General features: G+C 36.8%; 11 protein-coding genes across 13 annotated transcripts in view; 4 read left to right on the plus strand and 7 right to left on the minus strand.

The window, feature by feature from the left end:
• Positions 1-4,821: 4,821 nt before the first annotated feature.
• LOC114534543 (oxidoreductase HTATIP2-like) lies at positions 4,822-11,230 on the minus strand. Its single transcript, XM_028556003.1, has 6 exons — positions 10,842-11,230; positions 10,217-10,328; positions 9,918-10,018; positions 7,904-8,047; positions 7,076-7,178; positions 4,822-6,862 (listed from the first exon to the last, which is right to left on the minus strand). Exons 1-6 carry the CDS (start codon positions 10,965-10,967, stop codon positions 6,699-6,701), a joined length of 750 nt encoding a protein of 249 aa, XP_028411804.1. The 5' UTR covers positions 10,968-11,230; the 3' UTR covers positions 4,822-6,698.
• LOC114534545 (group XIIA secretory phospholipase A2-like) lies at positions 8,413-9,358 on the plus strand. Its single transcript, XM_028556004.1, has one exon. The coding sequence runs from the start codon at positions 8,669-8,671 to the stop codon at positions 9,227-9,229; it is 561 nt and encodes a 186-aa protein (XP_028411805.1). The 5' UTR covers positions 8,413-8,668; the 3' UTR covers positions 9,230-9,358.
• A 446-nt stretch (positions 11,231-11,676) lies between the features above and the next one.
• LOC114534553 (GPI ethanolamine phosphate transferase 3-like) lies at positions 11,677-16,247 on the minus strand. Its single transcript, XM_028556015.1, has 8 exons — positions 15,796-16,247; positions 15,403-15,543; positions 14,973-15,189; positions 14,577-14,730; positions 12,778-14,479; positions 12,542-12,688; positions 12,229-12,446; positions 11,677-12,110 (listed from the first exon to the last, which is right to left on the minus strand). Exons 1-8 carry the CDS (start codon positions 16,223-16,225, stop codon positions 11,898-11,900), a joined length of 3,222 nt encoding a protein of 1,073 aa, XP_028411816.1. The 5' UTR covers positions 16,226-16,247; the 3' UTR covers positions 11,677-11,897.
• A 272-nt stretch (positions 16,248-16,519) lies between these two features.
• LOC114534521 (protein JTB-like) lies at positions 16,520-19,003 on the plus strand. The gene is made up of 6 exons (XM_028555976.1): positions 16,520-16,652; positions 17,483-17,565; positions 17,721-17,782; positions 17,865-17,944; positions 18,528-18,567; positions 18,669-19,003. Exons 1-6 carry the CDS (start codon positions 16,579-16,581, stop codon positions 18,780-18,782), a joined length of 453 nt encoding a protein of 150 aa, XP_028411777.1. The 5' UTR covers positions 16,520-16,578; the 3' UTR covers positions 18,783-19,003.
• A 6,963-nt stretch (positions 19,004-25,966) lies between these two features.
• On the plus strand, positions 25,967-27,090 carry LOC114534504 (octopamine receptor-like). Its single transcript, XM_028555958.1, has one exon. It carries the CDS (start codon positions 26,064-26,066, stop codon positions 27,042-27,044), a length of 981 nt encoding a protein of 326 aa, XP_028411759.1. The 5' UTR covers positions 25,967-26,063; the 3' UTR covers positions 27,045-27,090.
• Positions 27,091-40,815: 13,725 nt separating this feature from the next.
• LOC114534538 (major facilitator superfamily domain-containing protein 6-like) lies at positions 40,816-42,946 on the plus strand. Its single transcript, XM_028555998.1, has 2 exons — positions 40,816-42,081; positions 42,646-42,946. Exons 1-2 carry the CDS (start codon positions 40,881-40,883, stop codon positions 42,882-42,884), a joined length of 1,440 nt encoding a protein of 479 aa, XP_028411799.1. The 5' UTR covers positions 40,816-40,880; the 3' UTR covers positions 42,885-42,946.
• A 1,709-nt stretch (positions 42,947-44,655) lies between these two features.
• On the minus strand, positions 44,656-50,490 carry LOC114534537 (dual specificity mitogen-activated protein kinase kinase 1-like). Its single transcript, XM_028555997.1, has 10 exons — positions 50,201-50,490; positions 49,893-50,127; positions 49,111-49,257; positions 48,265-48,342; positions 47,882-47,933; positions 47,675-47,799; positions 47,088-47,357; positions 46,884-46,945; positions 46,539-46,584; positions 44,656-45,718 (listed from the first exon to the last, which is right to left on the minus strand). Exons 1-10 carry the CDS (start codon positions 50,272-50,274, stop codon positions 45,620-45,622), a joined length of 1,188 nt encoding a protein of 395 aa, XP_028411798.1. The 5' UTR covers positions 50,275-50,490; the 3' UTR covers positions 44,656-45,619.
• Positions 50,491-51,382: 892 nt separating this feature from the next.
• Positions 51,383-53,241, minus strand: LOC114534542. The gene has a single exon (XM_028556002.1). The coding sequence runs from the start codon at positions 53,226-53,228 to the stop codon at positions 51,537-51,539; it is 1,692 nt and encodes a 563-aa protein (XP_028411803.1). The 5' UTR covers positions 53,229-53,241; the 3' UTR covers positions 51,383-51,536.
• A 1,542-nt stretch (positions 53,242-54,783) lies between these two features.
• Positions 54,784-56,421, minus strand: LOC114534557. The gene is made up of 5 exons (XM_028556020.1): positions 56,265-56,421; positions 55,997-56,117; positions 55,780-55,845; positions 55,596-55,648; positions 54,784-55,057 (listed from the first exon to the last, which is right to left on the minus strand). Exons 1-5 carry the CDS (start codon positions 56,414-56,416, stop codon positions 54,979-54,981), a joined length of 471 nt encoding a protein of 156 aa, XP_028411821.1. The 5' UTR covers positions 56,417-56,421; the 3' UTR covers positions 54,784-54,978.
• A 413-nt stretch (positions 56,422-56,834) lies between these two features.
• On the minus strand, positions 56,835-61,064 carry LOC114534531. Its single transcript, XM_028555992.1, has 6 exons — positions 60,727-61,064; positions 59,557-59,741; positions 59,280-59,348; positions 58,451-58,744; positions 57,944-58,009; positions 56,835-57,789 (listed from the first exon to the last, which is right to left on the minus strand). The coding sequence occupies exons 1-6, from the start codon at positions 61,046-61,048 to the stop codon at positions 57,121-57,123; spliced, it is 1,605 nt and encodes a 534-aa protein (XP_028411793.1). The 5' UTR covers positions 61,049-61,064; the 3' UTR covers positions 56,835-57,120.
• Positions 61,065-61,713: 649 nt separating this feature from the next.
• The window catches only part of LOC114534459 (AP-3 complex subunit beta-1-like), a 68,485-nt gene continuing 61,559 nt past the window's right edge, over positions 61,714-68,639 (minus strand). For 2 of the 3 annotated variants that reach the window (XM_028555903.1, XM_028555905.1), the window contains 18 exons: positions 68,124-68,256; positions 67,950-68,002; positions 67,765-67,821; positions 67,560-67,670; positions 67,404-67,469; positions 66,739-66,846; positions 66,122-66,200; positions 65,719-65,837; positions 65,523-65,601; positions 65,251-65,370; positions 64,563-64,735; positions 64,332-64,425; positions 64,104-64,228; positions 63,678-63,863; positions 63,292-63,334; positions 63,046-63,130; positions 62,808-62,905; positions 61,714-62,662 (listed from right to left, as the gene is read on the minus strand). In XM_028555903.1, coding sequence (XP_028411704.1) covers positions 62,361-62,662; positions 62,808-62,905; positions 63,046-63,130; positions 63,292-63,334; positions 63,678-63,863; positions 64,104-64,228; positions 64,332-64,425; positions 64,563-64,735; positions 65,251-65,370; positions 65,523-65,601; positions 65,719-65,837; positions 66,122-66,200; positions 66,739-66,846; positions 67,404-67,469; positions 67,560-67,670; positions 67,765-67,821; positions 67,950-68,002; positions 68,124-68,256 — 2,031 coding nt within the window. In that variant the 3' untranslated portion in view covers positions 61,714-62,360. Of the gene's footprint in view, positions 62,663-62,807; positions 62,906-63,045; positions 63,131-63,291; positions 63,335-63,677; positions 63,864-64,103; positions 64,229-64,331; positions 64,426-64,562; positions 64,736-65,250; positions 65,371-65,522; positions 65,602-65,718; positions 65,838-66,121; positions 66,201-66,436; positions 66,509-66,738; positions 66,847-67,403; positions 67,470-67,559; positions 67,671-67,764; positions 67,822-67,949; positions 68,003-68,123; positions 68,257-68,639 lie in introns of all 3 variants that reach the window. The other variant, XM_028555902.1, reaches the window with a different exon arrangement.

A 68,639-nucleotide genomic window follows, 5' to 3' on the forward strand; every position in this document is an offset into this window, starting at 1 on the left:
CTGGCATTTTATGCAATTTGGCAAGAAAATGCAGACAGTCGCTAACAGCGTTTTCCAGATCGTCCAAATTTCCGGGAATTGCGCTAGCAATGCACACTTTCGCTGCATGAATTCTTTCGTTCGTCTTCAATGCATCATTGTGAAACGTTAATGTCGCTTCTTCCGCAGACGTGGCGAATAATCCTTTCGCTAATTCAAAACGTTCCTTTGATTCGATCTTAAGTTTCCCAATTACATTGACAATTACCGCTGCTTCACCTACAGTGTCTTCGACTTGGGAAAACACACTAAATGACTCAACGAAACACATCAATAGACGTTCGACACCTTGTGTGAATAAGCCAATGCTCGCAGAAAGATGCCTACGAGACAAAGCATCGAGTTTAAATTTGACGTCGTCTAATTCACGAACAATCCAATCTCTGAATTGTTCGTCGGTGAGACCCCCATCTTGAAGTTTCTCAGCGCCATATGAACGGAGTTTGTTCGTTACCAAACCAAGGGCAATCTTTAAAACATCCGCGATTGCTTCCGACATTGCGTCAAAAGCTCCACGAAAAAAGCAAGTGAAGTCGAACGATGAGGTCAGAGAATATTTTGAGACAATCGTCGAAATTCGGCCCAATTAGGCTTACTGAAGACAATCAGATGATTGTCAGATGATATTCATATTCCAAATTTTTGAATATATTATAAAAATCATGGTACGACAGACAGTTGTAAATACCAAAGGTTGATTATCATGTGATGTGAGATTTTGTTGGCGTTGTGAGATTTTGTCTTCATTTGCAATCAAAGACAAAATTTGACGACTGATAAAACATATTTAGCACATGATACAAAATCAACTTGGTTACCAATCAGTCTTGTTCTACACAAGTTGAGAAATTCACAGAACGGGTAGTCAATGTTTTGGCGGCAGCATGATCAAAAACCAAAATACCGGCAAATACTGCGTGGTAGCCTTATTGTATAAGAATGTTATCATTTTTAACATTGCTATTTTGCATAGTTTGCTGACCTCATGCGGGTTGTTTTGAATGGCGACTATTTAAAAGTTCCATCGTAATTATCGCTACTCTGGTTTTAATAAATGAAAGTAATCATGAAAGTTTATCTTTGTGTGGTGATTACTTTCATTTATTAAAACCAGAGTAGCGATAATTACGATGGGTTATATACCTGATTGCCGTGAACTCATTAACTTCAATTCGTTATTTAAAAGTTATTGAATTAATAATTGAACATGATGATATATAAAGAATTGTCAATCCAAAGTTTGCCAAATTCAATATTTTTTCCATTATTTTTTCAAAAGAGCGAACATTACAATTTTGTCGTCGTTTCACACATGCCGTTTTACATTCATGCTCCTTGGGAGGTTCGTGTCTTCGTCTTTGGTCAAACAGCGCCGGGAAATTCTACAGTATTGTGTAGTTGGCTTTGCTCTGCCGCCAACAAATTTTCCCGCATTGCTAAAATTATACTCTCGAGAACCTTCTGCACAATTATGAAGCCTGAATCATTTCTAGTTAACCGGCGAATTCAGCCAAATAATTCTCGCTAAAGTACAGGAACACTTCGTTATGTCTGTGTAAAGACTACAAGTTTGCACTGTCTACTTTCATTATTTTAAAATATCTTCAACTATTCTTGATTTCATTTACGAGTATCGGTTTCAATATTGTCGGTGACACTACTATATACACACACAACACAACATGTTTGCATATCAAAAGACTATAAACATACCACTTTTTTAAGACAGTTGAGGTAAAAAAATAGATACCTAACTTCAGCGAGATGACAGTTCTCAAAATAATATAACAGCACTGGCAATAATGCGAATGGAAACCGTTTTGTAATACCCCATCAAATGATAAAGTTAGGAAATGTATTGCTTTCATATTTTTCATACGACGACGATTGGCAAAAAACCGTCAGAGTATATATTTGGGAGTCGTGGAACGGAAAACAAGTCAGACGTTTTCCCATGTGACGACACTTTTCCTGAATCGGTCGGATCTTGTCTTTATATATAGTCAAATTTTATGATAATCCCAGGATAAAATCACTTTCTGGTAGTCTGACTAGTCTGCAGTAAAGTTTTTGGTGCAAAAAAAAACACATACACCAAAGTACTATTTATATTTCATATTTGTTAACATTTCATTATGGATACGCACATTATTACGGAATGATGAAAAGCAGAGGTATTTTGGGGATTGGGAACAATAGGTACACATTCCTATATTGAGAATAAGCGATTTTTTATATATCATCGTATAATAAATAAATGACAGCGCTATTTATTTTGAACTGTGAACAGACGAGCCTCTGAGATGCGCAAAATGTTGAGCTTGCAGATCGATGTTTCATAGATTTAAACTTTGGTTTAAGATTATTTTACAGTGGACGGTTGTACATAAATGTTGCCAGGTTGATAACAGTGCAAGAATTAATGATTTTACAACCGATCAGAATTATAGTAGAGAGGTGTAATTACATTTTAGTAGTATATGAATTTCAAAAGCAAATTATTATTTGAAACGCCAGAAAACTTTCTGAACTATGTGCTAAGCTAAATGTCATGGATGCACAATGATTTAGGAAAACTCTTTCGGTGTGCGGCGAGCGAAATCTATCTGCTTTCGTATCTGCGCATGCTCTGTTAGGACAACCCGTACATTCTGGGGATACGTTGTGTTAGGAAGTGTTCCACATTATGAAAAAAAATTCCTACTGAGGGTAAAACATTTCGAAATTTCCTTTAAATATTGTTTCATTTTCTGAAAATTTCTTTCGTCTCGACTTTTCAAATTTAATTTATGATTTAAATGTCTGTTTAAGATAAACATGCAATATTTAGGCCCGACTTCTTCCCCAAATTCCAAGGCCCAACGGCGTGTATTTATTGATGGCTCGATCTGCAAAGCGCTTTCGATTGCAAAGCCCTTTCGAGCAACATGAATTAAAAATACAAATCTTAATTAACAAAGTTGCAAGAGCATGCGTGGGCAAGAGTTTGCAGCGTGGCAGCGTCTTCAAACAACTTAGCATCAAATGTGGTATAGCAACTGCCTAAAATAGACAAAACACTTCTCGGCGTTTCGACCTGAGGGCCTTCGTCAGGAGAGTTGATATGATAACTAACTCATACTAACTCTCCTGACGAAGGCTCTCAGGTCGAAACGTCGAGAAGTGTTTTGTTTATTTTAGGCAGTTGTTATACAACATTTAATGCTAAGTTATCTTAATTAACAAATGTAAATAATATAAAACAGACTGTTTTTTCTTGTCTGACAACGTGGGTTTCCACAAAATTATCCATTAATTTAAACGACCAAAATAAAACATGAATATCTCAGCTGCGGGAACACGCGGTCTCGGGGGCGACGATCAGGGTTTCCACGCTTATTTGCATATGGCTTTCCTGATAGCAATGAAAAAAAAAGAGGAACAAAGAACTTTTGAATGCGTAATAATATATCCTATTAACACAGAGGTCCTCAATTGCAAGGAAATTTCCTTGTATTGTGGAAACCCTGGCGAAGATTAAAAATGGCATCCCATTTTAAATTCGGTATAAAAAAAGTCTTATCGATGCAGTGAATTCACTTCAAAAAAACACTTATCTTCCCACGTGCCTTTGTTTACATAGACAGTCACAGGAAATTGATTCTCCTTATATTGCATTCTCCTTATATTCACAAGTCTGTCATTTTTAATTTAAGCAAATTTTGCTCTACGTTATGTGAAAACCATTGTTGATTTCGCTATTCGTAGCGTCCTTTGATTTTGGCTGTTTTTTTCTCGAATCGAGCGATTTTACCTTCCAGTACGGCTCGTCCATGTTGACATGATGACCGACAGAACGGTTATTATTTCGAGTTGTTTTAAACCTTTTCTTTTGAAACCAACACCGCAGTAACATCACGATTGTAAACACGGCAAATGTAGCAATAGTCGTCGATGTAACCGCAGTTATTAGTCTCAAAGGAAAGCAGTCTGAAGATTTACACCATCCCTCTTGACAGCAGCCGTCGTCACAATGGCTGTCAACTTCACACGAAAATCCATCGCAACTTTTCGCACACGTGGCGTACTTCCAAACCCCACAACACTTCTTGTCACACACTTTTATTCCATCTACATCGAAGATGGTACAGTTGTGCCTTGCTTCTGAAAGATCCACCATATCTAGGACAACCCCGACGTGGCAAAATAATGAAATCCATATACATGTATTCATTTCAAACGACGGAACTTTTTGCCTTACAGATAAACGTTCGAGGTTAGTTTTTTAATAAAAACTCACAAACTTCATCTGTTTTGGATGGACTTTTTACATGCAGTTGCCACCTGCACAAAATTGATAAAAAATGCTGCATGTTAATAGCCCAGAGCCATGAACTGAAACTTTTGTCGTATCCAAGTTGTGCTTGAAATAGAACAAAAAGTAGAAAAATTGTTTCATTCAAACTCACATAAAAACCCGATCGAATTGTCGCACCATTCAGTTCAAAGTCTGTCCACTTTGAGGACTCGCTAAAGCATTGCTCAAGAAGTAATTAGATGATCCAGTATGTCTTAAATTATTCATTATGATTTCTCTCATGCAGGCATTTTGTCTCCAAAGATCTCTATCAAAATCACAAAATCTATATTTTTAATTCATTTTTGGCACGATAACATTTTATTTTTAATCACGTTGCTACTCTTGGGCTCCTGAAACCAGTTCTCTACTGGCACATTCTTTCGCGCGTAGGGAATATGAAAGTTCCCTTCGGACTGTCCTCTGGCAAAATGTGTTGAAAAAAAGCTCAAAGAAAAACGCCTCTCGTGCGGTTTTTGAAATATCGTTAAAAAAAAACCGGCTTTCAGATGTAATTTTAAAAAAAATGATGTCCCTCAAGTGAAATCAAAAGTAATGTTTCTGTGCGTCGGTTTTGTTCATAACAACGCAGGCAGCTGATTTATTTATCGCACGTTTCAGGTTTTCCACACGCAAACTTCAGTTCATATTTATTTAAAACCATAGCGAACAAATTCTGTGTTAGATATATACAAACAGTTTGTCGTATTCTAAGAAACCGAGAAGAGAACAATTAAATTTCGGAACTGAAAAAAAATAATAACCAAGACAACTTAGACAAGATTAGGAAATATTTGCTTTGCGGATTTTGACTGGTTTTCCGCGCGAGGGAGGAACAGGATATTCACAGGATGGGCAATTATATTGTGATGTTTAAAACCGAATAATTCTTAATTGTCTGTGTGTTTTTCCCTGGCAGGAATGTTAAGAAAGCCCACTCATGTTTATTCGGAAGAATACTGAATTTTCCCATTACGGCATTAGTCATTATATACGCCTATTATAAACGAACATCATGCACAGTATTTATAAAACATACGACGTTACATGCTGGGATATACAAATTACTTCCAACTATTTAAATTTTTAATAATTCATCAAAACTTTGCGGAGGATAAAAAAAAGCTGTATACATGTTCTACTAAAATCTATATGATTTTCAGATTAATTAAAATCAGCGCTGGGTTTCACGGTTATCTGCTTCAGTCTGATACTGCATGTATATAGGTGATGCATAATTACGCATTTTCTTATCATTTGACTACAAAGTTCTGCGATAAGATATATTTGCTTATATACATGCTTAAAAAAGTTTAAAGACGACGTTTCGACGTTTACAGAACGTCATTATCAAGTCAATGAAAGTTTTAAATTGTTTGAGTTTAAATATTAAAATTGAGACAATAGAGTGGTTAATTAGAATCAAATGTCAACAGTCCCATACAAAAAGTTTTGCACGGATGGAGTCACTTTGAATATTCAAAGCAGGTTTGCATTCTTTAATATATAAGGCAATCGTATTTGTTCTGGCATTTTCTTAAGACTTCAAACTTCAATTTTCTTATCACCCTGAAATCCCATAAATCTACGCAACAATCTAATAAGTTGTAAAAAGCGTGGGGAGAAGTATTTTCCCCGCTTGTTTTATATTGACAGTGCTTTGTCTTGTTTGTTGCTGTTATTGTTGCTCTTGCATGAAGCTGTTTTTGATAATGATGAAGGCGTTTTATTTATATTATGCATCTTTGTTTATTGCATTGGTTTTTCCGTTGTTTTTAATTGGTCCCGTTATAGTTGCTGTTGTTCTTATTGCTGCTTAACTGTTGTTGTTGTTGTTGTTTCTGCTGTTGTTGTTAATGCTGTTTAATTGTTGTTGTTATTGTTGTTGTTATTGCTTTTGTTATTGTTGATTTTCTCGCTAATGCGCAACTGTTACTGTCGTCCTTAGCTGAATGCTGCCGTTTCTGTCGTTGTTGTTAAGCTGCTGTTTTTAAGTAAATTTAAAACACACATGATTCGCGTGTCAATTAGGGAACATCTGCATCCAATTTAGTATATTGTTGAGACATGAATCTCTTTGAATTCTATGTTGATTTATTGTCGAATTCTGTATAACTATAGCACGTGCATGTATATTCTCAAGTATACCACATTGACAAGATGGTAAACAAGAGCAAGTTATATCCTAGTTTGCATAGTAAAATATTAGTTTAAAGGTTAAGATCCATCAATAAACTATTACCATTGTATTATCACCGTATAATATTGAACTGATCTACGTACGTACGCGTCACGTTTGATAATCCAAGCATTCTTCGCAACTCTAAGCTTCGTTCTTTATCGTCTCCCAAATATCCGCATTGAAAAACAACTTTTCTTTCTCTTCATTTCCAGCCTCGCTCGACTTCAATTTTTTGACAACTTGTTCCGCATCAATACGCATTCCTTTAGCGACGTCGCTCACTTGTATGGCTTTCCAAAATAGGCCTGTAATCATGCAAGAAAATCTTCACCACAAGGAAAATACTGCCAGAATGGAATGGCATATCGCATTTTTGACAATATTCTTTTGAAAAAGTTTTCAAACTTTGTATATAGTAAATACCATATACAATTTTATTAGAGATGCGAGCGCTATTGCATGGAAATGTGCGATTTGTTCCAATCAAAATCTCGCTAAAATAAACACAAAGAACATACCAACTGCTTTTTCAACAAATCTTTTATCCTGACCGCGATCAAGAAGACCCGGTCGAAAAATACTGAGACGGTCAAAATTTAACTTTTTACAATCTTCTTCGATCTTAAATGGTGAAAGGAAAACAATATTATTTATATATTGGATAAAGATGATTGGTCATTTTCCGATATTGACGTAGTTTGGGAACTTTTCGAAGGCAACTTTCACGCCTGAAGCGAGCATATTCAAGGGACTATTGCATAAACACACATAACACCAAGTCTGGCGACTTTAGGGCCTGTTTACATAGAGGGAGTTATCCCGGCTAGGCGAGGTAAAAAGCGCATCACATCAAAGGCAAAACCTGATTAGTCTTCATTATATGCAGTTTTCACCTCGCCTAGCCGAGATAACTCGCTCCATGTAAACAGGCCCTTAACAAGCAGTGGAAATATAATATAAAATCAAAAGATAAATAAGATAAAATCATCTTCGTCTTCGATGAAACAAATGGCAAAACGAAAAATTAAAACTTATCATGAACCAGTTTTAAAATCAAAGAACTTAACTTGACAAAACGAAATTAAAGACCAAAGAAACGAACTTGGCGAAAAATAGAAGTATATACCCCGCACTCCCCGAATTGTCAGTAAGAGGAATTATACTTATAATGGAACTTTATAATTTGAAATTGAACAACTTATATTAGCCAAAGCAGACAAGATGAATCGTTGTTAAAATCTATCACTAAAACACTACTTCTAACGAATGAGTAATACAAATGTGAAAATACCTTGATTGTCTATGTGAAAATTGTTAAATTTTAGATTGAAAGGACTATTAATTACCTGTCCTTTAGTTTTCATATACAAAAACCAGCTGTTTGCATTCGCTCCCGTGGATGTTAAAAGTGACATGTGTTTCACTCCACATTCCTTTGCTATTTCAACACATTTCATTGGATAATCATGGTCTATTCGGTAGAAGGCTTCCTATCAAAACACAGAATAGATTATAACCATTACGGCTTAAAACATATGCTCCAAAATGATCTAAAAATTAGTGAATCGTGAGCTAATTTTGGAGTCAGAATATCGACATTTTTAATCCCTGCAACTTTTTTACAAAACATAAATTTCAAGCGCATTTAAACTATAGCGAATCTTATCTACTACATATGAACTAGAGAGATAAAGCTTCCCACGTTTTGTGAGACAATTTTTAAAACTATGTATGCGGATCAAATTTAGGAAGCATCCATCCAGATTTTTTTAGATCAGTAATGTCAGGTCAATTTACATACGCACATATCAAAGTGACAGGAAGAGATACTGATAAAATACATAATAAGCCTGTGTTTACTACAACCTGTCGTTTAAACTCGTGGTTCATTGTGATTGAACGATTGAAGTCGACGTGGAGGACAACTGGTATTACAACACACATCGCCAGTCATTCAGTGACTAGACCTGATTATATGGCATTTTTTAAAGCACTTGCACTGGCTTATATAAATCCCGTGTTTAAAAGTTTTTGAAGCCGAACGGAACGGAAGTAGAAAAAACCAAGTCATAATAAACAGTCTTTTATTACATCGGGCGAAATATACCGACATGCTAATGTCTAGTAAGGTCATTATTTTCATAACATGCCTTTATATGGCATCGCAAATACTAGCTAATAGCGATGAGGACGAAGACGACCCGAAGAAGAGCATGGAAGCGCTCGGAACGTTCTTTAAAATGATGTCTGGCACGGATAAAGAGTGTAAAATGAGTTGCCCGGAAGGATCGGTGCCATTGCCGCGACCTGGTCATGTTCCGAGCAGCAATGGCTGTGGATCTTTAGGTATAAAGCTGGATACGAGCATGTTTCCAGGTTTCGAGGGGTGTTGTGACTCGCACGATAAATGCTACGATACTTGTAACGAAGACCGGGACGAATGCGACGAATTATTCAAGGAATGTTTAGGCGCCGTTTGCCAGGAAGTCAAACAAGTTCGGTCGTCGGACCAAACTCAACTTTGCGATAACGTCAGCGGGGTAATGCAGGCGGCCGCGGTGGGCCTGGGGTGCTCGTCTTTCAATCAAGCACAGAAGAGCGCATGCGTGTGCAGCGGGCACGCCATTGAAGAAGATGGCGACAGCAACAAAGGCACAAAGGGTGAACTGTGACTTACGTTGAAAATGTAAAGAAATTGACAGGAAATTAATATTTATAATATAAACAAATTGTGTAAAAACTTATATTTGATGCAGTTTTTGTCATGGGGGAGGGGAGGGGGACTTCATGTTGAAGGCAAAGTAACAATAGACTCTTTCAAAGTCTTTGTCCTGAGACAAAAGAAAATTCAACAGCAACATGAATGAATTATACCTGCTATAGCAAGAAAAACATATCACTCATGCATCTTGGTATTGGGATTTCTATTGTCTTTGAAATGCCAGATCCTGATCAGGGTAAGTCAGAATAAATTACTACAGCTCTCACTTGCAATTGTATTGGTACATTTCTATGTAAACATTTTCTTTAGAAATGAATAACCAATAGCATTGTTAATGAGGTATTTTGAATTACAAGTTAGGCTGTGTTATTTATTCTAACTTAACCTGAATCTGCCAATGTGTCTTTGCATTCCTGTAAAATGGTGATAGGTTCCTGAAACTCATCTATTAGTATTCAAATATATTACATTCTTCCCTGATGTACCCCAGACAAGAGATTTCATTTTAATAAAAAATTAAATGGTCACAATCTCCACCCAGTTGGTCTACCAAGCTGTACAAAACAAATATTTCCACTTTTTAAACATGGCCTGGAAAATGATATGTAAAAAGAGAAAAGACATAATGGCATACATACAGCAGATCCTGCAACCTTTCTTGTTGTTCCCATTGTATTGAAAAACACATCTCCATCTTGAAAATGCTCACCAACAGTATCCTTTGTAAGAGTCTCAAAATCTACAATATAGAATACATATTACTCTTCACATCAATTTGGGATTTGATAGACTTACATACACAATGCACAAAATATGAGATCTACAGACTTATTCTTTACTTTACTAAAAACTTTACTATACTTAACCAAAAACTTTACTAAAAGGGACTCACAACAGTCATGACTAAATGAAAACTGTGCTTAATCAAAATACTTACCAACAGTGACTTGCACCAACCGACCTTCACTCTCTGCCTCAGCCTGTTTGACATTGTACTCGTCAGGTACTGTTGCATTTCTTCGGCCAAGGACAACGACTTTGGAAAAATTCTAAAAGTGACAACTTCATATTAGAAAGATGCATTAATTCCACAACCAGTAACATATATTTGTACCATTTTCATGGTAATTTAAGTTAGTGTTGAAAACCAATGTCTTTCTTGAATATATCTTTTCATATCTGTCTATAGACACCCAGTAATTATTAAATAGACTATTACGATGCCTGTTATTATTTCCTATTGCAAATATATCAACTTATAATCATTACACCAAATATCTAATCAGTGACACGACCACGAAGACTGTTTACATCACTGCTCTTTTAAGTGAGGTCCACATTCAACCAAACTAGCAAATGTGCAAGCATGCAACTAGTGTGGTGTTCCCACTCAAACGAAATTTACGTATTTCACTGGTATAATAGTTACATAACTTTAATGTAATTGTAACATAATTGTCACGCAACTTAATGATTGCGTGATAAACATCGCTTGATAGTCGATCATGCTAATGTTTTAAATTATCACATCATCAAGAAATGATATAAGATAAATATACCACCTTTGAGCTCAGAAGTTCTCCAACTAAACACTTTCCGACAGCACCAGTTCCACCGATAACGAGAGCTTTTAAATTCATTGTTTGTTCACTTTCAACGTTTGCAGATGCCCCCTCGCTTTCCGCCATGTTTGTTTATCTTTAGTGGGGTCAAGTTTCTCTCATATCGAGAGAGGTCAACTTCGAACCGCTCCCATCGCTTCCTTTTTCGCGCCTTTTTCTTCGCGCACTTTTTTTCGCGCGTTCTTTCCTGTTTTCGCGCTCTTTTCAAACACTGCTTTTTTACCGTTTCCGCTTGGTAATACAAAATTGGCCACCCTTTGCTGGACTTTTTAACATATAATAAAACTAGGCTTGACTCCTTGGTCAAAGAAAGAGTTTAAAGTTTAGAGTGAAAGTGAGCATTAAAGACGGCGCCAGGCGAGAGAAAAAGGCGGTAAGCGCGACAAGAAGGCCCCAGGCGAGACAAGAAGGCGTCAGGTGAGACAAGAAGGCGGCAGGCGACACAAGAAGGCGCCAGGTGACACAAGAAGGCGCCAGGCGAGACAAGAAGGCGCCTGGCAAGACAAGGGGACGTCAGGCGAGACAAGAAGGCGCCAGGCGAGACAAGAAGGCGCCAGGCGAGACAAGAGGACGCCAGGCGAGACAAGAGGGCGTGAGGCGAGACAAGAAGGCGCCAAGGCTTTTAGATTATTTTTGAGATCAAAGCACAAAGGTTTCTGTGATAATTGCATTACATTTCAAATTATTTTTGTAGTCAACCATACGAAATGTTCAGTTTAATAATATAGAACTTTGGATTAAAATAGAAATATTCTTTAATGGCAGCAATGTCGAATTATATGTATGGGATAAAGTGCTTTGTCGTTAGCAGTATGAGATATACAAAAAATGAGTTTTCTTCTAATTGATAAAAATCAGGCAATAGTTTGCACTGATGGAGCTTAACTTAAGCTTGTCTGCATGTAGGCAAGAACTGTTCTAACTTCAAAGAGAAAGCACAGAACAATTCAAAGCTGGTGATTTTATGAAGAAATACTTTTCGTTTCCATTTTGCATCTATGACTTGAATGACCTATCACTGCGCCTCTGCAACGCTAGGCACCAGGAATTAAAGGATTGGTCAACTCTTAATACAAACCCGAACATCAGGATTAAAAAGATTGACATCACAATAAATGATACCCCCTCGAAGATGAATCTTGGCGCGAAAATTTTCCAGACCATCAGATGACGACGGTGTACGGCCGCTGCCGACATTGTTCCGAGTAACTATGTAAGAAGTAAGACGGATGTTAAGAAGTTTTCCGGCCTCGAAATATAAAACATTTGTGCGAGCAAGAATTTAGGAAATTGCTAAATCCTATATCCTTACTAGGGATAAACCTACCCTGAATCCTTTACAGACTTGATACAACACAAAGCTTCGGAACATGTCGGAACGTAACGTCGTCGGATTCTCGTGGTAAATAAGCTCACCAGTGAGGCTGCGATTGTTGTCGTCGATGGTTTCACTGTTTATGGATTGCTTTCTCCACAAAATAATCAACGGCAAAGCGATCGTAAATAAGACATCCGATGCAAATGTATTGAGCAATATCAAAAACCCTAAAAGTATACAAATGTTTCTATCTCATAAAGCTGTAATTTATCATGATCTTTTGGAGATAAGAACAAAAAATGCACTTGAAGCAGCAACTCACCAGGTAAATAGAAGCTGTTCATATCTCCAGGAAGACCAACAAATGCTGCTTCAAACCGTATTGCAGGAAATGTGGCCTGGTGACCGGTGGAATAGAAATTGTGAGAAGCCATCGTCATCCAAGTCATCACTGGAACCAATAAAGAACCTAAAGAAAAAGGAATTATTTATGTATGACTAAATCTAATCTAAATCAACTAAATCGTGGCTTTGGTTATGTATGAATAGTTTACATACACTGAGAATTTGCTTCTTGTGACGACATCATTCTGTTAAGCTCCAGGAACAAATACATCTGCGCCAACATGAGCGTCACACTAGGTCCCAGACTGTCACCGAGAACAACGGCCACAGGTAACGCGAAGCAAGTCAACAGAATCAATACTGCCGACGAATAGACAGTCCCCAAACCATAGACATAGGGTATGTCTTTAGCATCGTCTGGTTCACTCATTTCGGACCTTAGTTGCCTAAAAATCTGCACCACAGAATTTCTCATCGCCTGCTCCCTGGTGGATATCGAAGGCTCACTATTCAAATCACTTGATTGGACAACGAAAGCTGTGATTGGTTGGTAGAGTAAACAACACAGAACGCCCAAGCAACAAATGTACAGAATACACGGAGTAATGATTTGTTGAAAAACTCCAATGACAGGATTTTCATCCATCATTCTCGCGGGAACGTACTGAAGCAGCCAATGAACGCACGCAAAAAGCGCGCCAAATGGCAATGCGTATTTGACAGCGAGAACGGAACACGAGTATCCATTCAAATTTCCATCAGTTCGAAGTCGAAATATCACGGAAGCTGGTATGAGCAAAAGAAACAGCGAGGCTAACCAGACATGGTAGCCATTTTGTTTTGAGTCGTTAAACGATGTTTTCAAGAATTCCGCTAACTCGCAAGCCTTCTGTTCTTCACGGCAATGCGAAAATAACGAGCTCAAGCGAAACGAACCCATTAATGCAAATAAACAAGCTAATTCCCGTCTATGTTTCCCCAAAGCGGCCCAGATTGCCCCTCGTTTTTTCTTGTCTTTTCTGTTTTGAATTCTGTATCCCTTAGTATTTTCAATTTCCAATACCTTCACAGCGGCAACAGCATTTGTTAAAATATCTACAACTAGAACCAGAAGTATTGTTTGCAAGAAAAATACTAAAATCTTGTCTTCGTTGACAACATAACTGTTTGAAAAAAAAATGATGAATTGTGCACAAAGCACGAATACTGTAGCATATTCCTTTAACTTGATGTGATCAAAATAATCTTTCTTAAAAGCAAAAATTCTTGAGTGCATTTTAAAAAGTATACCAGCGATTCCATACAGAAGAAATAGCAAGAAAAATAGCGAAACGTAGCCTTGGAAGAGGACCATTCCCGGAACGATGACCAACGCAACTGCTTTGCCAAAATTGTTAAGATTTCTTGAGAGATCACCATTTAAAAGCAAGTCTGGTACAAATACCAATAGCAGACTCACCATACACGATACGGCCATAGCAAAAATTCCAGTCTGAATAGCAGGCACATCGAATTTCGCCCAAACCTCTCGACAAAGTTTTCTTATCTGTTTTAAAAAAGAAAGATAATCAGCTTTCTCCCCTTGTGAAATATCATCGCCAAATTTTGGGAAATTTTGCATTAATTCGTCGATAACAATTTCTTTCTTGAATACAGATTGTTTTATGGCGTCTAAGGCCTGCGAAGAGATATCATTCGATAGCTTGGTGTATTCTGATACGTATCGATCAACCTGTCGGACATTGAGTTCAAGAGCATGAAGTATCGATATATTTTTCGGCAGGATTTCTGACCCTGAGTTCTCGAAGAGGCTTGGCACTATAATTCCGAGATTCGAGTATGGAATAGGTTGCCCAAGTAGTAAGGAGAACGTCGGAACGAAATCACTTTGTGAAACAACTTGGTCTTCCTCGCGCTAAAAATAGAAATATTTTATAAGAAAAAAGTTAACGCAGACTTTCCTTGAAATTAGGATTCTCCCTGCCTTACTAATTGGTTAGTCAAAGTTGTACCTGTGTATCTGAGAAAAGTTTGCTGGGACTGTACACAAATAGACCAGCATGCACTTCGTCATCACTGTCACCACCATGATCACCAGACTTTGTCATACCATGATCACCAAATACCATCAGTATGGTTTCATTGTCTAGTTCATTCACCACAGAACTTGATTCATGAATAAAATAATAATTTGTATCACTATGACTTTATAGGACAGTCTTATCTATTAAACTGGGATTAAACCAAATTTAAACTTAAGACAGTCTGCCTTGGCTATTAAGGATAAAAGTGAACAGGAAATTAATTCCCCTACATCCTTTTGGATACTAATGTTATATGCATATTTTCATTTTACTTCCTGAGATTTCTTTTGGTATAGAAAGAAGTGCAGTATGCTGTCTACATACCTCAAGACTTGATCCATCTGGGTCAACTTCTCGGCCATGGCAGGATGATATGGTCCATACCTATGACCACAGTGATCCACCCCAAGAAAATGAGCGATGATCACATCCCAATCAGGTTTCCGAATCTCGGGAATCAAATGAGATATCACTCCATTATCAACTGTGTGGAGATCTTTGACATTGAATGAGGGATATGGGTAATGCCTATCAAAATGATCTATAAAATAGCCACACTCAATTAAAGGTAAGTTCTTACAATTTATTAAACATTGAATAATCATAACATTGAATAATTTGTTAACAAATAATAAAAATGGTAATACTGTTGCAATGGTGACAATTGCATGTTAATATGGCAAGTTTTTGGTTTGACAAAAACTATGCAAAAATTAATTGTACATATTTTAAAATTTAATTCGATTTTACTTACTTGGGAACAATCCCATCCAGGTATCGTCACCCATAAAGACAATTCTCTTTCCACGTCTTTTCAGTTGTGTGATGATGTTATCCTCGTGAATCTCAGAACTGGCGAAATTACTTCCAGCGTCAATGAATGTTGGTAAGCTACCTAACATTGGCCAAAACTTAACATTAACTGATGACAGACATCTCTGAACAGATTCAATGGTGGAAAATTATATTTTGCATGCACTGCGTCTGCATAGCTTCTCTTTGCACTGGTGTACTTTTGAGACACATGTGAAAAGAAATCCAATCCTGGTACCACCCACAGCCCATGACCCTGGCCCCCAGCAACCCTCTAAATAAGGGGTCCACTTTGTCATAATGTCCCACATCTAATAACCAAGCAAGAACCTACCAGTTGTGAGGCCTTTTATTCTCTGCATAGTAGTTGTAGGTGGATCAGCCACAAACTTAAATATTCGTCCATGACCAGACCTCGTTTTCAAAACTTCATTGATTATTTCCAGCTTGTTTTGAAAACTTAAAGCATCCTTCGTTTCCAAAGACTCGTTATACAACATGAAATCATATCTCAGCGCGTCGATAACGATCAAAACTGCCTTCTTAAATCGAGCTGTCCTCCAACAAGAGCCAAATTCTTGGAAAACATCATGTGCATGGAAGAAGGTAGAATTCGAGATGACATCACTGCATTTGCTGTTTTGTGGCACAACCACACGCTTCAATAAAAATCCCCGCGTGAAAATATATATCCCGAAGAAGAAGAAAGCAGTTTGTAGGATCAACACTAACGATAATTTCCCACCATGTTTTGTAATTCCCATAGTATTTAATTTTTTCCACAAATTCAATACTTCTTTTTGAAATTTGAATGAAAAATATTCGACTGCAGTACGTCGTGTAATTCACACAAATGTGATCCAAATCGATGTACATACATATCAACTCTATTTTGAAAAAGTAATGCAATTTTTTTTGCTTTTTTCCCATTTTTCGGATACTGTTATAAGTTTCTTCCGCATTACCAATGCTTCAGTTGCTTTAACGAGCTTTTCTGAAACTGTTTCCAAATATTAAATATATGGTTGTTATTACTGGTTGAATCAATCCTGTGCAAACGACGGTAGAGTCGCGAGGCGCATTAAGAGTCTGGGACTGGTAGTGTTTGTAAACAAAAATGGCTTCGAAAATGACGAAGGCTTTTATTGCAATTTTTGTGATTATCGTAGGTTTGTTGGTTCTCAACTTCAGGTAGGAAGGGATTATTATAAGAAACTACAGTTTCAACTACTTTCACATCGTCTGGGTTGGCATGGAAAAATTTAACATAGAAATAAACATCTGGTCTATTGTGAGATGGATTACCACGTTTGAAATCTTTCTTTTATGGCTAACATACAATCCCAGTAGCCTAGTGTAGGATACTAATTACATTGGTCACTATGAAATATCTTTCTCGGGTAGTTCAGACAAAAACCATGACAGCTTATTGTAGAATACTACCCACACTAGACCATCACGTTTGAGATATCTTTCTCAGGTAGTTCAGAGACACAAACTATGATAGCTTATTGTAGAATACTACCTACACTGGACCATCACGTTTGAGACATATTTCTCAGGTAGTTCAGACACAAACCACAACAACTTATCGTAGAATATAACCTACACTGAATGACCATGTTCAGCATCAGCTTGCCAGAGTAATGGCAGACAAGCCAGATATTGGCCACAAAGCTAATTCATATGTCATTAACCATGATGTGCAATGTCATCGATATACAATTTGGGACACAATCTTAAAAGATTCTGACTTGAATTGCTCTATTACATTCCTCTGTGGTAAAATACTGCCCACACTGGACTGCTGTGTTTGTGATGGTGATCTCCAGCATTACAGTGTAAAATACAAAATTAGATTTAGACTATTTGCTGCTTCAGCAGTAATTTTTTGCACTGATATCTGTCAATTTCTGAATTTCTTTTTCTTGAAGGTCGCCCCAAACCTTTAACATATATCTCAATTACATAATATGGAATGTCGTTACATGCTTTAATCAAGAATTCTACATTTCTTGTAGTATAAATGTGGATCTATCAAAAGTTCTCACCCGAGCATTGGCAACTGGTGTTAATAAAAATCAAAGTGGAAACCGAACCATTGGTTCTGTTTTTTTTATTTTTACTAAATCCCAAGTGTTGGACCCCTTCCTTAGTTTCGATTACATGACAAAATAACCATTGGTCAAAAAACCAAACTTTTTCAATCATTGTTGTAAGATTTTATGCTGATAGAGTAAATATCATATAAAATTTCAGATGGGAATTGTGGTGAAGTAAGTCAAATTGAAGAATGCAAAGACTGTTTAAGACATCAATTAGTAAGTTTATGGGAAATAATAGGCATTATTTAAAAAAATTTAGAAAATTTGAAAAATTATGTTTATTCATCATCGTTTCCAGGTAAATTATCCAGAATGCAAAGAGACTGGAAAAAGACAGAAAAATAGATGTTCTAAATCTAAGAAAGAATTTTATACGAGGTATAAAGAAAATATATTATCTGCACTATACCTTGACCTAACTTCCGGCACTTCAACTGTCTTGGCTCTTGGACTCTAGTAAGAGTTTAATAGATTTCCTATTGTTCTTCTGAAATGTTTGAAATTAAAACAATGAATCTTTGGCTTTGCTCGTTACAATGCGTGCAGGAAATCTCAGCCATATTGCGATTTGTGAAGATCATTAAACATATCATGATTTTGCTGTTTACTTTCTACAATAAAACGAGTACTTTACGATGAAAAATTTCACATGGCGCGAAGGCATTGTATTCCGCCATGTTTTTTGTTTTCTTTTTTGAATTTTGATGGCGGTCGGAGGCCCAGGCTCCACGGTCGGTAGATTCCGGCGCATGCTCAGAGCTAAAAACAGCTCTAAACTATGGCTATCATTACTAAAAAAGCTTTGTCTTTGAAGTCCAAAATTACTGCTGTTTGCAAGCTAGATGGTTGCTTGGAAACAGCAGTAACTTGTTGAAACTTCATCCAAATTGTTATTGTCAGGAATTAACAACTCGGCAATGCCTGATGCTCCATTAATGATGTACCTATTTTTTATTTCAAGTTGTCGAACTAACGAAGAGAAAAAATTTTGGATATTCCAGGTAGCTAATAGTTTTATGGATCAATAAAAATGAAAACCTGTAGATCAGGGATAAAAAGATAATCCACAACGGATTAATTTTAAGATTCTGTTCCGTTTTAGATTACCGCCTTAGTTCTGGGTCTATTATCAAGTTCGATCGTTTGGTGCAGATCCAAGCATCTTGACGAGCACGTTCTTGGAAAAATCAGAAAACAAATAAGTGGCGACTCATAACAGTCCTGGCTTTCTAGGAATCATTTTATTTTAAGCGAATCCTGTTTTGGTGAAAGTTGGACGTGGATCATAGATCGAATTCATGTTTGCTCCACATGCAGAATTTCATTAGAAAATTTACAACTTTGAAATTTAGAATTATTTTTGAAAACCCACCAGGATTGAGATTATGATTAATAACATCACGGTTAATAGAACATGAAATTGCGTGTATATATATATATATATATATATATATATATATATATATATATATATATATATATATATATATATATATATACACCCGTTTGCAAAAACGTTGGCCGCAGATAGATAGATAGATAGATACTCGAAGTCTAATTAGAATTGCATATGATTACATTTGCATGGGATTTCAATCATATTACAAAACATATGCAATTCTAATTAGATTTCGGGTATCTATCTATATATCTATCTGCGGCCAACGTTTTTGCAAACGGGTGTATATATATATATGTGTTGTGTGTATACATATATATATATATATATATATATATATATTATATATATATTATATATTATATATATATATATATATATATATATATATATATATATATATATATATATGTATATAGATATATATATATATATATATATATATATATTTATATTAAAATGTAAAACTAAAATGTTACTTAAATATTTTTTCCTCTTATATATAGTATATATTAAATTAACTTTCTGAACTACTATGATCATGGAAGATTTTGATAATAAAGATAGCCTAATAGGGAACATTTCCAGTAAAAATGTATGTAAATATGAATATTCTTAGCAAATTTCGGAACTTTCCCAAAAAGAACAAAAAATATTTATTTCACATAAATATCAGTATAACGCCTATATTCATATTGTAAGAAATATATTTTCAAATAATAGTGGATTTTCAAAACAATGAAAAGACAATGAAACCATATGATCTCTGGATCATGACTGGATGACACGGAGAACAGTAAGATTTTTGAAACAATGGAACATTCTGATCTCTAGATCACGACTGGATGACATGGAGAACATTAGAATTTTTGAAACAACAGAGAAGCAATGGAACATTCTGATCTCTGGATCCTGACTGGATGACAAGAACAGTCAAATTTTGAAAACAATAAATAGACAATGCAACATGCTGATCTCTGGTTCATGACTGGATGAGAGAGAACAGTGCGACTTGAAAAGTCAATATAGAACTTTCTGATCACCGAATTATGACTGAATAAGACGGAGAACAGTATGGATTTTTACGGAGGAGTAAGAAAATTCTTTATCAATGTCCTTACTTCAACTGTGTGGCGATAACTAGTACTACATAAAACAATTTCAATATTCTAACAACGTAAATCGTGGGCTTTTACAATTGTTGAAGATAAACAAACAACATGTCTCGACTCCCAAAATCCACTTCAGACGTGCTGCTAGTCATTTCTGATTTCTGATTGTTAAGCGACCTGTGTTGTAAATTCACTTTGACATATACACTCATGCATGTTAAAATTGTAAATTCGGTATCACGTAGCCTCATATTCGGCTTCCCTTGATAAACACTTCAGAGAACGCCAACATTTTTTTATAAAATATTCGTTCAATGATGTCAATCTTTATATAATTTTAATTGCAAGACACGTACTTTCCGGCATAATTTATTTTTATTAATTTTTTCATGATAACAAATATATATATAGCTATATATATAAATATAATATAAATGTTCTCGAGTAAATTTAAGCAAACAATATTCTTTCTCCTATAGGATATATATATTAAACAGTCAACCAAAAATTTCCACTAATGTGAAAGATTTCTAAGTGCTGATAATATACGATTATTTCGCCCACAAACCGGCAACGTCAGGAGCCATTTGCACGTCACTCATCACATGTAACGACATCTTTCTCAAAAACACGGGAGAAGTCTCGCAATTGTTTACGACTGTGTGTTTAGATTTTCTCGTATTTCGATCGGCTAGTTTTTCCACTTCAAAATAAACATAAAATAAGGTTCATTGACCCCCAGGTAGATTCGGGTAGATGGATCAGATTTAAGCTTTATTTAACCAGGGTAACTCCGTCAGCATAAAGCTATTTTCTCTGAAGGTACTGCATGTGTTGTCTTGCCACATATACATGTGTTTTTCTAAACTTGATAACATTTTCGTTCATTTCAGTTTCCTTCAAATCAGCTCATATATATTCACAGAATACATATCTTTATTATTACGTCTTTATTATTACGGAATCTGTATATTATATTACGTCTCATTTGACAGTTCAGAAGTATTTCAGAGAAATCCCGGCATGAATCAAAATATGACAAAAAGCAGTTTATAGCCTATAGGCTTATATAGACGTAAAATAAATTGAAGACACTGCACTATCATATCGCGGTACACAGAAGGGAAATAACCAATATCCATTATTTTTTTACTATTATGTAATACGCAGTGCTTTATCGAATCCGCCATTTTAAAAACCGATAATAACACATGTGCGATTATCGCGTTTGATCCACCGATCTGGAATCAGGAAGGGGGATAAAAAACTTTAAAAAACCCCAGTTTTTTATTATATAATAAACAGAATAATACATGGATGCTTGGATATATGAAATTTATTTCTCGTGTTGAGAAAGATATCTCACATCTATTTATACTTCGTAATTAGACAAGGTTCGCATCAGAATTTCTAATCATCAATTATTACTGAAGCTTAGAGTTGACAAAACTCGCAAAAGCCTGTATATATCAATACTTTTAAGTATCCTCAGTCGCTATATACTGCACGTATTGAAATATATTTCTATATTCATTATCTATTGTCAATAGATTAATATTTAACGCCTAAGCATACAGCATACAAAGTCAGCATATATAATACGGCTAACAACAGTTACTCGCATCGCCCATTGATACATTTGCGTCTGGAACGATGGTATAATCTATGGCACGCCAGCTTTGCTCTTTGCCAAGTACATTAAACGTTCTTCATATGTGCGTGTGTACGCATGCGCGGCTTGAAAGATTAAATCTTTCTAAATTTTATATTTTGAAGAATTGCATGGAGAATTTTTTTTTCACTATATCAGAGAAGAATCACACAAGAAATGATTCAAAAATCTAACTTATTTTCCCTCATTCTCTCATTATAATTCAATAAATGATTTCAGCTGTTCGTGCGAAGACGCACGTAATGGATGAAGTGGAAAGCTGATCTTAACTTGGAAAATAATCCGATATAATCCAGAATACACATACGGATTAATGTATCCCGTAATACATTAAGCCCCGATTAGATTAATTTGTGTCTATATTTCCCAGACAAGTATATATAGTATATATACTTGTAGTAGTATACGTTTGAGCCGAATGTTTTCAGCTAAATACGTTTCCCCGCCAACGTCAAAGAAATTTTCAAAATCTACGAACATCCCAGAGAGGTATATATCTTTAACATTTAGCAATATTTTGCAGTCTGACTTGGCAGTTTTAAGGATTTTAAGATGTTTAAATCTACCTGTGTTATTAGATTTTTTTGGCTTACTGACCAGAATATAACCTAGGGCAGGAATTCAATTCATAAAGGAAAGCCCTATGGGCATGGAAACACAACGCCCTTAGCTTTAATTTGATTTATGCTGTATAAACCCTGCACATTACAAGGCAACGAGTTGTTTTAATTGCGATGCTGTGTAAAGTGCTGTCAGAGATGAAAAATACACCTGTTTTTAAGCACACATGGCGTAATGAATAATATCACGCGCAATAAAACACTTTTTCTAAAACACGCTTCCAAAGGCACAAAGGGCTCGCAAAACACGACGGTATACGAAAAGTTCACGAGGAAATGGAAAAACATCCTGCAAACGAAACACTCACGGCGAGATCGCTCCAGTTAGCTAACTGAAACTAGGAACGACGTCTTCGATGACGAATATACATTGCTAATTGTTCAGGTAAACAGAGTCTCGTATCTTAGCAGATGAGGGAAGTGTTATTAACGCTATGTTAATATTTGCCCGAATGTCCTGACAAAACGCAAAGTCGCTATTCATGATTAATTAAAGATGCTATTATATAGGCATCGTTTGCCGTAGTTTTCGATCATATAATCAAAAAAGCTCCGATAGTCTGACACGGTCCGACCATATTTCGAAATTAAACACTCGCACACCGCTACACGTTATCAAAATTGGAACATGCACTGGTTATGCCACACAAAATTGATGAATTTTTTATATTAAATTCAATTCGACATACGTGGAAGTTGGAATAAAGATAAAAAAGAGTCGATCGTTTATATGCTCTGTTTCCCGTATATAATATATTCGAGCGAAGGTCATTCGTGGATATAAAAGGTATAATAACCCTTTTTACACTCGTTCGGTTGGAACTCAATTGCTGGGTATCCCGTCATTCACAATCAATCAGCTCGATATAGCTCCAGCTGTATTGTGACAAGAGATCTCACTTTGGGAGCTTCGTTCTTCATGTGGAGAAGATCTTAAACAGCTGCATGACATCAACTTGTGAACAGCGAAAGCCGAGTTTATTTCGAGTTTCGAACTAAACCATTTTTTTCCATTGAGGCCCCGAGAAAAAGACTTCACCGGATCGTTTGTTGACAGTCCTCCTAATAGGTACAATTCAATAGAATCTTATTCTTAGAAGACCTAACCCGCTATAAATAGCCAGTCGCCGGCTGAAAAAAAAACAGCTCTTGTAAAAATATATTGAAAGGAAAACTGGACAATGTCTATAACCAGCGTTGGACGCTGTTAATTCATTGCTTAACGGGAATTTGGAAAGTCTCTTGAGTGATATAAAAACAGCTGCTGTAAAATTCAATTTCTAAGGAGGTTTCAGCCTCTTTAAAACCGTTCTAGAGAGCTGCATCAAACCATTAGTGCTAGATTTCGATATATATCATCCGTTAAAGGTCGATTTCTCGAATATTTTGGAGTGCGGTTTTCTGAATGAGCTACATGTCAGGTGTCACAAAGTATAATAACCGCAAAAACAGTGTTTACAAGGGTATAGTAATTGTATTGTCCTACGCCATTCAAGAAGCAGAAATCGCATCTTGGTAAAAAATTCCATCCACATTTGTGCTTTTACACCTAAAAGGTAAGGCATTTCGGCTTTATTACTGCCAAAACTATATCTTCTAGTTTGTGCATGTGGATGACGCATGATAATGTCAATGTCAGATAATTTCGGAGAGTCATTAAAACGTTCCTTCGTACAAAAGTTTACGATTTGCCCGGAAATGATGATTGATAAAGGACGTCTCATTTTTTCCCGCTCAAAAGACGAAACATCACATAATGATTTCGTTTATTCGTTTTTAAGTAGAGTAAAGGAAGAAGTAGTTATATACAAGCTTCAATGCACGCATATCCGAAATTGCCTGTCCCGCGGGCTTGGCAAGGTAAATTTGAAGAAGGCGTAGTTTACATTTTATCATTATTCGACCTAAATGAGATTTGTCTGAGCGATAGCTACTGCTGTGAGGCAATCATGTTGTACAAGCAATGTCTAATTATAATTCATATAAATTATTCTGCTTCCTAAATTTGAAAGCATGAAGGGAGGAGTATGTTGTATATAAGGAAAATAACGCCTGCCGCTTCCCTGCAGCGCCCGTTTAAACAAAATCGAATTTTAACTGCATGGATTATCAACGAGACACAGTGCGATCTATATAACGTATACATGACTAATCGTAGGTGACAGTTTGGGATATGCAGGCCCCGGCTGATTGAAGTCCAGTGTGTACATAAAGCCGGGTGGTTTATGAATATAGTCTGCAATTTTTCTCTCGAAAATTAGTCGGACTAAAAATTTCGATCGTTTAAACGAGAAATTCCGGCTCCATGTGTTTTCGCGCACATGGGCTATAATGGTGCATGATATTCTATGCCAACAGAGCTTGCGTCCATTTAGTCTTTATTCGGAAAGACGATTCCCGAATCAAAAATGTCTTTCCAAAATCTCCTAAATATGACAAGCGTTTTTGATTTACTTAAACAGCTATTTATAATTCATATTGAGCACAAATTATTCAAAAATGAACATGTATCATGCATTTGCTTAAAATATTATTGAACATAGTAACAAAATTTACCAAATAAAAATTCAACATCGTTAGTTTATGATTTCAAATTCAATTCATACGATGACTGACCGAGTTAAACGTATAGGCAGACCTTTGATAAATAAACATAATATAATAATCTTTTAGCAGTTAAATTTTGATATACATCTATGCAAAATGAATGATTCTGTTACTAAATAAGTCAGCGTATACAGCTCTTTACAACTTGCCTGGTAAAGCCTCAAACAACGAGCTTATTGCTGCCATTTCGAATTCGCATTAAAGTTTCTACTTCAAATATTAAAAAAGTTGTTCGCTCATCAGTTTAGGCGCATATTTACGAATGGTTAATGCATCAAAACTTAATTCCTTTTTAATAAAGAAAAACCTTTAAAAAATGATTTATTTGGTCGATGTTGAAAATGACTAATGCGGATAAACTTGACCGACCATCCGTGGCATAAACAAATGTTCAAATAATCAATGTGAAATATTACGAATTTTGATCGCGCAAATCCTGTTTCGCAAACTACAACTTAGAGGGTGAAAAAAAAGTTGTTTTTCTAAGGCAAGTATAATGAAGTTCCTTACTTACTAATCATGAGTCTGAAAAAATTAAAAGAATTCAATGTTTTCGACACATATATAAATATTAGCAAAAGATCACTCCAAAGTCGATTAAAACTTATTTAAAATGCGTCATGCTTTATATTTAGACTTTTAAATGAGCAAATGGATGGGTTTTTTTTCAAAAATTAATCTTAATTTCAATTTAAAAGGTTACAAAGGGAAACTGAACGATTGAAGATTCAAAAAGTGGGGGACTGACGTCAGCGAAGAACATTTTGACTTATGATAGCGTTCTGTTTATAAAATGAAGTAATAATGATACATAATTGTCCTTCCTTACGAACGATTCTGATCTTAAGGTCTATTTAAATATATAGGCCAATATACTGTTCGTATATCTCTTTTAGTATCTCTATTTATTACACGTGGACATAAATATAGTGGGGTTAAGTGCTTGTTGTTCTTTTGCAGTTAAAATATCCAAGGAAACGTTACGTCTTCGAAAGCACCGCAAAAACTCATATTCATTCTTCGAGATTCATATTGGAACGATCTTGTCAATTTTGCGACATCGCTACACGAGATTTACGCGTGTAGAATGTCAGGTAATTACACACAAGCGACGGACTCCGCTGCACTGCGCACGATCGTAATATCGACTTTCATGGCTTTCACGGACGTCGCCGTATTTTTTGGCAACTTTTTGGCGGTCGCGTCGTTTTGTATCAACAACAAACTACACACAGTTACAAATTCATTCATCGTCAGCATGTCTGTGGGCGATTTGTTGATCGCTCTTGTGTGCATACCAACTCTACTTGTGGCAAACTTGATAGGACCAAATCTATCGTTGAAGAAAGGCTTGCGTTATTGTCATGTGTCTCTATCAATCACGATAGCGCTAATGATCGTTGCGATCGGCAACTTGGCGTTAAATTCGCTGGACAGATACCGTGCGATCTTGTACCCACTTACATACAACGTGCGAATGACAAAGCGACGCGTTTTTTGGAAGATCGCTCTAGCGTGGATCGTTTCGTTCGTTTTCGGATTCGTGCCGTTCCTCGGTTGGGGAAGGCTGCCAAACAAACGCAACGAGAAAGAAACGTTGTTTTGCCAAGTGCGCGCGAACCTGTCGCGTGATTACATGCTTGCTTTCCTCTGCATCGCCGGCGTCCCGTTTCTTTTAATGGGCGCGGCGTATTGGAAGATTCTGAAGACCGCGCGCAGACATAGCAAGGTCATAGCGGCGGACGTCGCAAGATTACAGGAAAACAAACGGGCTGATTATATCAAGGAGACGCGCGCGGCGAAGCTCGTCGGCGCCATATTGGGCGCCTTCGTGCTCTGCTATTTACCGCTGTTCGTAGCGGTCGTGGTCGACGTTTCGCTGAGCGGAGGTATTAGTTCATATGTCTACGTTGGCGCAGTTCTATTAGGCACTATCAACTCTTCTGTGAATCCCTTCATTGTTGCCGCCATGAACAGGGAGTACAGGCAAACCTACCATCGGATCATTCGTTGCAGATGGCGGATGGCAACGGCTGGCGGCCAATGTGTTCAGGCCTGGAGGAAATAAAAGATTCGATGCGACCTATAATTTTAATATTATTATTGTTGTTAATAAATATTATTATTGTCATTATTATTGTTATATCATTACTATTGTTTTAAAACATTTATACATGCGGTAGCCTTTCACTTGCGCGATTTTCAATAGACCGTGTTAAAAATACGTTAACTATAATACATTTCAATTGACAATTGCAATAACTATTAAATAAATTATGAAATAAATTATAATTTATCACAATTTCATAACTATTTCATGTAATCTCTCCCCGTCTGTTTAGCGGTTTATATAGGCGAGATATCAACCAGAGGCCTGTCTATCTGTCGCAGATTTTAGCAGCAATGTGACAATATTAATTATATAGTCCAGGTACTATTGCTTAGACTTAATAGAAGTTTTCCGAAAAAAACCCAGAGCAATTAATTTGCTTACATATTTCTATTGATTTCATAGAGTAATTTTGAAAAATTCCTATTCCCTGTTCATTGGCATTGGCCAATCAGGATGGCTTGAGTGATAAATTCAAATTTGATTGATGTCAATAAAATGCACAATAAGAATGACAGGATGAAATTGGTGGCAAACTTCGAAGTTCAAGTGCGCTTGGGGCTAGACAGTTGCGTTGCTCAATTTGACCAGTTTGGTCTGTTTCAGACGTCTGACTGTGATCAGTAGCGTAGCCATCCTGACGATTTGTCTCGCTGTGCTAATATTTTGGTGTCCATTGACTGTGAAAACAATAAATTTGTAAAGAAATGAATAAATATAAAAACTCAAAATTTACATAGCGGGATCGGACAAAATCGTCAGGCTGGCTACGCCACTGACTGTCATCGAACCTAATGTTAAAGGCTGTTACACTATGCAATTTTCTTTGCAAGTTGCAATGCAATTATAATTTTCAAAGATGTTTTTAAAGAGTGTTCGAAATGCTAAGAAAATCGTTAGCAGATCGTCAAAAACGTTCGTATTTATATTCGTATTCGTCAGTCATTATAAGTCAGTATTTGTTCAAGTTCCGTTTGCATTCGATTTCACACACGAAAAATTCTTCAACAGTAGTGTGTAGTCATACAAATAATAGCATTCACTCGAGAAAGAAGCAATATGTATAATTTTGTAAATAATCTAGCAAAGGTCTTAGACCTTTTTGAATGTAGCACTGTTCAGTTCTGACTTCTGACTTGTGCATTTTCACAATTTCACTGTGTAATACCTGTTTACAGGGTTTATAGAAATGTATGCAATTCATCGTCAACATGTTTTTGGGCGATTTGATGATCGCTCTTGTATGCATACCAACTCTACTTGTGGCAAACTTGATATCGGACCAAATCTATCGCGCGTTGGAGAAAGGCTTGCGTTATCGTCATGTGTCTCTATATTAATCACGATAGCGCTAATGATCGTTGCGATCGGCAAATTTGCGTTAAATTCGCTGGACAGATACCGTGCGATCTTTCACTTGCGCGATTTTCAAGAGACCGTGTTAAATTATGAAATAAATTATAATTTATCACAATTATTTCATGTTATCTCTCCGCGTCTGTTTAGCGGTTTATATAGGCGAGCAATCAACCCGAGAGGCCTGTCTATCTGCTGTAGATTTTAGCAGCGACGTGACAATATTGCATTATATACAGGGTGTCCCAAAAAAAACGAAAACTATTGAAATCACACATTGTTAAAATTTGAATGCCGTGTGCACGAATTTCAGCCCGTGGGGATTTAATGCAAGTTTAAAATGCTAAATGCTTTGTGTTGCTAGAGAAAGAAGACATGTCGAAGGTCATGGAGCTTGAGATGCACATTTAAATAATGTTATCCATATTTGTAAATTGTAAATATTGTTGATAAATACCATTTTTGCGAACAAGCAAATTTGACTGCATCATATGCATGCATAAAAATGCTTATGGCAACCCCGATTTATACACTTGTGGGCCCAACAGGGTGCTTAGGCATTCAAACTCTAACAATGGCATTGTTATGGGTGATTTCAATAGTTTTCGGTTTTTTTGGGACACCCTGTATAGTCCAGGTACTATATTGCTTAAACTTATTTGCTTAATTGCTTATTGCTTAGACTCGAAGTCTTCCGAGAAAAAACCTGAGCAATTCATTTGCTTACATTCTTCCATTGATTTACAGAGTAATTTTGAAACTCCTTGAAAAATCTTCAAATTTGGTCTGTTTCAGACGTCAAACTGTGCAATTTTCTTTGCAAGTTGCAATGCAATATATTATAATTTTGAAGGATATTTTTAGAAAGTGTTCGAAATGCTAAAAAATCGTTAGCAGATCATGAAAAAACGTTCGTATTTGTTCGTATTCGTGTAAGAAAGCCTTATAAATTAGCTAAGTTATTCGTTCATTTGCATTCGATTTCACACATGAAAAGTTCTTGAACAGTAGTGGGTAGTCATGCGAGTAACTTGCCCAGTGTATAGTTCCTGAGCCCTCGTGTCCTCTATAGTTTATTATAATACGGAGGGCTCAAACTCGGGGATAACGAAACAAGGCACTTTTTCATCGTTATAGGTTAATCTCATTATATATTGAGTTTCATTCAACGCGTTATTTTTAACTATCTAACGCGCGATCGAACGTAAAGTAATAATTTCGCGTGTCGCTGATCAAGTTGGTGATATGGCAAATATATCGATCAAATCCATCGCTTTGAAATGGTTCTATTTTACCTGTTTTGGTGGAATGGTACTCTACGCAGAATTCTGCCATCTCGCGTTTAAACGATATGGATTGTCTCCAGAACAGATTGGATTCACAACTCTCATGGGTGTTCAACATTTCCTACTTCCGTTTATTCTTGTACTTGCTGACAGATTTCGGGCAAGAAAGCTGGCTGTTTTAGCGGGAACGATTGTTCTGGTGTTGGCTTGCTTACTTGCATACTCGCCTACGATAATATCACTACCTACGTGTTTTAACTCGCCCAAGTTGTCACCCAATAATTCGAATGACGTGATGTCCATACCACAACACGGTCAATTGGCCAACGGCTCCGTAAATGTATCAAGTTCGAATGATACATATGTTTCAAACAGGGTATTGCAATTTCAAGAATCGCCACCAATACAGCATGTACCCTGGCTAAGTACACTCTTTATTTTTATGGTTGCATCAAGATTGATAACAATAATGCTTGTGACTCTGATAATTTGCTTGGCTAATCTAGCGGTAGTGGCTTATCTCAAGGAAAAGCGTTCAGATTACGAAGAATATTTCATGTGGAGTCAATATTGGCGGCGGCGTTGCAATTTTCGCGGTGGCCCTGCTCGCTTGGGCTGTCAGAATAAAGTTCTGTGGAATTGAAGACTATGGTTATAATTTAATGTTTATAGCCGTGGGTTGTATGGTGTTATTGTCAATGATGTCTCTACCGTGGTTCACATTTGAATATGAAGAAACAAAAACTCTAAACTGGAGAGAATTAAAATCAACTTTGTTCAATTTTCACTATGTTTTTATGTTTTTCGTGCTATGGTACTGTGGTGCGTGTATCGCTTTTCAAATAAACTGGGAGTTTTGGTAGCTGGACGAATTAACAGCAAGTCCATTATTGATGGGCGGAGTTGCCTTGATTCGACGACCACTGTTGGCGCTTTCAGGCTACATGTCTGTTTATCTCTTAAAATATGTCGGAGAAATGAAGACGATTTGCGTGGCTTTGCTGTCCTATTCATTGTCATTTTTTGCTCTATCCTTCACGAGGATACCCTGGTTTGTTCTTAGTATCGATATTTTCCAGGCGTTCGCTTATGGCCTGAGCTACTGTGCGTTTACGGTGCATTTTTCAAAAGCCGGATCGAAACAATTGTCAGGTGTAATTTTGAGTGAGTATGTTCTGAATATATAAACAACCTTATAAAATTCTGAATTTCGAAAATGTCCCTCAATCCACGCACACGTTGGTCTTAATTATCCTCTCATTTGTGCAGGCTCATGTTGTCAGCGGCAAAAATCCCCCCAACTCGTGCAGGCTCATATTGTCAGCGGATGTTTTAGGTAAAATTAAGATCAGTAGGTGAAATGTGAAGAAAAAGTGAGCCTGCTGTACTAGAAGGAAATTTACGCAATTATGCCGTGGTTTGCCAATAGCATACAGGGTGTCTCAAAAAAACGAAAACTATTGAAATCACCCATAACAATGTAATTGTTAGAGTTTGAATGCCTTAAGCGCTCTGTTGGGATAATATCACAATAAACACTCGTTGTTCCGCGGTCAGCTGTACCATTTTCTTTCGAAGCAATAACAAGGCTAATTTAAATTTAATCATATTCACAATTTCAAATTTTTCCTATTTAGCATTTTATAATTTGCATTAAATCCCCACGGGCTAAAATTCGTGAACATGGCATTCAAATTTTAGCAATGAGTGATTTCAATAGTTTTCTTTTTTTTTGAGACACCCAGTAGTTCCTATGCCGGTTTTTAGGCTCGGATTGGGCACTGAGCTATATTGGGTCGCAAGGACGGCGGAAGATAATTCAATGTGGGGCTAATATTTATATATTCATGTTCAGAATTATTAGATCTTTATAAAATTTGTTTTCACGGTTTCCTAACATGAATACATGAATATTTGCCCCTCACTTAACGCTCTTCTGCAGTCTTTGGGTCGAATGCAAAGACAGGCATTGCGGTCATTTCTTTTCCATATGATTTAAACATTGAACAGAAAAAAAAGGGAAGGCTACCTTCGCCCTAACGCACGAATCATAACCTCGTCGCCAGACACTGCATAGCTAAATTTCGCATGTTTATTTCTTTGCAGTTCAATGAATATAAAAAGCAACCTTTTTAATTTTGTGCTTCCAGGTATGGTGGAGACAGGTTTTTCCTTTGGAATGGATGTTGGTGCGACAGTCATAGGAGTACTGTTCAACGCTGTGGGGACTCGAATCACTTTCATGATCTTTTCCTTATCCTCGTTCCTAATTCTTATTGCTTTGCTATTGTATATCATTTTTTCAAAACATGTGGAGGACGATTATGAAGAACTTAGTCAAGAAGAAAGCGCTAATAAGTACGATGATCCTGAAGATAATCATGAATAATTGTAATAGATCTATTCTTGAATCACTATTCTCTAGTTTGCTAGAAGGGGGCTTTGGTCATTCAGCTGCATTGTGTAGTATTCATCCTTGTGAATTATACTTGTATTGTCCATACCTTGTGACCACTTATTTAGTCGAACGGCCTATTGGAAAACAGGCGGGTATGTGCCCTGAAGAGTACCGTTACAAACGTTTCTACCGTGCATGAAGGCGCGTTCACACGATCTGATTTTGTCGGATCCATTCACTTCTGACGTATGGAATGTAGTTTGTTATTGGTAAAGCAGTGCTGGATTGGTTTTATAGTTGATTTGCTGTTTATATACTTTGCTAGTCACCAGACTATAACTCGATATTCACCTAAGCGGATTTTTTAAAATGGCGGCGAGTTGTTTTTGTCAAAGTGACAGATGAAGAAATACGGTATTTTAACGAAAATACTGTACCTGAGAGTACAGGAGTGAAAAAATTAGGCCTAAAATTATTTTCAAGGTAAAAAACTACTTTGTAGAGTGCTTTTTAAAACGTTGTTTTATTTGATCCGCGGTAAAACGGCCGAGATGTGTGTCTACGTATGCGTATCTTTACGCATGTGTATTACGTATGCGTATATATGACGTATGTTTACATATGTGTATTACGTATGCGTATCTTTACGTATGTGTATTACGTATGCGTATATATGACGTATGTGAATTACGTATGCGTATATATGACGTATGTTTACATATGTGCATTACGTATGCGTATATATGACGTATGTTTACGTATGTGTATTACGTATGCGTATATATGACGTATGTTTACGTGTGTGTATTACGTATGCGTATATATGACGTATGTTTACGTATGTGTATTACGTATGACGTATGTTTACATATGTGTATTACGTATGCATATACATGACGTATGTCTACAGACGTCAAACTGTGGTCGAACCTAATGTTAAGGTGGCTCGATACAGTTTTCAAGAATTCCATTGTTCATCACTTTGACACGTTCAAACAACGCATTTTTATGATTTATTCCAGAGATATTGGGTTTTTTATATATTTTGATGTTTCTACTTTTGAATCGTATTAGTTTTAGTAACAGATCGTCCGTTGCTATGGCGACATACGTGTACAAAATTCACTCCAAAATGACCAATTGCCTCGGATAGTTGGAAAACAAGCACGGTGACCCGCAATTTTTTTTCGTGCATTATTTTATTTGGAAGTAAAACTAACAATTAGCAAAATATAAAAAAATTCTATAATGGCAAAAAAAATTATCGAAAAAAACGTCATTTTTGCATTTTTTAAAAATGTGGCATTATAGAATTTTTTTATATTTTGCTAATTGTTACTTCTTCTTCCAAGTAAAATAATGACGAAAAAAAATTGGGGGTCACCGTGCTTCTTTTCCAACTATCCGAGGCAATTATTCATTTTGGAGTGAATTTTGTACACGTATGTCGCCATAGCAACGGACGATCTGTTACTAAAACTAATACGATTAAAAAGTAGAAACATCAAAATATATAAAAAACCCAATATCTCTGGAAGAAGTTATGAAAATGCGTTGTTTGAACGTGTCAAAGTGATGAACAATGGAATTTTTGAAAACTGTATCGAGCCACCTTAAAGGCTGTTATACTATGCAATTTTCTTTGCAAGTTGCAATGCAATAATTTTATAGGATGTTTTAAAGAGTGTTCGAAATGCTAAGAAAATCGTTAGCAGATCGTCAGAATTATTTGTTCAAATTTATTTGCATTCAATTTAACACACGAGAAGTTCTTGAACAGTAGTGGGTAGTCATGCAAGTAACATGCCAAGCATTGCCCCCGAGCCCTCGCGTCCTCTGGTTTATGATAATATGGGGGCCTCAAACTTGGGGATATATAAACAAACGTACTTTTTCTCGTTATAGGTTAATCTTATTATGTATTGTTTGAATTGCATTCGACGAGAACAATATGCAACGTATAACCTAGGTCTCAGAGAATCACTGTTATTTATAATTATAAATACCTAACGCGCGATCGAACGTAAAGTGATAATTTCACGTGTCGCTGTTAAAGTGCCCATGTCATAAAATTGGAATTTAGATTTTTAGAATCTTTGTTTGAAATGAGTTAGTAAGTTCTAAATCAAAACTGAAATTGGATTTTTATTTTTCGAGTTATTGCCATCTAAACATTGATTTTGGTGGAATGAAAACTCTGAAAACCGCGCAAATGAGACTGGTGCGAAACAAGGTGTTGACGTCACAATAGGAACTCGTTCGACGCGACAATTTAGTAACTCTATTGCATGGAGTAATAAGTAGAAGCTAACCGCGCAAAAAAGTGGTTGTTCTTACTTAACAGACAATTCTATATAAAGTGACTCATATATTATCAAAATGTGTTGTGAAATGGCTTCAATAATTGTACGTTCCTGGCAACAGTCGTGCAATAATTGTAAATACGCCATGAGTCATGACCAATTGAGTCACTGTGTTGTAAACACGAAGGCAGTGTTTAAGTTAACAGATAAAGGTTCGGTAAATAACGTCTCAAAAGATGCGAGTTTGCACATTTTAGTAAAGACAGCTAAAGAATGTTGGTAAAAAAGATGCCATAATAAAAGCGAAATGTACTGGGTTATGTTTATATACACATGATTTGATATGTTTCTTTTGCGCGAGACGTGTTAGATTTCTCAGTTAATATTGATAACTCTAAGTCTCTCATTGAACTATTTTTTTGAAAGCGCATGGGAACTCCACTCATACTCTAGCTCAGTTGATTTGTAATGAAAATAAACCAGAGAATCTTATCACACAGGCATGCGTGACTTAACTACACATAAAACATTGTAGAAATACCGGCACTCATGAGCCACAGGAAAACCTCAATCATAATGCTATTAATAATATTCATATAGGGCAGTAAAATGTATTAGGGGTCCGCGTCCGCCTTTTATCTACACCCGGGTGAACTGTATGTGCGCAATTACGAATGACGATCAACTAGGACGAAACTTTAGAATTAAGTTAAGTACAATTGCCAGATTACTAACATAGAATCTATTTGTAATTTGAATACTGTATATCTAGCGTATTAAATGATATTATGTTCTGGGGTCACGGAAAGCAAGTCGCGCAATCAAAATCATAAGAAAACATTTGCTATTTACTGACGCCTACGATCAAGTCCTCGTTGTAGTTTCGATGCCATGATCGTTGCACGATTGCTCCATTTCGTGATAGCTTTTCAGCTTATCATCAACATCTGGTTCGTCAATGGACCCTTAATTTATGGTCCGAAGTGTTCTTACTGCCTGACAAGGCTGACATTGACCCGCGTTCATGGTCTTAACTTTTGTTCTTTCTTGATATTGCATTGGCAGGAAAACAATTTTAATCGGTGTCATTCCTTTGGTAACTTCTTAATAGCTAAACTTGATGAAGACATATTTCTGCCACGTTTAATGACCGAATTTAGCTGGCATAAAATCGCTTCTCTTGTACTACATACTATTATTTATCTAAAGGCGCAATATGCGAGTTCCTATTGTGACGTATTAGTTACCAGTTTCCGACTGTCGCGGATTTCAAAAACTTTTGCCGTTAAAATTTGAAATTTTCAAACTTTATCGCTTTATTTCTCCGCGAAAACAAACTCAATTTCAAATGTGATTACTATTTTCGTAATCTACGTTTCACGGCGATTCTAATGAGATAAATTCCAATTTTATGACATGGGCACTTTAATTGTTATAAGATCAAGTTGGTTATATGGCAAATATGTCGATCAAATCCGTCGCTTTGAAATGGTTCTATTTTACTTGTCTTGGTGGAATGGTACTTTACAGCGAATTCTGCCATCTCGCGTTCAAACAATATGGATTGTCTCCAGAACAGATTGGATTCACAACTCTCATGGGTGTTCAACATTTCCTACTTCCGTTTATTCTTGCAGTTGTTGACAGATTTCAGGCAAGAAGACCAGCTCTTTTAGCGGGAACGATTGTTCTGGTGTTGGTTTGCTTACTTGCATACTCGCCTACGATAATATCGCTACCAACGTGTTTTAACTCGCCCAAGTTGTCATCCAATAATTCGGATGACTTGATGTCCATACCTCAACACGGTCAATTGGCCAACGGCTCCGTAAATTTATCAAGCTGGATTGATACATATGTTTCAAACAGCGGATTCCAATTTGAAGAATCGCCACCAATACAGCATGTACCCTGGCTAAGTACACTTTTTATTTTTATGGTTGCATCAAGATCGATAACAATAATGCTCGAGAGACTTATAATTTGCTTGGCTAATCTAGCGGTGGTTGCATATCTCAAGGAAAACCGTTCAGATTACGGGGAATATTTCATGTGGTGCCATATTGGCGGCGGCGTTTCAATTTTCGCGCTCGCCTTCCTCGTTTGGGCTGTAAGAATAGAGCTCTGTGGAATGAAAGGTTATGGTTATAATTTAATGTTTTTAGGCGTAGGTTGTATGGCGTTATTGTCAATGATGTCTCTACCGTGGTTCACATTTGAATACGAAGAAACAAAAACTATAAACTGGAGAGAATTAAAATCAACTTTGTTCAATTTTCACTATATTTTTATGTTTTTCGTGCTATGGCACTGTGGTGCGTGTATCGCTTTTCAAATAAACTGGGAGTTTTGGTACCTGGACGAATTAACAGCAAGTCCATTATTAATGGGCGGAGTTGCCTTGATTCGAAGACCACTGTTGGCGCTTTTAGCCTACATCTGTTTATCTCTTAAAATATGTCGGAGAAATGAAGACGATTTGTGTGGCTTTGCTGTTTTATTCACTGTCATTTTGTGCTCTATCCTTCACGAGGATACCCTGGTTTGTTCTTGGTATCGATATTTTCCAGGCGTTCGCTTATGGCCTGAGCTACTGTGCGTTTACGGTGGATTTTTCAAAAGCCGGATCGAAACAATTGTCAGGTGTAATTTTGAGTGAGTATGTTCTGAATATATAAACAACCTTATAAAATTCTGAATTTCGAAAATGTCCCTCAATCCACGCACACGTTGGTCTTAATTAGCGAAAATCTTCTCATTTGTGCAGGCTCATGTTGTCAGCGGTAAAATACCCCCAACTCGTGCAGGCTCGTATTGTCAGCGGGTGTTTTAGATAAAATTAATTAAAATTATTGGCTAACATGAATACATGAATATTTGCTTCTCACTTAACGCTCTTCTGCTGTCTTTGGGTCGAATGCGAAGACAGGCATTGCGATCATTTCTTTTCCATATGATTTAAACATTGAACAGAAAAAAAGGGAACGCTACCTTCGCCCTAAGCACGAATCATAACCTCGTCGCCAGACACTGCATAGTTAAATTTCGCATGTTTATTTCTTTGCAGTTCAATGAATATAAAAAGCAACCTTTTTAATTTTGTGTTTCCAGGTATGGTGGAGACAGGTTTTACCTTTGGAAGTGATGCTGGTGCGACAGTCATAGGAGTACTGTTCAACGCTGTGGGGACCCGAATCACTTTAATGATTTTTTCCTTATCCTCGTTCCTAATCCTTATTGCTTTGCTATTTTACATCATTTTTTCAAGACATGGGGAGGACGATTATGAAAAACTCAGCCAAGAAGACAGCGCTAATAAGTACGACGATGAGTATAATCATGAATGATTGTTGATGCTGCTATAAGCAGCTCCCTATTTTCGTTATTTGTTCCCAGATCTTTTTTCCGAGCTGTATAAATGCGACATTAATCAAGATTGCGACATTTAACAAAGACTTTAGTTCATTAACATTAGGTCGGCACATGAAAAGTTCGACGTCTGAAACAGGCCTAAGTTATTTGCCCAAGTTCTGTTTGCATTCGATTTCACACATGGAAAGTTATTGAACAGTAGTGCATGGGTAGGCATGCAAATAATAGCATTCACTCGAGGAAGAAGCGATATGTATAATTTGCAAGTTTCAGTTTAATAAATAATCTAGCCAAGGTCTTAGACCTTTTCGAATGTAGCACTGTTTAGTTCTGACTTGAGCATTTTCACTGTGTAATACTTGTTTATAGGTTTAGACATTTGAAATGATTTCAATTCATTGCCAGCATGTCTTTGCCCTTGGGCGATTTGTTGATCGACCTAGTATGCATACCAGCTTTACATGTGGCAAACTTGATTGGACCAAATGTATCGTTGGAGAAAGGCTTGCGTTATCGTCATGTGTCTCTTAATTAATCACGATAGCGTTGCGATCGGCAACTTGGCGTTAAATTCGCTGGACAGATACCGTGCGATTTTTCACTTGCGCGATTTTTAAGAGACCGTGTTAAATTATGAAATAAATTATACTTTATCACAATTTCATAATTATTTTATTTAATCTCTCCGCGTCTCTTTAGCGGTTTATATAAGCTAGCAATCAACCGGATGCCTGTCTATCTGTTGTAGATATTGGCAGCGACGTGACAATATTGCATTATATAGTCCAGGTACTATTGCTTAGATTTAATAGAAGTCTTCCGAAAAAAAACTTGAGCAATTCATTTGCTTACATTCTTCCATTGATTTACAGAGTAATTTTGAAACTCTTTGAAAAATCTCCAGTGGCGTACAAGGCACGATAATAGGGGGACACATATTTATATATTCATGTTAACAGACCTGTGAACACAATGGATTTGAAAAGAAATCAATCTTGCACAACATGAATATATGAATATGTGCCCCCCCCCCAATTATCGTCTCTCGCACGCCACTGAAAATCTCTATTCCCTGCTCATTGGCATTGGCCAAAAATTCAAATTTGATTGATGTCAATAAAATGACAAATAAGAATGACAAGGATGAAATTGGTGCTAGACAGTTTCATTGCTCAATTTGATCAGTTTGGTCTGTTTCAGACGTCAAACTGTGGCCGAACCTATTGCTAAAGGCTGTTACACTATGCAATTTTCTTTGCAAGTTGCAATGCAATTATAATTTTGAAGGATGTTTTTAAAGAGTGTTCGAAATGCTAAGAAATCGTTAACAGATCGTCACAAACGTTCGTATTTATTCGTATTCTTGTAAGAAAGCCTTATAAATGAGCTAAGTCAGTATTTGTTCAAGTTCCGTTTGCATTCGATTTCACACATGGAAAGTTCTTGAACGGTAGTGCATGGGTAGTCATGCAAATAATAGCATTCACTCCAGGAAGGAGAAGCAATATGTATAATTTGCAAGTTTTTTAATAAATAATCTAGCCAAGGTCTTAGACCTTTTCGAATGTAGCACTGTTCAGTTCTGCATGCCTTGTGCATTTTCACTCTGTATACAGATATAATACTTGTATATATAATACTTGTTTATAGGTTTAGACATTTGAAATGTATTCAATTCATCGCAAGCATGTCTTTGGGCGATTTGTTGATCGATCTAGTATGCATACCAACTTTACATGTGGCAAAGTTGATAGGACCAAATGTATCGTTGGAGAAAGGCTTGCGTTATCGTCATGTGTCTCTATATTAATCACGATAGCGCTAATGATCGTTGCGATCGGCAACTTGGCGTTAAATTCGCTGGACCAGGGCGCTGTAAAACACAGCGCCTTTGTGTTTTACAGCGCCCTGGCTGGACAGATACCGTGCGATCTTTCACTTGTGCGATTGTCAAGAGACCGCGTTAAAAATAAAACTGATATGTTAACTATAATACATTACAATTGACAATTGCAATATTTAAAATAACTATTAAATAAATTATGAAATGAATTATAATTTATCGCAATTTCATAATTATTTCATGTTATCTCTCCGCGTCGGTTTAGCGGTTTATCTAAGGGAGCAATCAACCGGATGCCTGTCTATCTGTTGTAGATATTGGCAGCGACGTGGCAATATTGCATTATATAGTCCAGGTACTATTGCTTAGTTTTAATAGAAGTCTTCCGAAAAAACCCCTGAGCAATTCATTTGCTTACATTCTTCCATTGATTTACAGAGTAATTTTGAAACTCTTTGAAAAATCCCCAGTGGCGTACAAGACACGATAATTGGGGGGGGGGGCACATATTCATATATTCATGTTAACAGACCTGTGAACACAGTGGATTTGAAAAGAAATCAATCTTGCACAACATGCATGAATATACGAATATGTGCCCTCCCTCAATTATCGTCTTTCGCACACCACTGGAAATCTCTATTCCCTGTTCATTGGCATTGGCCAATCAAGATGGCTTAAGAAATAAATTCAAATTTGTCAATAAAATGCCCAATAAAAATGACAAGGATGAAATTGGTGGCAAACTTCAAAGTTGGTCCGTTTCAGACGTCAAACTGTGCAATTTTCTTTGCAAGCTGCAATGCATTTATAATTTTGAAGGATGTTTTTAAAGACTATAGTGTTCGAAATGCTAAAAAAATCGTTAGCAGATCGTCAGAAATGTTCCTATTTGTTCGTATTCGTGTAAGAAAGCCTTATAAATGAGCTAAGTTATTCGTTCAAGTTCATTTGCATTTGATTTCACACATGAAAAGTTCTTGAACAGTAGTGGTTAGTCATGCGAGTAACTTGCCCAGTGCATAGTTCCTGAGCCCTCGTGTCCTCTAGTTTATGATAATACGGTGGCCTCAAACTTGGGAATAACGAAAAAATACGCACTTTTTTATCGTTAGAGGTTAATCTTATTATATATTGAATTGCATTCGACGCGTTATTTTTAAATATCTAACGCGCGACGAACGTAAAGTAATAATTTCACGTGTCGCTGATAATTGTTAAGATCAAGTTGGTGATATGGCAAATATATCGATCAAATCCGTCGCTTTGAAATGGTTCTATTTTACCTGTCTTGGTGGAATGGTGCTTTACTCAGAATTCTGCCATCTCGCGTTCAAACGATATGGATTGACTCCAGAACAAATCGGATTCACAACTCTCATGGGTGTTCAACATTTCCTGCTTCCGTTTATTCTTCTAGTCGCTGACAAATTTCGGGCAAGAAAGCCGGCGGTTTTAGCAGGAACGATTGTTCTGGTGTTGGCTTGCTTACTTGCATACTCGCCTATGATAATATCACCTACGTGTTTTTACTCGCCCAAGTTGTCATCCAATAACTCGAATGACTTGATGTCCATACCACAACACGGTCAATTGGCCAACGGCTCCGTAAATATATCAAGTTCAAATGATACCTATGTTTCAACCAGCGGATTACAATTTCAAGAATCGCCACCAATACAACATGTACCTTGGCTAAGTACACTCTTTATTTTTATGGTTGCATCAAGATTGATAACAATAATGCTTGAGAGTCTGATAATTTGCTTGGCAAATCTAGCGGTGGTTGCATATCTCAAGGAAAAGCGTTCAGATTACGGAGAATATTTCATGTGGAGCCATATTGGCGGGGGCGTTGCAATTTTCGGGGTGGCTCTGCTCGCTTGGGCTGTCAGAATAGAGTTCTGTGGAATTAAAGGCTATGGTTATAATTTAATGTTTATAGCCGTGGGTTGTATGGCGTTATTGTCAATGATGTCTCTACCGTGGTTGACATTTGAATACGAAGAAACAAAAACTATAAACTGGAGAGAATTAAAATCAACTTTGTTCAATTTTCACTACGTTTTCATGTTTTTCGTGCTATGGTACTGTGGTGCGTGTATTTCTTTTCAAATAAACTGGGAGTTTTGGTACCTGGACAAATTAACAGCAAGTCCATTATTGATGGGCGGAGTTGCCTTGATTCGAAGACCACTGTTGGCACTTTCAGCCTACATGTCTGTTCATCTCTTAAAATATATCGGGGAAATGAAGACGATTTGTGTGGCTTTGCTGTCCTATTCAATGTCATTTTTTGCTCTATCCTTCACGAGGATACCCTGGTTTGTTCTTGGTATCGATATTTTCCAGGTGTTAGCTTATGGCCTGAGCTACTGTGCGTTTACGGTGCATTTCTCAAAAGCTGGATCGAAACAATTGTCAGGTGTCATTCTTGGTAAGCATGTTATGAAAATTGTTATGGAGTATTTTAACTTTATAAGTTGTTGAATATAACCACATTATCACCTCAAACGTTGGTCCAAATTCTCTTCTGAGTGCAGGCTTATATTGTCAGCGGCGGAAATTTCCCTACAAATTTCCCTACAATTTCCCTCATAAATAAGTGAAGCCAAGATGGCGGATCACGAAGCCTTTCTTGTAGGTATGATCCAGGCCTCTGGCGCGGAAATTTCAAAGGTAAAATCATAATTGCCGCCATTTTACCTACGATATTTCTGCGTGGAGACCTGGATCATACCTACAAGAAAGGCTTCAGTGTCCGCCATCTTGGCTTCAAACTTTCGAACAAGTGAGCGTTCCAGTCTTATTTGAGTTAACTGTCCCCTACTCGTGCAGGCTCATATTGTCAGCAGTCGTTTTGCGTATAATTGAGATCAGTAGGTGAAATGCAAAGTTTCAGATTTTTTGTCTGTGAACCGCTGAAAAAGTGAGCCTTCTTTGCAGTTCAGTGAATGAAGAAAACAACAGAAAACAACCTTTTTCGATTTTGTGTTTTCAGGTATGGTGGAGACAAGTTTTTCCATTGGAATTGATGCTGGTACGACAGTCATTGGAGTACTGTTCAACGCTTTGGGGACCCGAATCACTTTAATGATCTTTTCCTTATCCTCGTTCCTAATTTTTATTGCTTTGCTATTGTATATCATTTTTTCAAAACATGTGGAGGACGATTATGAAGAACTTAGTCAAGAAGACAGCGCTAATAAGTACGATGATCCTGAAGATAATCATGAATAATTGTAATAGATCTATTCTTGAATCACTATTCTCTAGTTTGCTAGAAGGGGGCTTTGGTTATTCAGCTGCATTGTGTAGTATTCATCCTTGTGAATTATACTTGTATTGTCCATACCTTGTGAACACTTATTTAGTCGAACGGCCTCTTGGGAAACAGGCGGGTATGTGCCCTGAAGAGTACCGTTACAAACGTTTCTACCCTGCATGAAAACCCGTTAACACGATCTGACTTTGTCGGATCTAATTCACTTCTGACGTATGGAATGCAGTTTGTTATTGGTAAAGCAGTGCTGGATTAGCTTTAATTGATTTGCTGTTCATATACTTTGCTAGTCACCAGACTATAAAACTAAAAAACATCCATCAGAAGTAAATCGCATCCGACAAAATTGCATCATATGAACAGGCCTTAACCCAACAATCACTATTCGTCGTAACACACTTGTATGACAACACTTTCTCTATAGCCGCAATTCTCAATATTTAGACTTCAAACTTGGTGAGAAAAAAGATTTAAAAATATTCAAGAAAATATGTCTTGCACAAAAGATTTGAAGCTTGCACACGGTAAAAGCGAATCGTCTGAATTAATAACCTTGTGTATACTTTAAGCCTCAAAATGGCCATTTCACAGCTGTTAGATGTGTATTGTATGATGAGCTGTCAAAAGATTGCGGAATGCTTTTTCGGAAGAAAAATTGAAGTTTTTAAAGTTATTCAATACTTTTCTCCTTGATAGCGGTACAGAAATTAAATGCACAATTGTGAACCAGCGATTAGATTTTCCGGTTGAAACGTCTTGAAAACATCAATTTCTGCGGTGTCTGCCCACTTGTATTCATGTAACCAAGTTCATAAATAAACGCTTGCTCTTAAATAATTCTTTCAAAACGGCGTTACTCTAGTTAATAATTCCCTTTTTTAAATAAACAAGACGCCTGTTCTCGCGTTAACTCCGGCGCACGTGCCAGTCCTCAATATAGAGCTTCTGAACATAAACAATACAGTTCATATTCGCATTTAGATGCCTTGCGAACCTAAATGTTCGATCGCGAAATTCAAAAGGAAATCGTACTTTAAAAAGTATAGAAGTTCAATTGTTCAAAAATGTAAATAAACCGCATGATATATTCGCTTTATCTTACACTTTGCCTTTGGAATTCGCGCTTATATAGTTATATTAAATCTTCAATCCTGTGCAAACTACGACGTTCAACGCGCCCATACACGACCACATCATCTTGTTAAACGGCGAAATAGCAGCGATATTATTAAAATAGGACCAAAATCTGCATGTATTAAATATATTCTTACCCCAATTCAATCTAAACTTAGTCGAAAAGCATGAAAAGAACGGTTTATTTGTTGCTCTTGGAGGAATTGCCGTATCATCCGAGCGAAATCGAATCGCGCATCGGAAAATTAGCCAAAGCTGTGCACCACAACTCTTGGTAGATAAGACTGGGACGTAGATAAATACGGTTACATACACATTTTAAATACTACAATGTTTCGCGCCATTCAGACTTGCGACGACGAAAAATAAACAAAAAACAAAAAACAAAACAACAAAACAAAACCGGGGCAAATTTTCAACTCCGTCGCTGACGCCGGAGTAATAATTTCCTTCTTTAAACAAGATGGCGCCAATTTAAATTTCGTGTAACATCAGACTTTCCGCGTTTGACGTCATTATAAGGTCTTTACATCGGGCTGATTGGTAGACATTAAATTTTGAATCAGCGAAGAGCTACCTCTTTTTTGTCGTGCAAAATATAATTATGCAAATATACATCAAGGACATAGTAGAATAACACTAAATATATTAAATACAAAAACAAATGTCTATTTCACAAAAAGTAGTGAATTTCACAATTTGCTAGCCGTGTTGAAATATATATTTATAATTATATATAAATTGAAGTTGCACTAATGCAGTCATCGTATCAAATGAAAAAGGACTAACTACTTTTCCTAAAAGTCGAAGGAGGGTGTTTATCGTTGGAAAAAAATATACAATACAGTCTTGAGGTTAAAAGCGAGCTCAAGCTGGGTGCTTTGGTCCGACATGTGCTATTTTAATTCCTTCCAGTCTCAACCACAAGTTGTAATTCGAAGGAAAAAACTAATTAAATGCGATGAAAATTTCCTGTAAATAAAACGTCACCCATCGTTCTGAGTTGCCTGAATGCTTCAGGACTTCATGTTATAATATCCTCAATGGGCTCTAAGGCAGTTTTGCATCGAACAAAATTCTTCGCTATGGTGCATTTTGCGAGCAAAATTGAAAAATTTTTGTCAGGATAAAATATGGTTCAGCCCGCAGGTCGCGGGCTGGATTATATTTTACTTGACTCGAAATGAATCCTCATTTGCTTTGTTTACGGTTCTAAATACCTTTCAAAATTATCATAATTATGCAACTGATGTTCTTGTGCATAAATATGTTTTTCACACCCTCTTGAACTTATTTTATCCCTTGCTCGGGCTAAAATGTGTTCCGATTTGGACCAAAAACATGATTATGGCGGCAAACATTAATTCTATCGTTGCATGTTTCCTGATCAACTCAGTTATGGGATAGGAAGTTCTTCCCAACGGATCAGGCCCATTTACAGCTACTCTAAATGGTCATTTTTAAACTTCCTGTGTTTTGCCGCTTTTAACCAACCACAAAAACGTTGGTTAATTGTTGTCGCAGGGAAATAATTAAAAATACAAACTTTACTAATCAGTTATACTGTCGTTGTCTGTGGGACTACGCCAAGTGTTCTTTGAACCCAGCCAACAAAATCGATGCTAGATTCTTCGGCCTTCTTTATAAATTGGTGGCTCTAAAAAGCGTGAAATCTTTAAAAATCTGCGCATCATTATGGCTATAAAAGACTTATATTATAACAGATTTCTTTAGCTGTGACTACAGCTTGGGTAGGTTTGTCCACTCGCATTAAAGCCTTCTAGTAAATTACAAAGGTGATTATTGAAAATTCCGGCCTCTGATTGGTCGAGCGACCTTGGATTATCACGCGATAATCACCTAAACGGCTAAGCGGATTTTTCAAAATGGCTGCGAGTTGTTTTTGTCAAAGTGACAGATGAAGAAATACGGTATTTTAACGAAAATGCTGTAACTGAATGTACAAAAGAGTGAAAAAATGAGGCCTACAACTACTTTCAAGGTAAAAAACTACTTTGTAGAATGCTTTTTAGTTGGTTTTTTTGCAAAATATTGTTTTATTTGAACCGCGGTAAAACTGTCGAGATGTTTGTTTACGTTTGCAAAAAATGTATTTTCTACATACAACAGACACGTTTTTTTCCCCAAAACTACGTATGTAATTATACTTCGCTTCGTTTCTGGTTTTATACGGCGAAATTCACCGAGCGTCCGAGTCTTAGGCAATAATTGTTTTACATTGAGCTACGTATGTTTCATCCCGGATTTAGCTTTTTATAACGAGACCATTTTATCAAAATTGGCGCGAAAAAAACCCGGCGCAGAATCTGGGCTGGACGTTTGGAAATGACGATGGATATTAATACCATGATTTTGGGAAATTTTGATATATTTTGGGAGCTTACTTAAGATTTTGTCTGCTAGCACAGCCATAGAATGATAGAAAATATTCTCAACCCAGTAGTGAACACACTTACCATTAAAAACTTAAGATTTGCTCGTTCGTTTGGATTCTTTACCAAACTAAAAAGTAAAAAATATTTGCATAAGCTAAAGATACTATTGCTTTCAAAGCAAATTCACAATTAAATATCATGAAATAAAATAATTCTAGGATTATTTCGAATTTTTGAACCTCAGAAGGAATGATGCCAAAGGAAATAAGTATACAGACATAAATGGGGAACCTAAGGGCTGGGATGGGCTATACCCACTCATCCCATAATAAATCAGCCCTCCCCCCACTTGGATTTGCTTTCACAACCCATGGTATAAAGTGCATTGCCAGGGAGGATAAATCATTGTAGGAAAGGAGTGCTCACCATTTATGTACAAATTCTCGAAAGTCATCTGAAAAATGCCTCTCTGGTAACCTGGGAGCAGGCTAAAAAATAAGAAACATTGACATTACCATCGTTAACTGCAGGTAAGAGGTTTTGTAACAATTACATTTGTAACAAACTCATTTGTCGTGTATACTGACTGTGCATTTGACACTTGTCCACACCCTTCACTGTTTTACATACCTCGTTTACAATGTAATCCAGCAATTCAAAAATTGCCATTGGCCTTGGGACCTCTCCACCATTCACTCCTTGAGGGACCTGGGCCCCAGGAACAATCCTCTCTGGATTAAGTGAAGCTAAATCTTGGATTTCCCCAGAGAAGACTTTATCAATGTCTTCAGGGTTGGGTGGTGGAACCGGGTACCGCCCGATTGCCATTTCAACTAATGATAATCCAAGACTCCAAATATCTGATTGAATCGAGTAGATATTTCCTTGTAAACGTTCAGGCTGGCAAAGAAATGCATTTATACTTAGTTAATGAAAGATTATTTATTAATTCATAAGTATTCATATTCATTGACCAAGTTTCCTTGATAAGGCCATTGAGAGACAACTTAGCAAAACAAATTAGTAAGGACAGGCCCTAGCTAGTTCTTTTCAATCATGGCCGTAGTTCTTTTGCAGTTTTTGAATATTTCTATTAACTTTCAGAGGTGAGTATATTTTGTATTAAATAGTGGATATTTGTATTTTAATCTCACATTTAATCAACACATGAAATTACTGACAAATACAAAGCAAAAAAAACAAAATTAAAAACTTACAGCCATATACGATCTTGTTCCAACAAACGAGTTTGCCATTGAGTCAATCAACTGACCACTCACGCCAAAATCACACAGTTTAATTTCTCCTCTTGAGCTGATCAAGATGTTAGATGGTTTCACATCTAAAAATTGCAAATAAACAAGTTGTTATCATTGTATCTAATAACAATGTCAAAAGCTATATTATAACCAGTATCCTCTCACCTCTATGAATTATTTTGTGATTTTCTCTTAAGTAACTAAGGCCTTTGAGAACCTGAAAATGATGCATAAAGCGGTGAGTTTTAATATTCTTGAATTCTCAATAAAATATGTTAAACGAAATAGTCCATTGCGTATAAGAATTAGAGGCACTTGATACTACTTCGGTATTTAGAACAAGTATTTATCTGTTTAGTTCAGTTCTGAATGAGATTCTCTAAAGGTCTCTGTTTTAACTGTTGAGTCTACATCATCCTAATAATAATCCATTATAAATGAGTATTACTAAGACCTTTCACAACCAAACAAATTTTAACCTCCCTGTGTGTAACTATAGATTATTTGAGTTCCATTTAATATAATAAAAGAAATTATACAAAACTTACTGCAATACTAATTATCCCCAAAACATCTTCAGGAATCCTGCCTGCTTTCTTTAAAACTTGATCTAAGGAACCACCATCCTAAACATTGTAGGAGCGTTCCTTATTGGTAAATCCTAGCACACCCATTCAGCAATTACATCATAAACCGCTTTAAGCCAAGGAACTAAATCAATCGCTGCTACTCCTGGGTTCCGGGCCATCAGCATATGTACACAAGCAGATATAACTTACTAAACTTATTCACTGGTTAGTCTCACATTAATCTCAAAGTTCATTACTCTCAAAGTTTACTGAAAAGGCACTAAACTTGTGTCATACACTAACAGTCTGAAATACTTAATAAAGTATCTTAAGAATCAGTTGTAAAGCTTTTTCATTTATTTTAGCCAACTTCTTAAAGTTAAGCAATAAAAAATTGGAGATTTTAAAGTAAACTATGATTTAACACTAAAATAAGAAGGTTTTATGTAACTATACAACTGTGTTTAATTGTGTGGTTTCACTTTGCTGTTTTGAAAATCCCTACAAAGATGTCATTCATTTGTTCATTGTTTTAACATACTTTCGCACACAGCGTGTCTGCGTTTATAATAATTTTTTGATGTATAGGATATCCTGTCTGAAGTTATTAAAACAACTAACAATATAGCAACAAATATTTGTATTATAACTTCATGAAACAACGAACTTCACTGCATCCTATGCTTAAAATATAGCCACACGACAAAGACAAAACGATGTACAATTGTGTGAAATTGAATTGCGTTAAAAGGGAATAATTCAAGAATATAATTTAGCAATTAGAAATACTCAGCCGGAAGCCAGATGCTATGAAGGAATGCATACCATGTGTTCCATACATATTGAAATTTCCCCATCGCAATAAAATGCCCCGTAAAACCCAACAATATACGGCGAATTACAGTCGTGTAAAACCTTCAGTTCACGAATGATTTGATTACGAATCGCCGGCTTGATTTCCAAATGGATTAGCTAAAAAAAACGAACGAGAAATCTGTGTTAATGGCTTTTTGGAAGAAATAATTGACACTTTAGTATAAACATTCTTTCGCACGTTTTACTATTTCAACAAACCGCAAAATTGCCTTCATTCTTTTAATATAAAAAGCTCACGAAGGCTTTTTGTGTATTAAATTTCATATGTTAGAGCTGAACAACATTGCACAATTTTGTAAAGTACAAAAGTACACGCTGTTTATAGCAGTAGAAATGAAGTTTTAAAGCAACATATGTTCTAGAACGATTTGATTCTTGAAGCTTACATTTATAAAACATGCATTTCGAAGGCATTCTTTTAAAAAAATACTTCATTTGCTGGCATTTTAGGGGCAAGAGAGCATCTTAAGGGCAAGAGAAGGTACGACAAATGACTGTTGTCTGTATAATTTGGGCAATTCACGTCAATCCTGTACTGGCTGTACAGTTATTTTGTAAATAAATGCAATTCTTCTGCCATCGCGAATCGAACGGCATCGATGTTTGATGTTGCAAATTACATCATTATCTCTAAACTAAACACGGTTAAATGCTCGCAAATTTGGGCACAAATCTTCAGGGAAGTATGTTAGAAATGTCGAACGATAAACAGTATACATAAACCTCCCCACCTTTCGTGCCATAATTAGGCCTGTTGGTTTGTGTAGTACTTTTGTGACTACCCCGCCATTACCAGCGCCTAGCTCGTCGAGTTTTTCGAAATCATCGGTGTTGAGGTCCCCGATTTTACGTTTCTCCGCCAGGAAAGACATGAGCCTTTCTCGCTGCGAATCGTCCATTTCGAGGTCGGCCAATTTCTTGTTGATCGAGTCGACATTTCCTGAAGCCGATGTCTCGATGTCTGTGCTACAAGATTAGAGGCAGAAACATCAGCAGAAGGCGCACGTTCGCGTGCTTGAACATCGTATACAACACTTACTTTTCAGGTATTGCAACGGGCGGTGCTAGAATGGTTAATTTCGGGCGATTTTTCAACTTTTTTCCATCCGCCATCTTGAATTTGAAGTGTATCAGTAGCAGTCCGAATGCATTTCCAAGTCCACAGGATTCTGCACAGGAAATACGATCGCAAGAGTGGGCAGTTTGAGTCCAAAACTGCAAGCTAAATATTTTCACGTTGCAACATTGCAGTCGAGCGACATTTTACAGTACACAGCAACACAGCTCTGCAACCTCGTAAGAATACATGGCGCATGTCTGAATGAACTTCAGCAATCGGAGAATGCCGAGAATTCCCGATCAAATCCGACAAACGATGAATTTCAAGCTATTAATTATAAGCCCAGGATTTCAAGCACCGCTTGTAGTGCTCGTTTTCTATTTGTTTCACAAAATCGCAGCACTCGAATATATCGTCCGATGTATCAATAAATTTATGGTCCAAAGTATTGTGGTCTCCAGCAATCTCTAAAGGTTCGTGGCATACTGTTTCTAACGACATAAATTTTTGGAAGATTTTATTTCCCAAAGGTGAGGCAAGGCGCGCCCAATTGAGGGATATTCATTTATTCGATTATATTAATAGGCTCAGTATCGATTCGAGTTTCTTTTAAATGAGTTTAAATCTCATCACATAATATTCCCAAAACATTGCGTGACCAACTGACTACAAAGACAAAAGAATCAAGTAAGAGGTTCGTTGATAGGTATAAGGGTCGGTATTTCGTCCCCCCCCCCCTTTATCTAAAATGCATGCTGCATGGTTTTGATAAAACAGATAAACTTCCTCCCGTGTCTTGAAAACACACGGAAACTAATCTAAATTAGTTTAAGAATAAGCAATAAATGTTTGCATGTACTTTTTGCCGTATCAATGCACCCACAGACTTTTGTGCATGGTGGATAAAAAATATAAAAGAATAAGAAATCTGTGAAATACTGCATGGTATGATACATCATTACTGATTTATTTCTTCAGAAATTGATTGTTTTCACAGCCAATCAATATTAACAAAGTAGGACTAAATCATTGGGCTTGCTACCCTACTGAATAACTGATGTCTATTTTACGTTGGTTATAGAAAAAAAGCTGCGGTTATGGTTGAAGAAAAATACATTAATAACTCCAACATTGGAAAAACAACGTTTATATTCAGCCAGAAATACATGCAACATTTAAATAACGATCAGCCACCATTAATTACAACTTATATTCATTACAAGTTAAACTGACATTTATATCAATAGTTTCCCTTGAATCAGACCCGGCATCGATTTTAGAAATGGAATATGTAAACCGTTCTGAAAGAATTGGCTCACGAAGAATGTTTAACAAAAATGACATGCCTCGGGCCAACCAAAACAAGTCCGCCATCTTTGTTGCAGACAAGATGAAACCTTATTAAATCGTCTGGTACAGTTGTAAGAAGTAATAAATATGAATATAGAAGTTTGCCTGTTTCCCCAGACCAATACTCGATCAACACCTTGCCATCATTAGACCATGCGTAGCCAATAATAGTCTTGGAAACATCATCGTAAAAGACATCGTTATTGAAAAAATCATTTTTACTATGACGAACTTTCACAGATTTCCGTAGCTCTCCTTTTTCTGTGAAGACGTAAAGCACAAATAATAGATCTGGCCACTTATATGTTACAATTATGACCTCATTATCGCAATTAACAGTCAATGATTTTACTTTATAGGTGTAACTACTCAAACCTGTGTTAAACTTTGTGACTTCTCCATCTTTGTTACATATATATACCACGATACTCTTCAGACTACTCTGCCAATGTCCGCAAGCAATGACAATACTTTTATCCTTGGTAACAGTAATTGCCGCAGATTTTAAGGACTCGATGTCCTCAGGCTTCAGAAAGGTTAACGCACGCTGATGAATATTTCTCCCATCTTCACTGAACACTGACAAGGTTCCGTCAAATGACACAAGATGCACTTGATCGTCTTCATCGACAACGACGCCAAAAGGAAGTATAGTTTTATCTTCCAATGAAGAAGAACGGTATGGCTTCATTTCACCGGTTGTCTTATCGAGCTTTTGAGGACAACATGGACTGCTTTCGGAAAAGCAAACGAGGTCACCATTCTTGGACAAGGCAGCCAACTGGGAAATCATAAACTTGACAGCAGGGAAATCCAGAAAGATTAACGTTTCAGGTGAAATGTCCCAGGGTAGTGTGGTTTTCATCTCCTCCGGATTTAATGAGGATTCGTCATCACAATAAAGTGATATGAAAGAGACGAATTGCTTGCTGCCACACTTTATCATCGGCCAATCGAAAACAGACATACTTTTCTTTGCGTTTGCATTCTTTGAGATAAAATCAGCCAATATCAAATTGATCATCTTCAGGGCTTTCACAACTTCCGCTCGAGTATCCTTCTTGAAAAAAGCTTTCACTCCTCCTTTGAGGTACACAGAAACCACTGCTTCTATCTCAGGCATTTCATGTAGTTCCTGCAGGGAACGCAAACAGCCTTTCGCCGCATCTTCCGGCTTGCCTTCGCGTGCTAACATTTCGCTTGCGATCCGTAATTCACTCGCTAAAATTCTTTCTTCGATACTCAATGATGCGCTTTGAAATGCTTTACTCGCATACTTCTCAGCGGCCTCGAAGCATTCTTTTGCCAACTCGGGAAATCTCTCGATCTTCGACTCTAGATGTTGAGCGGTTATTTCTTGAAATGGCTTTCCACTTGCTAAATCTGCCGTCGATATGTTTCCACCTTCAGAAGTCTTGTCAAAGGACGGATACAAATGGTCCATACCTAGCTTAAAGCGACTAATGCTCATGCGAAGATTCAGTTTCTTCATATCATCAAGTGTCGAATTAATTTTGTCCAATTTACTAATAATCAAACCTCGAAACTTTTGGGCCGTCAATCCTCCATGCTTAAGTTTCTTGGCGACATAAGAGCGGGCTTTCTTCGATGTTATACGTAAGGCAAATCCCAAAACGCCTGTGATTAATTCAGGCATCGTAAAACAACAACGTCAAGCTAAACTGTGAGAAAATATTTTGATCACAAAATTGACACGTAGCAGTGCTTCAATTTTAAAAATCAAAACATCCTGTTTTCCAGGGCTTCCGCAACTTATTTGCATAAAACTGTCCTCATAGGGGGATAGCAATGACAAATCTTCTGTCATAAAAGAGAGACAAAGAACTTTTTATATGCTATCAACACAGATCCCTTCCTCCCTCGTGGTTGTTATTATTTGGAAGCAAATTTTCCTTAAAAAAACACAGACCGTAAGACTCTCGCTTTAGCTTGAGTAATTAATTACACAATCACAGATTTATATGGGTCAACCAGGAGGTATTTGCGTACTCATCTTGAGATTATATGGGAAACTTGATGTAAACGTATTTCTCGCCAGAGTCAGCACTTTTTTGCAATCTTTTGCGGTGTTTCTCACTTAGGAGAACATACACAAACTTTGGAATACTATTTCTGCGCTGAGCTTGCGAGAACTTTAAATAAACTTGGGTCAAGCGAGAAGAATAAATAATTACGTTCTATTTCACTGCGTCTAACCAAATGTAAATTATTTTCGTTCTCACCATGGTAGAATACTAAACAACAAAACAATACCACGGATACTTTCATTTCTCGGGCAATCTAGCTTGTTTTATTATGTCTTTATGATGATACACATGCACAATCATACGTTTATAACCGTATTTCCGTAAATTGTTTGAAGTTTGCAATCGTTGGCATATTTCAGTCGTCAAAAAATATACACCTTCGTAGCTCCCATGAATTCTGATTGATCTTCCCGTCAAACTTTCATTGTGCTTTATTGCAGCATTCGCCCCACCTGAGCGCAAACTATGTTATCCAACTGCTTGTTCGTTTATTGTCATAACCTTACATAATGATAAATTATATAAGTATTAATTTATGCGGTTCTAAAATCTTACATAACCTATTCGAATTGAACTACACGAGGAAATATTTCGCTGTTCACACTGGCTTTGTCACATAGACCGTGACTCGGTAAAGCCTCGGCTAGATGGGCGCTAGGGATGTAGATAAGTTCCAATATAACCAGGAAGCAGCGTCTTCAAACAATTTAACATCAAATGTGGTATAACAACTGCCTAAAATAGACAAAACACTTCTCGACGTTTCGACCTGAGGGCCTTCGTCAGGAGAGTTAGTATACCATCTATGCCTCTCCTGAGGGCCTTCTCAGGTCGAAACGTTGAGAAGTGTTTTGTCTATTTTAGGCAGTTGTTATACCACATTTGATGCTAAGTTGTTTGAAGACGCTGCTCCCCGGTTATATTGGTCATAGGAATGTGTTATAACAGAAATGCCCACGCATGTTTTGATAATATTCCAACCTTTATCGCTGCATTGAGAGAATTGCTTACGAAGAGTTTAAGCGATTAGCGAAGCTATTTTGCTTCATATTCAAAAATAAAAACGGGATATTTGGTTGTGAATCGATATGGTTGTTGTTCAAAGTTGGTTGTTCAAAGGAAAATGCAACTTTCTGGCAAATTTTTTAAAAGTGCCTCAATGCTCTCCCCAGTTCTTTTGAAGACGAGGGTCACCCGACGAGGGTTTCACTTCAGAAAATATTTAATGGAAAGTTTAACCATACTAAATATATTATACACTACTTCTTTATTTAAGGAGAAATATACTTGCGCAAGAAATATTTCGGTATACTTGCGCAAGAGATATAAATTGCGTAACTACCACAATTGCCTAAAACTTTATTCAAAAAGATTCCAATCAAAATAATCTTTGACATCTTTCTTCAATAAGTGGCAGTCTTGAACAGCTTCATCACATCTGGGTAAAAGAATATTTATTAATCCAAATATAATTTCAAAGAAGAAGTCAATATTTTTTAATCCAAATGTGATTTAAAGAAAAAGTTAATATTTATTAATCCAAATATGATCTCACAAACAGAATATATGTTAACCTTATAGTGATTGTGCATATGTATTGCTGAGCATCCAGTCAAGCTAATTTTTCAGCTTGACTGGTTGGTAACTCGTTAAAAACGAATAATAGTAATTAATTGTTCATAATGATATTATTATAAAATTGAATAATGATAATACTAGCCAAAGTATATAATAATAATACTGGAAAATGTTTATAATATTATTGCTATTCATTAATACTTTAATGGTACTAATACCAATGATAATACCAAATGACATTATAGAACAATAATAAAAAATAAGGTTAATGATATAATGAATATGAAATGATTGTTCATAATGATATTATAATGTTAATAATTATAACACTAAATTTTGTCAGTAATACTAAAATGACATATGCTAAAAATGAAGTACTTGTGTGAAGAATTGTGTACCTGACAATATTTTTTTGAAGTACAGAGAGTTCTTCCCTTGCTCTGGCCAGTTCCTGATAAAATTGTTCAAATGGTAAAAGGTTTAACAGAGCCTCATTTCACCTATGATTGAATCTTCAATTTATAAATATCAGCAACCGGTTGTGTAAGAATGTCATTTTTTCATATCTACATAATAATGAACCTTTTGAAGTTGCTTTTGTTTCACATCAAGAACTGCAATTTTTTTTTCAATACTCTGCCTGTGTCTCTAAAGAGAAATTACATGTAAATGGTGTCATATATCTGACAGCACATTATATTTTAAAAATATAGAAGTTGAAAATCAAAACCAACTGTTTGCTTACATTTGACTCCCATGCAAGACTTGATGTTCACTTTACAACATCAGTTCAACTTACTTTGCGGTTTTTCTCTTTCCCTTTAGTATAAAATTCTTCAATATTTCTCTTCACTACACCTTTTATCAACTTTCTTTTCATCACAAACGACTTGTATAGTACCGTGATGTCATCATGCATTCTGCGTAAAGTGATCAAAACTTGAGAGTAAAATATCACAATTAATCAGCCTGTCCAGTTCAGAGTTTTCTGTTCAAAGAATTGCTTTATTTGAAGAACTATACACAGTTTCCAATATTTAATATTTCAAACACAAGACATCCCTTACCTATATTTTAAAGGAAAGTTGTTTCTCATCTCATCTAAAGTGCATACATCTTTGATATCACGATTTAAAAGAAAACCTGAGACAATATCTACGAGTTTATTTTCTTCATTTTCTTGAATTTCTTCCTCGCTATCGCTCGTATTTCCCGCCATCTTTCCCGCCGTCGTGCTTCCAAAACCTTCCACATTTTCAGGAGTATTCATTGGGAAAATTCTATCTGAACTGATCTCAGAAATCCACTGGACTAGTTCATTTTTTATTTTATTTTTTTATCAAAAATAAGATATCTACTGGACCGGTTCAGTCAATCGCAGTGCATTATGGAAAACGCATGCTACGTGTAGGGTATGGAAGTTTATTGTAAATATGAAAATATCTCGCAAGTCCTGCCTTTCCTCTCTGGGCCTGCAGGCTCTCAATTTGAATTCAGTAAAATAATTTCTTCACTGTTTTGAGCAGCTCTAAGTTCACTTGTGCCCAAGCTATCAAATTTCCTATCAAATGTTCTTGATATTTTATCCAATACGGCTCATTTTCAGGCCGTAAAAGTAATTAATTTAAATATGCACTTTTATTTAGGCAAGGTAGCATGCTTACACATTCAATTTAGTCATACACTAATAGTTATCCCCAATTCCTCAATGATTAAAGTTAAACTCTACCAATGCAGGTGCCGGTCATTTTACTGAATCACGTTGAAAAACACTAAATTTTACACTGAATATATTAAGTTCTGTATTCTAAGTCAAATATTTTGACTTTAAAGTCAGGTCAATCATTTTTTTTTGCTATGCATATCATATTTTCTGTTTTGTTTGAAAGGATGTTCACCTGCGCATTCTCACACTAATATAACTCATTTCGACTTTTTCCCGCCAAACTTCAAATTAAAAGCGCCAGTAATAGTTGATAGTGGTTCGTTTTCATGGCTTCCGCTTGTTTTCGCGTCGCATTTTACTTTTTCTGTTTGCTCCAACTTTTTTTGCCCATCATCAGACTTTCCTTTTGATTTCGTTGTCTCTTCCACCTTTGCTTCAACTTTGGTAACTTTCGAACTATCGCTTAACTTTTCCGCTTGAATCTTGGCCGATTTATCATCGTCTTTGCTCGTGTTTGCCTCGGCGACATCTTCGGAATGACCCGCACGTTCTACTTCGGGAGATTTCGTTTTATCTTTCTGCCCTCGTTTGCTCCTTCTTCCTGGCGAAAGCAGTTTTTCGAGCAATGGCGACTTTGTGCTTTTTCGAGTTTTGGAGGAAGGGTCAATCTTTCCCTCTTTCACCTCGCCGCCGTCTTTCGCTACTTCCGTTTTGCCTTTCGCTGATTCGTTTGCAAACTCCTTAAGAGGTATTTCTTCCCGTTTTTCTTTGTTTACTTTCGGATCAGAGAGTTTACCTCCGACTATTCCTTGAGTTTCCGTTTCACCTGTCGTTTGTTTCGAGGTTTGTTTTCGGTCGAGAGTGGAAGATGGTTCACCTTCTTTTGTTTCCCCAAGCGCGGCAGGAGGTAATTTACTCGCCTCAATCTTGCAAAAAAGAAATCAAATCCCTTTTGAAAACATTAAAACCATTAAATTCCTTTTGAAAAACCATCGCTAATTTCTGAATTCAATTGCATGAAATGAATTTAGCAGTTGCAATTGGAAAAACTAATTTCTGAAACTGAAAATTCTCAAATACCTCTTGCACTTCGTGCTTCATCTTTTCCACTTGTTTTTTGCTTGTAGCAGAGAGAGGAATGCCCATCTAAAAGATTTTTTGAACATACAGTTCGCCAAGGAGACTTATAACAAAATCGCCTCCAGAACAAAACTATACGATGTAAACTTTCGCCATAGTCGGGATTCACGATTTGAAATTGCATAAGCGCGCATGCGTGAATAGCCTGGTCGGTTTGTCACCGACAGTCGGCGATGGGCATCGGTGATCGGCTGCAGAATAAAGTGCTTTATTTTGACGCTGACGAATGCTGAAGGTGCGAAAATTTTTCATGAAGTTTATTATAGTTCTTTAAAACTATAATAGGTATAGATTTAGGATTTGGATTAACACTAAAACCTTATCTAAGATCTAATCCTAACCTAATATCAAAGATTAGGTTCGTGTAAGATTCACTGAACATGGAATTATTACCCCTATCATTATAGGTGATAATTATTAAGAGATAACCCTCAAACCTTGCAATACCTCTTCCAATTCCTCGGTCAAAGCCAAACACTCTTTCACCTTCTCCTCTCTATTTTCTTCATCCCCAGACTCCTCGCTGGATTCCTCGGACTCGTGCTCCTCTGGTACATAATTGGAATCATCTTCGCTCACATAGTCACGAGTTATTTCGACCAATGTCCCCTCCTCGGACGACGTGCTCTGTCGGTCGCCATATTTTCTTTTCACAGGCGATGGCTCCATGTATTTCACTTCCTCCGAGAGAGAACCACGTTCTTTACGCTTGCGACCAGCCTGGATTGCGCTTCCTTGGAACTAAGAAAGCAAAAAAATTACAAGTACAATAGCCTTTCTTTGTCCATAAATTACGATATGTATATGAAAAACCATGCTTTTTAAAAGCTCGATTCTCATTGCTCAACGACAGTTGGCGATGGCGTGGCGAGGCTCGAAAGTTCATATCGACATTCACAATTCGTTCGATAAACTAAGCATTTGATTGGCTCTTTGATTCCTAGATCCTGTGACAGACCCAGCATCAACCTCGTATCCAGGCCTTGGGCCTTGTCGCGGAGGTAAAAAGACCCTGGGTATTGACCCAGCATTAGTCAAATTACTGCAGAATATTTCTAATATCAAAGTACTAACGTGAACAAGCATGAAGGCTATAAATTTCTAAAGAGGATCTTGCCAATAAACTTATTTTAAACCCAATGGCTTAGTTCGTAAGAGGGGTTGACGTTTGGTGGTCAGGTTCTATATGGATAGGGCCATAGGCTCACGTAATTCAGACCCAACCTCAATACCCTAAGGTTTTAAACTATTCGTCGCCATCTACCTCTTCACTTACCAGTCCTAGTATTGTAGTCAACGCAAACTTCGGTCCAAGGTATGGTAAAAATACCAGAAAGGATGTGACCTGTAAATGCAAAAAACAGTGATTAAGGTGAATAAATTGAACCATTCCATTATAGAAGACCAAGACTGTCAAGGAATTAACCATAGCCCATTTGTAGTTATAAGATTTTGGACACGAGTTCACCAACAAAAAGTAGGGAAAAGCAATTAACTTTTCTCTGAGAGTTGAAAAGTCTAGTTTCAAACTTATTACAATAGACAAAAATTACCTGGAAAAGTTTTCGTCCTAAATAGAGAATCATTGATTCATTCGGAACAGCAAGACTACCAGATTCGGTTGCTTTGGTTAAGAGTTCTTCAACCGCTCCATTGGCTTGCACTTCATCTCCTTGATTATCAGTTGATTTTAAGAACTTATCAACCATAACTCCAGCTTCTTTGTCAAGATACCGAACTGCATGAACAGAATGAAAACATTTAATTCAAGACGAGTAAAAAATTATGCTGAATCATGTAAAATGCCGCACAGCTGCATAATGGCGACGTTTAAGATACACCAAATCTACCACGCGGATGTGAAATAATACTCATGTCTTCATTTCCACAGTTTCACAACACGAGTTAAATTATGGACCCCTTTTGGTAGACAAGGCCAGAGCAGTAAGTAAATTGTAAAACTAATTAAAAATAGGTTCCTAACGCTACCGGGTGAATTCATGTCACGTCCGCGTCATAGATTTGGTGCATCAGTCCCTTGTGCCTCCAGGCAACGCATTTTACAACGAGACACGTGTGTTTCATGTTACGAGAGGTTCTTGGATTTTAATTTAACATACGTTTCTGTATAAAATGCACTATACGTCCTCTTGAAGAGATTTATGTTTGCACGTTAATTGACTATTATAAAACCGTGTTTTTCTGTTACGTGAAAAGACTGAGCATGACTTGAAGGATGGCGTCACAAAGGAGGTAGCATTCCAGTTTCTTTCAGCTCAATGGGCAAGACCCACGTGGCAAGATGGGGTCGCGGATGCCAAGGGCGTGGTGAACGTTACATGAATCATGCATGGTTTAACTCTCACACAAATCCTTGTCGAAAATGCCACCAGGACTTATATATTTCAGTCTCAATTATTCTCAGATACATAGAAATGCTGAAATCTTTTCCGACACACCTTATTCAAGAAATATTTTTAACAAAGACGAAACGATTCGTCGAAATAGATTCTGTTTAGAAACGTCTTACGTCGTTTTGGAAAATTCCGATTGTTACGTGCATTATATACGTATTTTATTCCCTCAAAACGCTATAAATTAAATGTAATAGCATCATCCTACAATAATTTAACGAAGGGTATATGTATGCGAAGCCAGCCCCCGACAAACCTAATCTTAGGATTACAAATACAGCAAATATTTCAAACAAAACCAAAACTTACTATTCTCCATTGCAGAATTTGTAATCGGCGCTAGAGTTCTCGAGTCTAAAACAGCTTTTCCAGCTTTGAATGCTTTCTCAAGCGACGATTCAGCGACGTTCATCCCATACCCGACATAGGAATTCGATTCTTTGATGGTATTGCATGTCTTTGTGACGGTTTGTAATGATGAACTGACCACTGGTATATTACTCAATTTTGTGCTGAGATTTTCCTTCAAAGTCTCAGCCTTGTTCACCGTTGTGGTGGGATCATCGTGTTTTAACTCGTCTGCCTGTAGTACGGTAACTACGGTTTTCGTGTGTGCTGTTTCTTCAGCCATGTTTGAAGCTTTGCCAAGTCGAAGCAACTAGTGAAATAAGCACCGCTTGCTTTGATTTATAGCCTTGGTTTGAGGGCCAATTCGTACATCGTGTTTTACAAATGACTTCCAAACGCATAAAAAACAATAGATAATGAGCTCTATTGAAACTAACCTTTTGTTAAAATATGAATAGTTAACACTACAGAATGATGGGTAAAAACTTATGCTTTTCATATGCAACTTGCCGAAAAGCTGCTGAAATTTGACGGAATTGGCCTTAAGCTAAGCAAACCATTTAAAATGCTAAGGAAATCTACCATATCTTTCCTTTCAGAGTTAGAATAAATTCTTATCGTGCAAGAGATAATAGAACTGTTGTCAGCTGCGCGTATTGGGACCCAAGAGATTTGCCTAATGAGGTCAGTTGTAGGTTTCCGACAGGTTTTCTTGTAAATACGTTCTGTACAAGTCTAAACTGTTGGAGAATGTTTTTTAAACTGAATTAGCGTTAAGGTGGTTAAAATCGGAACAACTTTAGCTGTTCAGGACTGGTATAAATTAAATAAAATACATGTTACGATTATAATAAATCTACGGGTTTTCGGGGGAAAAATGCTAGCCTCAAACCACAGTCGATCCTTATCATTATTTGTTAAAATATTGGACATTCAAGACTATGCATGTCTGTTTTCGCTTTTATTTAAAAAATTAACTTTCTATCTGTACTATCGCACTTCTTTTCATATACACATAAACTTTTAGTAATTTTTTCGCGAGTTTCACAAGATGTGAAAATCATAGTTGGATTAAATTTGTTTGTCCCCACTGATCCATATAGATTCTGAACGTACGTCGGGAGAAAATCTAACCCATAAAATTTTGACAGAAAATATTATTCGGTTTTGCGACGATTGGAACTATTTTCAATCAATTGAGAGAAACTTGGAAGTCTTTGCCTTTAAGTTAATTGGTCCAGGAAGCGGTAAAAAATGAAGAATTTTGCCTTTAAATCGGGTATTTAACTAGCACACACACTGGGACTTTTAAGACGATTTCTTTGCTGGCTCAACTAGACAAAGCAACCAACCACGCTTCATTTTCTTTTTCCATTTTTTGCACCAAGAATATAAATATTTGTCACCGCAATAAAAACCTGCGTTCCATGTGACCAAATTGCAGCCCACGATAAACTTCGTCCACGTGATCAGACCACGCACGTGACTAGCATACATCCCGCACGTGATCAGGAATTCGCTGCGCACGTGATCATGCAAATATTTATCCCTAACCATTAAATTTCGAGTTCTAATTCTGTTTGTCCGGCAAACAGTTAGCTCACTTTCTTAACGGCCGCCACCAATTCCTTGGCTAAAATCGAATTAATTGTCATCTTTTCACAGTTAACTGTTATTTTGCTACCTTTACCCCCCTTTTTCAGGTCGACTGTTATAAGAACAGGCACGCCGGAAGATATGGTCACACCGGAAAATCTGTAAATATTTGAAGAGCTGTTCTTTGGCAGAGCGCCAACACTTGCACAACCCAAGACTAGCGAAATTAGTTTTCTTTCATCGCAGTTTTCTGTTGGGATATCTGCCGTCAAAGAACTCTCGTTCATGCCGGATAGCTTTTCTGTAAAGTGAGGAAAGCAGAAGGTTAACGTAAGCTTAAAACGTAACGGTTTTCACATAATAACCAGATTATGTCTTCAGTAAAGTAAATGACAAAAGTAAATCCAGGACAAAAACTTTTACCGAGGTCATGACGGTCAACTCACTTTGTAAATTTATAAAATCTTGTTCGGTTATCGGACTTGCTTGCAGTTGTTCTCCCATAGGGCAGTTAACTTTCACTGAAAACTTGTTCGACTTTGTGCTAGAAAAAATAACACACAAGATCTTACTTGGAAGGATGGATGTTGGATGCCACTGTTTATATTATGTATTATGGAACAGAAAAAGCAATATGCAAGTATACTCAAATGCTCAAGCAATGTTTGCGGAATTTGTACTCACCATATTTCAAAACTAACTGGTTGTATGGTGTCTTTAAAATCAACTCCCATCGTAACAGTAACTGTGGAACCAACATCAATGGAGTCTAAAAACAAGATCATTGATCCAAATAAAATGAATAGAACTATTTTGACCGCTAGTACTACACATGCAACCTTCCTTCCACACCCATCAATGAAATATTTTAACCAATCTATCTTGCTATATATTTCCCTTTCCGCAATCAAGCAACAAGTTCAAACTCACCAATAGTCGGGAAATCACTCATTTTTAGACCAAGACTTAGTTTCTAAAAAATTGAAAAAGACATTGGAATAACACAAATGCGATCCATTTGGAAGGGAGTGGGGCCAGGGGCACGTTCAAAAATTTTGACGACCGGCTATTCAGAGAAGTAAAATGTGATTTTTGTAACTAACCAGAATACATATTAAAGATATGTTATATTGCCTGTGTAATTATAGTACTGATGCCATCGAAAACTTTACAATGTAACATCAGAAGCAAGTTTTTCAAGATTTTATCAAACGTTTCAGACCGACTTTGAATAGTTATACTAGAGCAGGGAGAATTATACTACTTCAATATCCAAGATTTGTGTCTTCTGGATGTATAAAAACACCTCGACTTACTTTCTCTCCTATACGAATATTTTCAATAACCGAGCCACTATTATTAACGAAGGTCACTTCCACCGCGACCATAGTTGTTGAAAATATACAGGGACTACGAGAAAATTTATATTGAGCTTGTAATCCTTGACCAGTTATCTTATTCAGTAGTTCATGCGAGGTCAACTTTGAGAAGTCCGTTACAACCTAAAAAGGAGAAAAAAGTTAGAGTTATGAATGCTTACTAATATAAACTATACACTACGATATTGAAATAGTTGTAGAATTCAGTCCAGTTAGTCCTTGAGTTCAATTATTCAAGTTCTATCAAATTCACCAGTTGTTGACGATTTGATATAAGGCTTCGTCGTGAGGGCATATAAGTCAAGATGCAAACGAATGATGGGCAACCGAATAAAAAATCCTTTGAAGAATGAACTGACTTACATTCTGTACAACGGGGGTAGGTCCATTGGTGGTAACACCAAGCGATAAGGTCTTCATATCATCGATAAGTGAAGGTGACAGAACAGAGTTATGTGTATTCGATGTACCATTCACGATGGGTGCCACTGAAAGTACAGAGATTCAGTAATTAGGCCTAGCCCTGACCGCTGCCCTCTCTCTATCTTTGCTCCGGCTACTGTCTGTTAAAATACGTCCAATATACTGTACCTTCTTCATCAAAGATGAGCAACTGATCTGTCGAGCTTGGTCTGGGTTCCACCTGTTTGGCAGCTTTAGGTTTCGTCTTTTCGAATTTCTCAGCCTATGAAGTGAACAAAACGTGGTGTTTATGAAGTTGCTCGTATAAACACTCATGAATGTGTTCTTCGGCTACATTGAGAAAGAAGGTTTAAGAGCTAAAAGAGTTGGATGGTGATATTTGTTAAAATTTTACCAAACCTTTTTAACCAGTGTTTCTTTCTCTTCCTCGCTCTCTGTAGACTCGTTTTCCGAAGTTTCAATGTCGCTGTCAGAATCTTCTTCGCTTGTTTTTGACTCAATACTACTTCGACTTTCTAATTTCTTCCTCACGACTATATCATTGTCATATTCGTCATCGCTTTGTTGAGACTCTATGAGAGGTGGAATAATAAATCATTTTTAACTGTCTCTCTAAGAAATGAATTTATATTACCTATTCTCTTTGAACAGATTAACCCACAGTAACAAATGAATAACATCAACAATGACAAACAACATCAAGAGTTGTAAACACCAAAACAGTAGCAAACAACAACAATGGTTGTATACAATATTAACGGTGACAAACAACGTGAACAGTGACAAACAACATCAACAATGGTAAACAACATCAACAATGGTAAACAACAACAACAATCATTGTAAACAATATCAACAGTTTCAAACAACGTGAACAGTGGCACACAACATCAACAATGGTAAACAACATCAACAATGGTAAACAACAGCAACAATCGTTGTAAACAATATCAACAGTTTCAAACAACGTGAACAGTGGCACACAACATCAACAATGGTAAACAACATCAACAATGGTAAACAACAGCAACAAACTCGACAACACGTCTGTCACATGAAACCAAGCCTAAAAAGAGAAACAATCTACCAGTTTCAGTGCCAGGTAATGATTCCATGGACGACTTGCTTTCACTATCGCTAACTTCCTCACTTCCACTTTCAGTTTCGCTTCCACTTTCACTACCACTGCCAGATCCAGATTCAGAACCTTAAGATAAATGCAAAATACGCAATTAACTTTGAAAGAAAGAAAAAAAAGTTGTGAAAAAAAAGTTGTGCATCACTCTTTCGAGTGATGCTTTTTTCACTACTTCCATGCTTTTTGAACTCAGAAATAAAACCACATACAATCACACTAACCTGATTCGGATTCACTTGAGTAAAATGAAGACTTCTTCTTAGATCGAGTATGTGTCTTTTTCTCCCATATTGGTTCAACCTGGAAACCCCGCCAAAAAATTTAAAATACTTTTCATTTTGTGCCATGCATATTGCTCTTAACAGAGGGCATATTTTCGGGGTTTTTTTTGGGCTTTGCCATAGAACTCGTGCATACCTCGACATTTCTAACCGAGGGATCAGGAGGCACCTCGGGAAACTCTGGAAGTTCCTGATAACCAGACGCTCTTGCATTTAATATATGGGAAAGAGAACCAACCATAAATTCGCCGTGATCTAGAAAATAGAAATTATTGAGAGTTGATTTTTGTAGTTGTACCTACTGCACACCGGTTCTTAAATGAACATACAGGTCCACAGGATTTATATCAGCTTTAGGGCATGTTTACTTGAAGCGAGTTATCCCGGCTAGGCGAGGTAAAAAGCGCATCACATGCAGTCAATCATGCAGTTTTCACCTCGCGTAGCCGGGATAACTCGTTTCATTTTCACACTGTTCTTATATAGTTTTTACACTTGCCTGATGGGTTCGTCTAAAGTTTCTAAGAAAACTAAAATACCTTTAAAAACAGACTCCAAAGCTGGAGGAGGCTTGGATGCCAACAAAATCTTTTTGGAGTGTTTGACAAGCTGACCAGTCTAAAACGCGATACGGTCGAACCTAAATTATCTTGCAGTGCACAATTACGAAGTCCACAGATAGCCTCTTACCAAAGGTATGTATACCCTGCCTATTTGTTCGCATTTTATGCGCTTGTAAATGGTTATCGGGTGAAACGTATGAAATGTATGCGTCTTGTTAGTGCGGGTTGGACGTTTTGTTTACATTTTATTAGGCGCAATAATTGAATTCTAGTGCACAAGTCATGGCGTACCGTGCAGTTAGAATCGAAACTCTCATTTTGCCTTCGAGCTTCAAGCTGTTCTAAGCACAAGGCCAACAACGTCTAGGAATGAGAAGATACGACTTTGAGCCCGCTAGAAGCGCCTTGTACCGCTTAAACTCGATCATGCGTAGTCCTTACTTCTTGAGCAAGCGCCTAAGTGGGCTGAAACGATCCCCGTCCTAAATCCCCGTCTGATGATTGCTGGGCATGTTAAAAATCATGTTTGATTCAAATCTATCCCACGGGTTACTTTGACGTGTTCCTAGTGAAATTAGGTGTACAGTGCTAACCTTCTCTCCAGGGAAAACAATGGGTCGAAGAAAGCGAGCACGATCTCTGATGTCGTAACTTTGATCATACTTGGCAAGATTTAGCACGTATTGACAGAGTTGTTGTGTCTGTGGAGGTAAAACGATAGTTTGGAATAGACCGAGATAAGTATAATTTATGGGGCGCAGCCAGAGTCTGTATTAGAGAAAGAACTACTAGAAGAGCGTGTTTGTATGAAAAATGATGGTGTTCATATCAAAAGAGATATCAGTATTGGAAATAAGGGTGGTGGTATATTAGAGAATAGAGGCAAGAGAATTGGAGAGAGGTGTGTCTATTAGAGAGAGATAGTTGTTTGTATAAAAAGGAATTGGAGAATGGGTCGCTTTTGGAGAGTAAAGGCCTGAGAATTGGAGAGGTGTCTCTTTTTTAGAGAGAGAGTTGTTTGTAAAAATGGAATTGGAGAATGGGTCGGTATTAGAGAGTGGAGGCCTGAGAATTTGAGAGAGGTGCCTCTTTTAGAAAGAGGGAGTTGTTTGGAAAAATGGAATTGGAGAATTGGTTGATATAAGAAAGTGGAGGCCTGAGAATTGGAGAGAGACGTGCGTCTTTAAGAAAGAGGGAGTTGTTTGTCTCTCAAATGCTGCTAGGTCAGAAATGCTGCTAATACTATTAAACATCTTACCTGTGTAGGATTAACTAATATTAACTTTGCACCTAAGTTTATTATTTGCAACTTCACTATATCCTCCTAAAACAAATGCAAAAGACCCTGGCTTAGTTTTGCTGTTGTGATGGTATACGAAGGCTAGGACGGTTAGTTTGTTTGCTAGAGACTGACCTCTTTAATGAAAGTTTTAGCGGCCATCCTCAAAACATCTGGTGCGAGCTTGGGAACGCGTTCAGCATATTCACCAACCAACCACAAGATGCTTGCTCTTGCCATAGGAACCTAGAGCAATGTGCAAAAGAAACAACATCATTATTACTGTTTCTCTTGTTACCAAAAAAGCACAAAATTAGGAAAAAACAAACACAATACTTACTGTAATTTTATTCAATATCTTTGCCATTTGTGTTATAATTTGAGACTTGTCTTTATGCTGCAATGAAAATTTATTTTACTGCGAAATGATCACACAAGATCTCAAACAATTTATTTGACAAGCCCACAAGCATACTGTATATTCAAAAGTCAAACATATATGAAAAAACTAAGACATATAATGACCTTTAGTTGCAGAAGTTTTTTAATCATGACCACACTTTCAGCAACAACAGTTTCTAGACAATACAATGTTGATAAAGATAGTCAACTTTCCAAATAAAGAGAACAAAATGAAGATACTGGTAGACATCTCAAAATAGAGGGTAGTTTAGTCCAGTTTCCAAAAAGCAAACTTACCATCTCTATTCGACAATAATTTCACCAAACCAGCTAAACACGTATCTGTGACTTCAGGGATGTTTGAAGCACAGCGTCCTATTGCCTGTATCGTTGAAGCCACAAACTGCTTGTCTGCGTTATTGATGTAGGTCTACGTTTTCACATAAAAAATACATGTTGAAAATGTTCTCAATGCTCATACTTCATGTAAGCATCACAAGTTAGAACATGCACAAAACCACATTTTCCTTCCAGATAAACATAAACAAAATCTATTTTCAGTTTCTCCAAAGTAGTGAAAACATGATAATTATAAGGAATGTATATTTCAATTTATGAAAAGCTCACAACTCTGTCAAGGCACCAACTGCACCACATTTGCATACACAGCTTATAAATTTAAGTCTTCCTGAAAATTTTTGAACTCTAAACGTCACAAGCTTGTAAATTCTATGAGCTTTTCAATACGAAATACCACCAGTATATATGATACGTTTGCATTCAGACTTCATACAACATGCTAATGGTTTTGCA

This window comes from Dendronephthya gigantea, unplaced genomic scaffold (genome assembly GCF_004324835.1).
Source record: "Dendronephthya gigantea isolate DGI-Jeju-01 unplaced genomic scaffold, DenGig_1.0 000102F, whole genome shotgun sequence".
Classification (NCBI taxonomy): Eukaryota; Metazoa; Cnidaria; class Anthozoa; order Malacalcyonacea; family Nephtheidae; genus Dendronephthya; species Dendronephthya gigantea.

What these genes read in the sequence shown, in the direction of transcription:
- LOC114534545 (XM_028556004.1), top strand. Translation starts at nt 8,669, where the DNA reads ATGCTAATGTCTAGTAAGGTCATTATTTTCATAACATGCCTTTATATG.
- LOC114534543 (XM_028556003.1), bottom strand. Translation starts at nt 10,967, where the DNA reads ATGGCGGAAAGCGAGGGGGCATCTGCAAACGTTGAAAGTGAACAAACA. An exon ending in GTTGGTGCAAGTCACTGTTG is followed by an intron (nt 10,019 to 10,216) that starts GTAAGTATTTTG and finishes TCTATATTGTAG; the next exon opens with ATTTTGAGACTCTTACAAAG. An exon ending in GAAAGGTTGCAGGATCTGCT is followed by an intron (nt 8,048 to 9,917) that starts GTATGTATGCCA and finishes GTGTTTTGATAG; the next exon opens with GAAGCCTTCTACCGAATAGA.
- LOC114534553 (XM_028556015.1), bottom strand. Translation starts at nt 16,225, where the DNA reads ATGGGAATTACAAAACATGGTGGGAAATTATCGTTAGTGTTGATCCTA. An exon ending in CAGATGGATCAAGTCTTGAG is followed by an intron (nt 14,731 to 14,972) that starts GTATGTAGACAG and finishes TCATGAATCAAG; the next exon opens with TTCTGTGGTGAATGAACTAG. An exon ending in AAGTCTGTAAAGGATTCAGG is followed by an intron (nt 12,111 to 12,228) that starts GTAGGTTTATCC and finishes CTTCTTACATAG; the next exon opens with TTACTCGGAACAATGTCGGC.
- LOC114534521 (XM_028555976.1), top strand. Translation starts at nt 16,579, where the DNA reads ATGGCTTCGAAAATGACGAAGGCTTTTATTGCAATTTTTGTGATTATC. An exon ending in AAGTGGAAACCGAACCATTG is followed by an intron (nt 17,566 to 17,720) that starts GTTCTGTTTTTT and finishes ATAAAATTTCAG; the next exon opens with ATGGGAATTGTGGTGAAGTA. An exon ending in ACTGTTTAAGACATCAATTA is followed by an intron (nt 17,783 to 17,864) that starts GTAAGTTTATGG and finishes CATCGTTTCCAG; the next exon opens with GTAAATTATCCAGAATGCAA.
- LOC114534504 (XM_028555958.1), top strand. Translation starts at nt 26,064, where the DNA reads ATGTCAGGTAATTACACACAAGCGACGGACTCCGCTGCACTGCGCACG.
- LOC114534538 (XM_028555998.1), top strand. Translation starts at nt 40,881, where the DNA reads ATGGCAAATATATCGATCAAATCCGTCGCTTTGAAATGGTTCTATTTT. An exon ending in ATTGTCAGGTGTCATTCTTG is followed by an intron (nt 42,082 to 42,645) that starts GTAAGCATGTTA and finishes TTGTGTTTTCAG; the next exon opens with GTATGGTGGAGACAAGTTTT.
- LOC114534537 (XM_028555997.1), bottom strand. Translation starts at nt 50,274, where the DNA reads ATGGCGGATGGAAAAAAGTTGAAAAATCGCCCGAAATTAACCATTCTA. An exon ending in TCACAAAATAATTCATAGAG is followed by an intron (nt 47,800 to 47,881) that starts GTGAGAGGATAC and finishes TGCAATTTTTAG; the next exon opens with ATGTGAAACCATCTAACATC. An exon ending in TGGATTACATTGTAAACGAG is followed by an intron (nt 46,946 to 47,087) that starts GTATGTAAAACA and finishes CTTATTTTTTAG; the next exon opens with CCTGCTCCCAGGTTACCAGA.
- LOC114534542 (XM_028556002.1), bottom strand. Translation starts at nt 53,228, where the DNA reads ATGCCTGAATTAATCACAGGCGTTTTGGGATTTGCCTTACGTATAACA.
- LOC114534557 (XM_028556020.1), bottom strand. Translation starts at nt 56,416, where the DNA reads ATGGCGGGAAATACGAGCGATAGCGAGGAAGAAATTCAAGAAAATGAA. An exon ending in GGAAAGAGAAAAACCGCAAA is followed by an intron (nt 55,846 to 55,996) that starts GTAAGTTGAACT and finishes ATTTCTCTTTAG; the next exon opens with AGACACAGGCAGAGTATTGA. An exon ending in CTTCAAAAAAATATTGTCAG is followed by an intron (nt 55,058 to 55,595) that starts GTACACAATTCT and finishes TCTTTTACCCAG; the next exon opens with ATGTGATGAAGCTGTTCAAG.
- LOC114534531 (XM_028555992.1), bottom strand. Translation starts at nt 61,048, where the DNA reads ATGGCTGAAGAAACAGCACACACGAAAACCGTAGTTACCGTACTACAG. An exon ending in AAATTCTGCAATGGAGAATA is followed by an intron (nt 59,742 to 60,726) that starts GTAAGTTTTGGT and finishes CTGTTCATGCAG; the next exon opens with TTCGGTATCTTGACAAAGAA. An exon ending in TAGGACGAAAACTTTTCCAG is followed by an intron (nt 59,349 to 59,556) that starts GTAATTTTTGTC and finishes TTGCATTTACAG; the next exon opens with GTCACATCCTTTCTGGTATT.